Source organism: Hyperoodon ampullatus, assembly GCF_949752795.1.
Source record: "Hyperoodon ampullatus genome assembly, chromosome: 12".
Taxonomy (NCBI): domain Eukaryota; kingdom Metazoa; phylum Chordata; class Mammalia; order Artiodactyla; family Ziphiidae; genus Hyperoodon; species Hyperoodon ampullatus.
In genome coordinates this window covers 16,129,807-16,201,895 of record NC_136925.1, presented here as the reverse complement: position 1 = coordinate 16,201,895, position 72,089 = coordinate 16,129,807, and positions in this window count along the sequence as shown.

Sequence of the window (72,089 nt, the reverse complement as noted above, 5' to 3'; positions counted from 1 at the left end):
AAATGCAATTCACCTTTGTTGGTTTAAAACCTCGGGAGTTCCCCAAGTCAAATTCGAAACTGACCCCATATATATAGAGAAAGAATAAACCAAAGAAAGAGGCAGACCACCCCAGATCAGTAGATGGCAAGTTTAATAAGTAAGGGAACTTAAATCAGAGGCTTGTCTTGGGCGGTCACAAGATGAGTAGATCTCTGAACCTGCCCACCAGAATCTTAAGAGTTTATATAGACACCTTAAGGAGGATCAGTCGTGTACCATCCAGATGGTCTCAATAACACATTATCATCTCAAGGTTGTATCCTTGATGTGGCTCCTAGTATGGGAACAGTGGGAGGATGCACATATCAAGAATGAGGATGGAGCTAGGAGCCTCCCATTGCCCTGGTCCAGCTCATGAGTCAACCGAAGGTCAAGTCCACTTGATGACCTCCTCCAACAATCTTCTAGATATTTTTCTCCTTAAAAGTTCTTTATGTGGGAGTGTTTTTTAAAATGAATGTATTTGGGTAAAAGATTACTGGAATTTCATAGATACTATTCAGCTTAATTCTGTACCTGTATTTGTTTTGTTATAGTATAAATATCACCTTTAACTATATTGTATGTTGAAAATTGAAAATTATTCTCTCCATGGATTGAATAACATTTTTTTCCTGATACTGAAGTCCTTCTGATTATTTTTTTAAATCCTTTTAACAAAAACAATTTCATTAGTGATTAATTATAGTAGCAGATGTTGCAGAAATTGAATGTTATTCAATTATTAGATGTCAGGTTGAAAGTGTCATGAACTTAATGGGCAAAGGGACTCTCAAAAGCCTTGTCATTGAGAATGACTTCCAGAAACTTCATCTGAACCCCCCTTTCAATGTCCAGCTGTCCCCTCTTTATCTTATGCATCAGCCTCTGATGACTCTGAGTTGCTGAGTTCAGATTTGTCCTCAACTCTTATTTGGAAGTGTTTCTTTTTTCTTATGTGCACGTCTTTCTATTGATTCAGATCCTGTCTCAATTGACTCTTGACTTCTTTCCTCTGTAGTCTAAGCTGTGGCATCTACAAATATAAGTACATGTGGCAAGATCACTTTGAATTTATTCTCAGTCTCTTCTTGGATATTGTGCCCACAAAATTTATGTTTAAACATCTAGTCAGTCTGTATCTGTTTGCCAGAAGGGAGAAGACCAATCCTCCTTAGATGAATTGTGACTAGTTTTAGTTATGTGTTGGTGGAATAGCATCAGTAAAAGCAACAACCAAATAATTGATGATAAAACCAATAAATAATGTTAAGAGGAAGAAACAAGATAATTTAGTCTTTCCTAATTTAACTTCTATATTAATAAAAATATTAATGAAATCATAGAATGAATTTCTATAGATAAAATTATATTGAGAGAAAAGTGCACTTAACAAAACAAGCTCTATATAGTTGCAATTCTCCCCCCTCTTCTAGAAGTCTAGAAAAAAGCTTTATCAAATATAATTTCAATGTTTTTTTCTTTCTTTTGGCTGCACCATGACATGCAGGATCTTAGTTCCCTGACCATGGATCGAACCCATGCCCCCTGCAGTGGAAGCACACAGCCTTAACCATTGGACTACCAGGGAAGTCCCTCAGTGCTTTTGAGACAGATTTTTATTCTGATTTTCTGAGGGAACCTCTTCCTAATTGTTTCAACATAATCATAACTTCAACAAAAATCATAACCACCAGAAATCTAACATATCCAAGCTCCCCATTCACTACACATTAATTTACTGAATGCCAAACATTAGTCATATACCCAGACTCAAGTGTAAATAAGCTTAGCTTTGCTTTTGAAAGTCTCATAGACAATTTAGGGACATGGACATGTAAACCAGGACAGTAAAGATATGCCAATAGAGACAAGTGTACAATCCTATAAAAACAGAGCTGACTTCTAAAGAAAGTGACAGAAAGGTTTTACCATTTAATCATAAAGAAAGAGTGGAATATTTGGATCTGTTGGACAGAAGGCATTGAAATTGCATGTATAATATCATGCTGGTATAAAAGAGTACTGTGCTTCTCAAGAGCTCTCAACATGGTAGGGAAATGACTGTAACCACTTTTTTAGGGTAAGTTTAATCCAGTTACTATGACTCCATGAAGTTATGTTCAAATGGGGAAAATTTTCTCCATCTCCACTATCTCACTAATATCTTCCTCTCCATAAAGAATCTTGTAAATGCTTGCTAAAATCAAGATATAGTTGCTAATGATATTGTCCTTGATTGCTGTTGTGTATTCTCAGTGAAGCCATGATGATTCCAAGGGATCATAGAGTAGGCTGGAGCTGGACACAGTATTCTCAGATGTGGCAGTAAAAGGTATGTCCAGGACATAATTTTTTTCATACTGATAAACTTGAAAATGTTGTATTACTACAAAATACATAACATAATGACTTTAATTTCAATTTATACATTTGTTGCATGTACTTAGGACAGTTCTATCATATTTCCAAAAGTTGCAAAATCTACTTGGTAGTCTGAAATGTTGAATATTAGAAGTTATTTTAGGACATCTTTCTTCTCAATGATAGATTTATAATAAAGACCACTGACTTTCTCAATCTAATCTGAATAGCAATTTATTCATTAAATTTATAGAGCTTCCTCTCTTTCTGTCTCTCCTTTATTTCTCTCTCTTTGAAAATGAAGAAATATCCATATCCCTTTTCTTTGTCACCCAAATTTCATTTTCTGTGATTATAGAAAGGCTCCTGAGTGGTTTCATGATCAAATCTGTACCCTAGGATCTGGAGATTTCAACCAACTTAAAATAGGAGATGTTCTCCATTGATGGTCCTAACTGGATCATCTCTATATAATTTTCCAAATGGTACTTTTCTAACTCATCATTTTTTCTACATTTACCAGTTGACTTTTGACTGTTAGGAGGAGCTTTTCATTTTCTTTCATTCATTTATTCAGTTATTGATTTGTAGCTATATGAATTCATGATTTTTATTTTATTCACTGTGTCAAATATATAACTATTATATTGATTTTGATACTCAGTTTATGTGAGATTTGGATAGTGGGAACCTCTTCAAACTGTCTCTTGAATCCTTTTGACCCATCTCCGTCATTCTTTGAGCACTTGCTTACTTTCTAGCAAGATGTTCCAGGTTTATCTTACATTTTTCCAGTCCTAGATGTGAAATCAGCCATTTCTCCTAGGAGTCCTGGCTCCTTTAAGTGAAGAGTGGTATTTAGAAGCCAAGATAACTTGTATGTGTATGTGTATGTGTGTGTGTGTGTGTGTGTATACACATATATGTGTGTCTGTATATGCATACATATATGTCCATTTCTATATCTTTGTGTATGTGTGTATATATGTATATTATAAACATACATATTAATGCATATAGGCATACTAACACCCCATTTCTAATTTGACATAATAGCATTCATTTTAGTTTAACCAATTTCTATGTCTAAAATTATTTTTTCTAACAATGAGAAATGTTTTCATTATTTTAAATATACTATTTTTTACTTCCTCCATCAGTTAATGTGAAAATTTTCATGTTCTTTGTCTTCCTATGGTGAAGATGTGGGATTTTTTTAATTTTAATTGAAGTCTAATTGACTTACAATTGTATATTAGTTTCAGGGATACAAAATAGTGATTCAATATTTAATATATAATAAAATAATCACCATGATGTCTAATTACCAACACCATACAAAGTTATTGTAATATTATTGGTTATATTCCCTGTGCTGTACGTTACATCCCTGTGACTTATTTATTTTACAATGGGAAGTTTGTACCTCTTAAACCCCTTTATCTGTTTTACTCATCCTCCCACCTCCCAACCATCTGACAACCACCAATTTGTTCTTTCTGTCTGTGAAATATCACTTCACACCTTTCAGAATGGCTTTTAACAAAAAGACAAGAAATAACAAGTGTTGGCAAGGATGTGGAGAAAAGTGAACATTTGTGCACTGTTGGTAGGAAGATAAATTGTTGCAGTTGCTATGGAAAACAGTATGGAGGTTTCTCAAAAAGTAAAAAATAGAACTTCCATACGATCCAGCAATTCCCTTTCTAGGTGTTTGCCCAAAGAAAATGAAAACACTAATTTGAAAAGATACCTGCACGCTAGTGTTCAAAAGAGCATTATTTACAGTAACCAAGATATGGAAGCAACATAAATGTCCATCAACAGATTAATGGATAAAGATGATGTAGTATATACACACAGTGGAATATTATTAAGCCATAATATAATGAAATGTTACCATTTGCAAAAACAGGTAAGGACCTATAGGGTATTACACTAAGTAAAATAAGTCAGACAGAGAAAGACAAATTTCATATGATTTTACTTATATGTGGAGTCTAAAAAACAAAACAAATGAACATACACAACAAAACCCATAATAGTTTTTGTTTGTTTGCTTGTTTGTTTGTCTGTGTGGTAGTTTTGAGAATGTATGGCAAGATTAGATTTTCTTACCTACCCAGAATTATCCTTTGCTCATTTTTCAATTATAATTACCATCTAAAGTTTAGCTTTGTGGATCCTTCTATAGTTTTTACTAAAACTTATATTCATTTATCGCATCGTATTAGGGCAAATTTCCATGAAGATAAAATCTTTATTCCAGAATAGAGCTTCTACCTTGAATCTCTGTGTATAGTCTTTCCCAGGAAAATTAATGTATATATATATATATATATATATATATATATATACTCTCTTTCCCTCCTTCCCACTCTTTTCCCCACCTCCCTCTCTCTTTCTCTTCTCTCCTCACTCACCCCTACACCTCTCACTAGGAGAGGCAAGCACAGTGTGGCACACTCCCAATTTGTTCTCTCTGCACCTAACCTGGCCCTTCAGACACTTAGAAAATGAAAGTGCATGGTTGTGTCAAAGGATCCTCGTCAGACATTTCCTCCTACTGTCTTCTGGCTAAGGACCCTATCCCTTCAGCACTTCCTTCTATTATTACCTGCAGAGGTTCCCATCCCTTCTTTATTCAGAACACATCTATCTAGGCTGAGGGGAAAAAAATAAAATTGAACCTTTTTATTAACATCTTAAGTGATCCATTTAATTTTATAATAGTTATTGTACTATATACTAAAAGTCTCTAAAACATTTCTTCCTTTTGATGAAACTTTAACCACTTTTAAAAGAATGCATATAGTAAACATATCCTATTTCAAAGAAACATTTAAGACCATAAAATATGTACTATATTATTTTTTCACATTTTTTTTGGAATTTTTGAATTTTATTTTACTTTTTTATACAGCCGGCTCTTATTAATTATCCATTTTAATCATATGTCAATCCCAATCTCCCAATTCCTCACACCACCACACCCCACTGCTACTTTCTCCCCTTGGGGTCCATACGTTTGTTCTCTAAATCTGTGTCTCTGTTTCTGCCCTGCAAACTGGTTCATCTGTATCATTTTTCTAGGTTCCACATATATGCATTAATATACGATATTTGTTTTTCTCTTTCTGACTTACTTCACTCTGTATGACAGTTTCTAGATTCATCCACGTCTCTACAAATGACCCTAGATGTTCCAATTAAAAGATAAGACTTTTATTTCAAAAGTTTCAGTGGAATTAAATAGGTTGTCAAGGTTTTGAACACTTTGTTTAAATTTCTTTTAATTTGATAGTGATATAAAATTTTTACTTATATTTTCAACATACTTTTCCAATCACCAAAATGCATTTTAACAGGTGACTTCTGATAAAACTTCAGAACATTAAAATAAAGTTGAGATTAAGAAGAGTAATTGTAATTTACATGAGGTGATTTTTCCATGATGAAAACAGATGGAAAGATGCAAGATAATCACAGGGGCATACAGCCCTAAGATGAACCTCTGCTTTACATTATTCTTTTATCTTGTTTTTTTTATCTTACTTCAGATGAGTAAAGAATTAATAAGTAGAGAAATTGTTTTTATGCTTCTAGAAAGCTGACTTATTTTAAAATATAGTGACTGTATTGATTCAATCATATTAAAAGATCCAAGACAAATTATAGAGGATTCTTTTTTTAACATCTTTATTGTAGTATAATTGCTTTACAATGGTGTGTTAGTTTCTGCTCTATAACAAAGTGAATCAGCTATGCTTATACATATATCCCCATATCTCCTCCCTCTTGCAACTCCCTCCCACCATCCCTATCCCACCCCTCCAGGTGTTCACAAAGCACCAAGCTGCTCTCCCAGTGCTATGCACCTGCTTCCCACTATCTATTTCAAATTTGGCAGTGTATGTATGTCCAAGCCATGCTCTCACTTGGTCCCACCTTACCCTTCCCATTCCCCGTGTCTTCAAGTCCATTCTCCATGTCTGTGTCTTTATTCCTGTCCTGCCCCTAGGTTCTTCAGAAACATTTTTTTTTTGATTCCATATATATGTGTTAGCATATAGTATTTCTTTTTCCCTTTCAGACTTACTTCACTCTGTAAAACAGACCCTAGGTCCATCCTCCTCACAACAAATAACTCAGTTTCGTTTCTCTTTATGGCTGAGTAATATTTCATTGTATATATGTGCCACATCTTCTTTATCCATTCCTCTGTTGATAGACATTTAGGTTGATTCCATGTCCTGGCTATTGTAAATAGAGCTGCAATGAACACTGCAGTACATGACTCCTTTTGGATTATGGTGTTCTCAGAGTATATTCCCAGTAGTGGGATTGCTGGGTCATATGGTAGTTCTATTTTTAGCTTTTTAAGGAATCTCTGTACTGTTCTCCATAGTGGCTGTATCAATTTACATTCCCACCAACAGTGCAACAGAGTTCCCTTTTCTCCACACCCTCTTCAGTATTTATTGTTTGTAGATATTTTGATGATGGCCATACTGATTGGTGTGAGGTGATACCACATTGTAGTTTTGATTTGCATTTCTTTAATGATTAGTGACGTTGAACATTCTTTCATGTGTTTGTTGGCAATCTGTATATCTTCTTTGGAGAAATGTCGATTTAGGTCTTCTGCTCATTTTTGGATTGGAATTTTTGTTTTTTTCGATATTAAACTGCATGAATCGCTTGTGTGTTTTGGAGATTAATCCTTTGTCAGTTGCTTCATTTGCAAATATTTTCTCCAATTCTGAGGGTTGTCTTTTTGTCTTGTTTATGGTTTCCTTTGCTGTGCAAAAGCTTTGAAGTTTCATTAGGTCCCATTTGTTTATCTTTGTTTTTATTCCCATTTCTCTAGGAGGTGGGTCAAAAAGGATCTTGCTGTGATTTATATCATAGAGTGTTCTGCCTATGTTTTCCTCTAAGAGTTTGGTGGTGTCTGGCCTTACATTTAGGTCTTTAATCCATTTTGAGTTTATTTTTGTTTATGGTGTTAGGGAGTGTTCTATTTTCATTCTTTTACATGTAACTGTCCAGTTTTCCCAGCACCATTTACTGAAGAGGCTGTCTTTTCTCCACTGTATATTCTTGCCTTCTTTATCAAAGATAAGTTAACCACATGTGTGTGGGTTTATCTCTGGGCTTTCTATCCTCTTCTATTTATCTATATTTTTGTTTTTGTGTCAGTACCATACTGTCTTGATTACTCTAGCTTTCTAGTATAGTCTGAAGCCAGGGAGCCTGATTCCTCCAGCTCCATTTTTCTTTCTCAAGAGGTATTTGGGGTCTTTTGTGTTTCCATACAAATTGTGAATTTTTTAATTTTACTTCTGTGAAAAATGCCAGTGGTAGTTTGATAGGGATTGCATTGAATCTGTTGATTGCTTTGGGTAGTAGAGTCTTTTTCACAGTGTTGATTCTTCCAATCTAAGAACATGGTATATCTCTCCATCTGTTTGTATCATCTTTAATTACTTTCATCAGTGTCTTATAATTTTCTGCATGAAGGTCTTTTGTCTCCTTAGGTAGGTTTATTCCTATATATTTTATTCTTTTTGTTGCAATGATAATTAGGAGTGTTTTCTTAATTTCACTTTCAGATTTTTCAACATTAGTGTATAGGAATGCAAGAGATTTCTGTGCATTAATTTTGTATCCTGTTACTTTACCAAATAAATTGTCACTTCTAGCCAAATTTATCTCTGGTTTTAATGAAATCCCAATCAAAATCCCAGCAAGTTATTTTTTGGATTTTGACAAGCTGGACCCAAAATTTGTATGGAAATGCAAAAGACCCAGAATAGCCCACACAATTTTGTAGGAAAAAAAAAAGTAGGAGGACTGACACTATCCAACTTGAAGACTTGCTATAAAGCTGTGGTAATCAAGACAGCATGGTATTATTAAATAATAGATAAATAGCCCAACAGAACAGATTAGAGACCTTAGAAGTAGAGCCCAATAGATACTGTCAACTGATTTTGACAAAGGGGAGAAAGGCAGTACAATGGAGAAAAGATGGTCTCTTCAATAAATGGTGCTGGAAAAACTGGACGTCCACATACAAAAAACCAAACAATCAAACAAACAAAAACCAATCTAGACAGAGACCTTATACTCTTCATAAAAAATAACTCAAAATGGATCACATACTTATTGCAAAATGAAAAATTATAAAACACCTCAAGGTAATGGAAGAGAAAACCTAGATGATCTTGGGTAATGAAAGAAAAAATCTAGATGACCTTGGGTTTGGTTATTTTATAGATATAACACCAAAGACATGATCTATGAGGGAAAGAACTGATAAGCTGGTCTTCATTAAAGTTTTATAAAATCTGCTCTGTGAAAGACAATGTTAAGAGCATGACCTGACAAGCCACAAACTGGAAGAGAGTATTTGCGAAAAACTTGTCTAGTAAAGGACTGCCATACAAAATATACAAAGAATTCTTAAAACTCAACAATAAGAAGACAAATAACCCAATTTAAAAATAGGCCAATGACCTTAACCAACCTCAACAAAGAAGACATACTGATGTCAAATAAGCAATGAAAATATTCTCCATATATGTCATCAGGGAAATGCAAATCAAAACAACAGTAAGATGCCACTACAAACCTATTAGCATGGCCAAAATTCAGAGCACTGACAACACCAAATTCTTGTGAGAATGTGAAGAAACAGAACGTCTCATTCACTGTTGGTAGAAATGAAAACTGGAATAGCCACTTTAGAAGACAGCTTGGCAGCTTCTTACAATTTTCTTTACTAAACAATATGTTGCATGTATTATTCTGATATTTTTTTCTTCCATTCAGTCATATTTCAATAAATATTTAAGTAATATATATTCTTAGGTAGTTAATTCATACTAAATAATTAGTTATCTTTTATTGTTATATTACATTTTTGTTTACTTAGAGTGTCTCTAAATTTTGATCACTGTAAACATATCACAAATGTGTAAATGTATCACAAATGTGTAACCTTGTACATATCTCTTTGTACCTGTATTTAAGATTTCTCTAAGGCATATACTTATACATGAACTTTGTGATAGTTTTCCCAACATAGCTCTTTATCCTCCCATGAGCAGTGGATTAGATTCACCTTGGAAAGACAAAACATCTCATTATATTTCAGTTTTCCTAATTATTTGTTGACTACTTTTTTTACTTCTTTACACTTTGAATTGCTTGTGTGTGCTCTTTGCCCATGTTTTCTCATATCCTCTCACAGATTTCAGCCAATGCTTAGTGCTCAGTTTTCTATGGCTCCTACACAGGTATTACAGAAAGCTTGTTGCCTCAAACTCAGGCCAAAACAAGCTTGTTAGGCCCTTCCCAATTACACACTGAAAAAATAAAAGGGTGCTGAGTTGATGGAATTTTTTAAAATAGAATTTATTTTGTAGATTAGTTTAAAGTTCACAGCAAAATTAAGCAGAAAGTAGAGTTCCCACATAGCCCCAAACTACATACATGCAAAATTTCACCCACTGTCAATACTGCCCCCCCCAGCAGAGTGGGACATTTATTATAAATGATGAACCCAATATTATCACTCAAGTCCATAGCTCACATTAAGGTTCACTCTTGGTACTGTATATTCTATGGATTTTGACAAAACTATAGTGCCTTGTGCACCACCGTAGTGTACAGAAGAATTTCACTCACCTAAATATCTTCTGAAATTCATCTACTCATCCCTCCATCTCCTCTAAAATCTGACAACCACTATATTTTTATGGTCTGCATAGTTTTGCCTTTTCCAGAATGTTATGTAGTTGGAATAATAATAAATGTAAACTATTTTAGATTGGCTTCTCTTATTTAGTAATACACATTTAAGATTCCTCTGTGAGTTTTCATAGCTTGACAGCTCCTTTCTTTTTACTACTAATACTCCATTTTCTGGATGTACAACCGTTTATTTATACATTCATTTACTGATGGACATTTTGGCTGCTTCCAAGTTTTGACAATTATGAATAAAACCACTATATAAATATCTGTTAGTTGTTTTTTGAGTGGAATATAAGTTTCAACAAATACCAAATAGTGTGATTGTTGGATCATACTGTAGATTTTGCAAGAAACTGCTAAACTGTCTTCCAAAGTGGTTGCCATTTCATTTTAAAGCAGAGGAAAATTGTCTTGGGGTTTCAAATATCTCCTATTTTTCCACTATCATCCTCAAATGATGTCTCTGAATAGAGCCAGGCCTTAGGCTGGGGCACCTTTATTTCCTTCCCTAACTTTCTGATCTCTGGGGGGGATCTCTGGAAAAAGATGCTGGCACTGGGTGGTGCACCACTAACCTGGTGATCAAAAGCTATATTCACAAAGCTCCAACATCTGTTTCATGTCTGAAGGGGCTGTATTTCAAACACAGCTCAGTCAGAATATTGTATTGGCAGCAGTTTTTCCTAACGACGAGTTGAGCTTGAGGATTAATATGCACAAAAGAGACGGAGGAAGATGGCGGAAGAGTAAGACGCGGAGATCACCTTCCTCCCCACAGATACATCAGAAATTCATCTACACGTGAAACAACTCCTACAGAACACCTACTGAACGCTGACAGAAGACCACAGACCCCCCCCAAAAGGCAAGAAACTCCCCACACACCTGGGTAGGGCAAAAGAAAAAAGAATAAACAGAGACAATAGGATATGGACGGGACCTGCACCAGTGGGAGGGAGCCGTGAAGGAGGAAAGGTTTCTACACACTACAAGCCCCTTCGCGGGCGGAGACTGCAGGTGGCGGAGGGGGAAAGCTTCGGAGTAGCGGAGGAGAGCACAGCAACAGGGGTGTGGAGGGCAAAGCGGAGAGATTCCGTACAGAGTATCAGTGCCCTCAGGCACACAACAGCCCGAGAGGCTTGTCTGCTAGGCCGCCGGGGTGGGCGGGGCTGGGAGCTGAGGCTCGGGTATCGGCTTTCAGTCAGAGCACAGGGAGAGGACTGGGGCTGGCGGCAGGGAGAGAGCCTGAAGGTGTTAGTGCACCACGGCTAGCCCAGAGGGAGTCCGGGGAAAAAGTCTGGAGCTGCCGAAGAGGGAAGAGACATTTTCTTCCCTTTCGTTTCCTGGTGCGCGAGGACAGGGCATTAAGAGCGCTGCTTAAAGAAGCTCCAGAGACGGGCGTGAGCCACGGCTAAAGGCGTGGACCATGGAGACGGGTGTGGGATGCTGGGGCTGCTGCTGCCGCCGCCACAAGGCCTGTGTGCAAGCGCAGGTCACTGTCCACCCCCACTTCCGGGGAGCCTGTGCAGCCCGCCACTGCCGGGGTCCCGGGACCCAGGGACAGCTTCCCAGGGAAAGCGCACTGAGCACCTCGGGCTGGTGCAACGTCACACCGGCCTCTGCCGCCGCAGGCCCGCCCCGCATTGCGTGCCCCTCCCTCCCCTCGGCCTGAGTGAGCCAGAGCCCCCGAATCAGCGGCCCCTTTAAACCCATCCTATCTGAGCGAAGAACGGACGCCCTCCGGTGACCTACGCACAGAGGAGGGGCCAGGTCCAAGGCTGAGACCTGGGAGCTGTGAAAGCAGAGAAGAGACAGGGAAATCTCTCTGTGCAGCCTCGGAGGCAGCAGATTAAAGCTCCACGCTCTGCTTGATGTGCCCTGCGTCTGTGGAGTGCATGAAGGGACAGCGAATCACCCCAAATTGAGAAGGTGGACTTTGAGCACAAGATTTAAGACTTTTTCCCCTTTTCCTCTTTTTATAAAGAATTATCCCAAATTAAGGAGGTGGACTTTGAGAGCAACATTTCAGACTTTTTCCCCTTTTCCTCTTTTTACAACGAATTGTCCCAAATGGAGGAGGTGGACTTTGAGAGCAAGATTTTCAATTTTTTCCCCCTGTTCTCTTATTGGGAACGTGTATGTGTATGCTTCTGTGTGAGATTTTCTCTGTATAGCTTTGCTTCCACCATAAGTCCCAGGGTGCTATCTGTCCGGCTTTTTTTTTTTCAATAATTACATTTTATTTTAATAACGCTACTATATTTTATGTTTATTCTAATTTACTTTATCTTCTCTCTTTCTTTTTTTCCTACCTTCCCTTCCTCCCTCCCTCCCTCCACCTCTCCTTTCTTTCTTTCTCTCTTTCTTTCCTTCCTCCCTCACTCCCTTCTTCCTTTAACTCTTTCTTTTTATTTCCTTCCTTCCTCCCTCCCTCCTTTCTTTCTTTCTTTCCATCCTTCCTCCCTCCCTCCCTCCTTTCTTTCTTTCTTCCTTCCTTCCTTCCTTCCTTCCTTCCTTCCTTCCTTTCTTTCCTTCTTCCTTTCTTTCTCTCTCTCTTTCTTTCTTCTACTAATTCTTTCTTTCTACTTTTTCTCCCTTTTATTCTGAGCTGGGTAGATGAAAGGCTCTTGGTGTTGCAGCCAGGAGTCAGTGCTGTGTCTCTGAAGTGGGACAGCCAACTTCAGGACACAGGTCCACAAGAGACCTCCCAGCTCCACATAATATCAAGCAGCGAAAGTCTCCCAGAGATCTCCATCTCAACACCAGCACCCAACTTCAGTCAATGAGCAGCAAGCTAGCATGCTGGTCACCCTATGCCAAGCAACTATCAAGACAGGAACACAACACCACCCATTAGCAGAGAGGATGCCTAAAAATATAATAAGGCCACAGACACCCCAAAACACACCACCAGACGTGGACCTGTCCACCATAAAGACAAGATCGAGACTCAACCACCAGATCACAGGCACTAGTCCCCCACACCAGGAAGCCTAAACAACATACTGAAGCAACCTTAGTAACTGGGGACAGACACCAAAAACAGCGGGAACTACGAATCTGCAGCCTGCAAAAAAGGAGACCACAAACACAGCAAGATAAGCAAAATGAGAAGACAGAAAAACACACAGCAGGTGAAGGAGCAAGATAAAAACCTACCAGACCTAACCAATGAAGAGGTAATAAGCAGTCTACCTGAAAAATAATTCAGAATAATGATAGTAAAGATGATCCAAGAGTCTATTTCCAAGATCCAAAATCTTGGAAATAGAATAGAGAAAATGCAAGAAACAGTTAACAAGGACCTAGAAGAACTAAAGATGAATCAAGCATTGATGAAAAACACAATAAATGAAATGAAAAATACTCTAGATGGGATCAATAGCAGAATAACTGAGGCAGAAGAACGGATAAGTGACGTGGAAGATAAAATAGAGTAAATAACTGATGCAGAGCAAAATAAAGAAAAAAGGATGAAAAGAACAGAGGACAGTCACAGAGACCTCTGGGACAACATTAAACACACCAACATTCGAATTATAGGGGTTCCAGAAGAACAAGAGAAAAAGAAAGGGACTGAGAAAATATTTGAAGATATTATAGTTGAAAACTTCCCTAGTATGGGAAAGGAAATAGTTAATGAAGTCCAGGAGGCACAGAGAGTCCCATACAGAATAAATCCAAGGAGAAATACGCCAAGACACATATTAATCAAACTGTCAAAAATTAAACACAAAGAAATCATATTAAAAGCAGCAAGGGAAAAACAACAAATAACACACAAGGGAATCCCCATCAGGTTAACAGCTGATCTCTCAGCAGAAACTCTACAAGCCAGAAGGGAGTGGCAGGACATAATTAAAGTGATGAAGGACAAAAACCTGCAACCAAGATTACTCAACCCAGCAAGGATCTCATTCAAATTTGATGGAGAAATTAAAACGTTTACAGACAAGCAAAAGCTGAGAGAGTTCAGCACCACCAAACCAGCTTTACAACAAATGCGAAAGGAACTTCTCTAGCCAAGAAACACAACAGAAGGAAAATAGCTACAATAACGAACCCAAAACAATTAAGGAAATGGGAATAGAACATGCATATTAATAATTACCTTAAAATGTAAATGGACTAAATCCTCCCACCAAAAGACACAGAGTGGCTGAATGGATACAAAAATAAGACCCATATATATGCTGTCTACAAGAGACCCACTTCAGACCTAGAGACACATACAGATTGAAAGAAAAGGGATGGAAAAAGATATTCCATGCAAATGGAAATCAAAAGAAAGCTGGAGAAACAATTCCTATATCAGACAAAATAGACTTTAAAATAAAGACTATTAGAAGAGACAAAGAAGGACACTACATAATGATAAAGGGATCAATCCAAGAAGATATAACAATTGTAAATATTTATGCACCCAACATAGGAGCACCTCAATACATAAGGCAAATACTAAGAGCCATAAAAGGGGAAATCGACAGTAACACACTCATAGTACGGGACTTTAACACCCCAATTTCACAAATGGACAAATCATCCAAAATGAACATAAGTAAGGAAACACAAGCTTTAAATGATACATTAAACAAGATGGACTTAACTGATATTTATAGGACATTCCATCCAAAAACAACAGAATACACATTTTTCTCAAGTGCTCATGGAACATTCTCCAGGATAGAGCATATCTTGGGTCACAAATCAAGCCTTGGTAAATTTAAGAAAATTGAAATTGTATCGAGTATCTTTTCCGACCACAATGCTACGAGACTACACATCAATTACAGGAAAAGATCTGTAAAAAATACAAACACATGGAGGCTAAACAATACACTACTCAATAACGAAGTGATCACTGAAGAAATCAAAGAGGAAATAAAACAATACCCAGTAACAAATGAAAATGTAGCAACAATGACCCAAAACCTATGGGACGCAGCAAAAGCAGTTCTAAGGGGGAAGTTTAGAGCAATACAATCCCACCTTAAGAAACAGCAAAAATCTCGAGTAAACAACCTGACCCTGCACCTAAAGCAATTAGAGAAAGAAGAACAAAAAACCCCCAAAGTTAGCAGAAGGAACGAAATCATAAAGATCAGATCAGAAATAGATGATAAAGAAATGAAGGAAACAATAGCAAAGATCAATAAAACTAAAAGCTGCTTCTTTGAGAAGATAAAAAAAAATTGATAAATCATTAGCCAGACTCATCAAGAAAAAAAAGGAGAAGACTCAAATCAATAGAATTAGAAATGAAAAAGGAGAAGTAACAACTGACCCTGCAGGAATACAAAAGATCATGAGAGATTACTACAAGCAACTCTATGCCAATAAAATGGACAACCTGGAAGAAATGGACAAATTCTTAGAAATGCACAACCTGCCAAGACTGAATCAGGAAGAAATAGAAAATATGAATAGACCAAACACAAGCACTGAAATTGAAACTGTGATTAAAAATCTTCCAACAAACAAAAGCCCAGGACCAGATGGCTTCACAGGCGAGTTCTACCAAACATTAAGAGAAGAGCTAACACCTATCCTTCTCAAACTCTTCCAAAATATAGCAGAGGGAGGAGCACTCCCAAACTCATTCTACGAGGCCACCATCACCTTGATACCAAAACCAGACAAGGATGTCACAAAGAAAGAAAACTATAGGCCAATATCACTGATGAACATAGATGCAAAAATCCTCAACGAAATACTAGCAAACAGAATCCAAAGGCACATTAAAAGGATCATACACCATGATCAAGTGGGGTTTATTCCAGGAATGCAAGGATTCTTCAATATATTCAAATCAATCAATGTGATACACCATATTAACAAATTGAAGAAGAAAAACCTTATGATCATCTCAATAGATGCAGAGAAAGCTTTCGACAAAATTCAACACCCATTTATGATAAAAACCCTGCAGAAAGTAGGCATAGAGGGAACTTTCCTCAACATAATAAAGGCCATATATGACAAACCAACAGCCAACATCATCCTCAATGGTGAAAAACTGAAACCATTTCCACTAAGATCAGGAACAAGACAAGTCTGCCGACTCTCACTACTCTTATTCAACTTAGTTTTGGAAGTTTTAGCCACAGCAATCAGAGAAGAAAAGTAAATAAAAGGAATCCAAATTGGCAAAGAAGATGTAAAGCTGTCACTGCTTGCAGATGACATGATACTATACATAGAAAATCCTAAAGATGCTACCGGAAAACTACTAGAGCTAATCAATGAATGTGGTAAAGTAGCAGGATACAAAATTAACGAACAGAAATCTCTGGCATTCCTGTACACTAATGATGAAAAATCTGAAATTGAAATCAAGAAAACACTCCCATTTACCATTGCAACAAAAAGAATAAAATATCTAGGAATAAACCTACCTAAGGAGACAAAAGACCTGTATGCAGAAAATTATAAGACACTGATGAAAGAAATTAAAGATGATACAAACAGATAGAGAGATATACCATGTTCCTGGATTGGAAGAATCAATATTGTGAAAATGACTCTACTACCCAAAGCAATCTACAGATTCAATGCAATCCCTATCAAACTACCACTGGCATTTTTCACAGAAGTAGAACAAAAAATTTCAAAATTTGTTTGGAAAAACAAATGACCCCAAATAGCCTAAGCAACCTTGAGAACGAAAAACGGAGCTGGAGGAATCAGGCTGCCTGACTTCAGACTATACTACAAAGCTACAGTATTCAAGACAGTGTGGTACTGGCACAAAAACAGAAAGATAGATCAATGGAACAGGATAGAAAGCCCAGAGGTAAACCCATGCACATATGGTCAACTTATCTTTGATAAAGGAGGCAGGAATGTACAGTGGAGAAAGGACAGCCTCTTCAATAAGTGGTGCTGGGAAAACTGGACAGGGACATGTAAAAGTATGAGATTAGATCTTTCCCTAACACCATACACAAAAATAAGCTCAAAATGGATTAAAGACCTAAATGTAAGGCCAGAAACTATCAAACTCTTAGAGGAAAACATAGGCAGAATACTCTATGACATAAATCACAACAAGATCCTTTTGGACCCACCTCCTAGAGAAATGGGAATAAAAACAAAGATAATCAAATGTGACCTAATGAAACTTCAAAGCTTTTGCACAGCAAAGGAAACCATAAACAAGACCAAAAGACAACCCTCAGAATTGGAGAAAATATTTGCAAATGAAGCAACTGACAAAGGATTAATCTCCAAAATTTATAAACAGCTCATGCAGCTCAATAGCAAAAAAACAAACAACCCAATCCAAAAATGGGCAGAAGACTTAAATAGGCATTTCTCCAAAGAAGATATACAGACTGCCAACAAACACATGAAAGAATGCTCAACATCATTAATCATTAGAGAAATGCAAATCAAAACTACAATGAGATATCATCTCACACCAGTCAGAATGGCCATCATCAAGAAATCTAGAAACAATAAATGCTGGAGAGGGTGTGGAGAAAAGGGAACACTCTTGCACTGCTGTTGGGAATGTGAATTGGTACAGCCACTATGGAGAACAGTATGGAGGTTCCTTAAAAACTAAAAATAGAACTACCATATGACCTAGCAATCCCACTACTAGGCATATACCCTGAGAAAACCATAATTCAAAAAGAGACATGTACCCAGATGTTCATTGCAGCTCTATTCACAATAGCCCAGAGATGGAAACAACCTAAGTGTCCATCATCGGATGAATGGATAAAGAAGATGTGGCACATATATACAATGGATTATTACTCAGCCATAAAAAGAAATGAAACTGAGCTATTTGTAATGAGGTGGATAGACCTAGAGTCTGTCACACAGAGTGAAGTAAGTCAGAAAGAGAAAGACAAATAACGTATGTTAACACATATATATGGAATTTAAGAAAAAAAAAATGTCATGAAGAACCTAGGGGTAAAACAGGAATAAAGACACAGACCTACTTGAGAATGGACTTGAGGATATGGAGAGGGGGAATGGTAAGCTGTGACAAAGCAAAAGAGAGGCATGGACATATATACAGTACCAAACGTAAGGTAGATAGATAGTGGGAAGCAGCCATATAACACAGGGAGATCAGCTCGGTGCTTTGTGACCACCTAGAGGTGTGGGATAGGGAGGGTGGGAGGGAGGGAGATGCAAGAGGGAAGGGATGTGGGAACAGATGTATATGTATGACTGATTCACTTTGTTATAAAGCAGAACCTAATAATAAAAAAATAATAAATAATAAAAAAAAATAAAAACACACACACACAAAAAGACAGGAATAAAGATGCAGACCTAGTTGAGAATGGATTTGAGGATACGGGGTGAGGGAAGGGTAAGCTGGGACAAAGTGACAGAGTGGCATGGACACATATACACTACCAAACGTAAAATAGATAGCTAGCGGGAAGCAGCTGCATAGCACAGGGAGATCAGCTCGGTGCTTTGTGACCACCTAGAGGGGTGGGAGAGGGAGGGAGATGCAAGAGGGAAGAGATATGGGGACATATTATATGTTAAACTGATTCACTTTGTTATAAAGCAGAAACTGACACACCATTGTAAAGCAATTATACTCTAATAAAGATGTTAAAAAAATATGCACAAAAGCTCTTTAGTGATCTGTATGTTGGACTGTTAGCTTGCTCACCAGTAATAGTTGGTTATTTTCTATCAATATTTTTAGGATTTTCTTGGTTTTGGAAACACTTTGCTGTCATCAGATAGATTGAAGGGTCAATATCAACCCTGTAAATAAACTCATCATTCTTGTGTTCATTAACTCATCACGTGGTTCTCTTTCAAGAAGAGGACATTTTGAGTGGCTTCCTTCTGTTTCTGTTTGAGATCTTATTCTGGAATTGGGAAAGTGGTCTTCCAGAGCCATGTAATGAATTCATATGGAAAACCTTCATTTAGACTTGTAAGGTCATTTTGGTTCTACTATATGTTTTATCCCAGTCTGTGCCTCAGACCTATCTCTCAGGCTTCATGCAGGGCAAATTGGAAATGCCAGGCAGCTGATACCTCATGCTTCAGTCTGCAAATAGTAGACATACTTTCCAAGTACTAATCCTTGTTTCTGTTTAGTTGATAGCATTTTTTATCTTAGTTATTTACCACTCTTCCTGGTCAGAGTTTTACCATAGGAAGAGCGTTTATTTGCCCCACACATTCAGGCGTGGCCCTGAATCTTTCTTTGGACAGTGATCTATAGATAAAGAAGAAGGGTGCTATTTCTGAGCCCAGGGCTTAAGAGGCTTTGCATGTTTCTGCTCGTTCTCTTGAATCTCTGCCACTCCATGGGAAGAACATGCTGGTCCAAAGAGGATGAGAGACATTTGGAGTGGAGCATTTCAACTGATATAACAGACTTGCAAATACACCTCCCCCATCAGCTGTGTTACACAGAAACCTGGGTGAACCCATTGTATATTAGCCCAAATTTAGAAGACCACAGATATGAAAATAATAAATTATTGTTATTTTTAACCACTGAGTTTTCTGATTTTTTTGCTAAACAACAGCAGCAAACAGCCTGTATAGTAATTTTGAAGGAGTTTATACCTCTGTAGAGAGAGGATAGACATGGCTCAGAACTATAAATCTCTGAATTCACTTTAACCTCCCTACTGGGAGAGGCAACAGGAAGAGGCTCCCCTGTGACTTAGGGAATCTGCACTTCTCAGCATACAAGCCTTCCATTTAATACCTCTGAAAGTGTTGACTTATAAACTGTTGCCAGTTTTCCCCTGCCTCTTACAAGCATTTCTCATTGGTTTCAGATCATAAAAAGGGTTAGATTCCACCTTTGCTGATGAGAGATGGAAACATTTAACTGGAAACAGGTAGCCTATGCCTTGAAAGAATTGCATAGACCCCCAGAAATCTGTATTGTCACAAAGTTGGGGAGAATGTGTGGGATTGGATCTAAGGTGATCAGACAGAGGGAGAATAAATATGACTTAAATGAGCTGAATTTATTGATATGGATGGAGATAAAATATTTAAGATGTTAATATTGAGTGTGGTGTCAGATAGGCTGTCTGATCAAAAACAGAGCTTAATTCCAGTTTAGGTTAGTGAGGTAGAAGTGCCAGAGTTTATAGGCTCATTGATAATGGAAATGTCTGAATGGATCAGTTACCTCTTACTTTCTATCCCCACAGGATATAGAAGGGCATTTCAATCTCCTCGAAAGACACTCCATCACCCAGGAGGGCACTCCACTCACAAGACTGAAATAGAGTGGGTAAGGGTCACTACTGTTTCAATGAGCTTTGTGATGATAGTCCTTTAAAGACTGGAGGTGACAATGTGGCTTGTTGCATGGAAGCTAGGTTCCCTGATATGAATGAGAATAATGGGACCCAAGAATAATAAGATAAAGCCTGTTAGATATGCTTGACTACCAGATGCAACAATGAGCAAATAACCACATAAATTAGAGAAACAGAATGATGATCAACTGATAGATTCACAGATACTGTTGGCAATGGCTAGTTGGTGATGACTTTCTAGAAATGAAACATGAGGACAGAATGCTATGATGCTACTTTATATATAGAGAATTAAATATATGGATCTGCAGGGCAGAAATGTAATTCCAGTTGTCTTTGTTGGGATTCCTAGGTGCTTACATAATTTCGAACCTAAGCTATGTAACAGATTCAGTCCCTCAACGGAAGGATGCCCCTTTGCATTAGGATCTTGTGATATAGTCACAGATGTTTCTTATATCATCCTAAAGCCTTCTTCAGAGGGAGCTGAGACCTTTTATTCGTATGACTATTCACTGATGGAATTGAAATAATCAGACGGGCTTCCCTGGTGGCGCAGTGGTTGAGAGTCCGCCTGCCGATGCAGGGGATGCGGGTTCGTGCCCCAGTCCGGGAGGATCTCAAATGCCGCAGAGCGGCTGGGCCCATGAGCCATGGCCACTGAGCCTGCATATACGGAGCCTTGCTCTGCAACGGGAGAGGCCACAACAGTGAGAGGCTCACGTACTGAAAAAAAAAAAAAAGTTCAGACTTTTAGGAGTCATTGATTTCAACTCCCTCTGAACTTATGCTTATTTTTGAAATACAACTTCTTCACCAATAGGAGTAAAAGATTATTCAGGTCTGCTAGATGGATAATAAATCCATCTTGTTTTATTTTGTTCTACTTTTCCACACAGTCCCAGAATTTATAGTGTAGTTAATATATTTAATAATAGAATTTTCATATTGGAATAGAGCTATTATGGAGGAAAGCCCAATTGGAAGAACTTGTAATGCTCCTTCAGATTTATCAAGATTTTAAACTGAAAGTAATTTTGTATCCCTATGGACCTTGTAGTAATTAGTGTGCCCTTGAAAGTCTTGAGAGTTACAGGGGTGGATTCAAACATAGCCCCATCTACTTTACCAGATTGGACAGTGCAAAGCCAGAGAGCCATAGAAATAATAGAATATTATCAGAAACTTTAGCAGATTGTGTTACAAATTTTACAGCAATTCTAGATGTTGGACCTCTATTAAAACACAGAGACATAGCCCTTGGTACCTGGAGGGCAACTGTGACCTGGCAAATTAGTCCTTTTTTTATCTTAATGAATGAATGTCTAGTTGAATGTGCTCATTTTATTTTTTGGAAAGGTATTTTAAAAGGCCCAAATAAATAAATAAATATCGATTCTTCTCAAATTAACTTACAAATTTAATTAAATTCCAATTAAACTTCTACCTGGTCTTTGTTTGCTTGTTGGAATGCAAGGATTTATGCAGAACACAAGAAACTGTCAAAAGTAACTAAATCTTCTTGAAGCAGATTAAAAATATGAGAGGCCTTGCACTATCAGTATTGAGGATTTAAAATGTAAGCAGTAAATATTTATAGTACTGACACGTGGACAACTAATTGAACTAAGGAAACAGAATAGAGACAGAGAAATACACATTGTCATGTATGGGAACGTGATCTGCAACAAGAAAGCATTGCCTATCAGGCAGATCAACATGTAAAAATGTACTCATTCAACACGAGTAGCAGGCACAACTGGTTAGTCACATGGAAAAACTGAACTTACGTGCTTACCTTACACCACACAGCTCACACACACACAATATTCAGATAGATGAAGATTTAAATATAAAGGGCAGATCTTTTGTCTCCTTAGGTAGGTTTATTCCTAGGTATTTCATCCTTTTTGTTACAATGGTAAATGGGAGTGTTTCCTTAATTTCACTTCCAGATTTTTCATCATTATATATAGGAATGCAGGAGACTTCAGAGCATTCATTTTGTATCCTGCCACTTTACCAAATTCATTGATTAGTTCTTGTAGTTTTCTGGTAGCATCTTTAGGATTCTCTATGTATAGTATCATATCATCTGCAAACAGTGACAGTTTTACTTCTTCTTTTCTGATTTGGATTGTTTTATTTCATTTTTTCTCTGATTGCTGTGGTTAAAACTTCCAAAACTATGTTGAATAATAGTGGTGAGTGTCGCAACACTGTCTTGTCCCTGATCTTAGTGGAAATGGTTTCAATATTTCGCCATTGAGAATGATGTTGGCTGTGGGTTTGTCATATATGGCCTTTATTATGTTGAGGTAATTTCCCTCTATGCCTACTTTCTGGAGGGTTTTTATCATAAATGGGTGTTGAATTTTGTCTCGGAGGCGGAGGAAGCAGGCTTCCTGACTTAAAAATCTTCTACAAAATTACAGTAATCAAGACAGTATGGTACTGGCACAAAAACAGAAATATAGATCAGTGGAACAGGATAGAAAGACCAGAGATAAATCCACGCACATATAGTCACCTTATCTTTGATAAAGGAGGCAAGAATATACAATGGAGAAAAGACAGCCTCATCAGTAGTGGTGCTGGGAAGATTGAACAGCTACATGTAAAAAAATGAAATTAGAACACTCTCTAGCACCATACACAAAAATAAACTCCAAATGGATTAAAGGCATAAATGTAAAGACAGACACTGTAAAACTCTTAGAGGAAAACATGGGCAGAACAATCTATGATATAAATCACAGCAAGATCCTTTTTGACCCACCTCCTAGAGAAATGGAAATAAAAACAAAAATAATCAAATGGGACCTAATGAAATTTAAAAGCTTTTGCACAGCAAAGGAAACCATAAACAACATGAAAAGACAACCCGCAGAATGGGAGAAAATATTTGCAAATGAAGCAACTGACAAAGGATTAATCTCTAAAATTTACAAGCAGCTTATTCAGCTCAATATCAAAAAAAACCAAAAAACACAATCCAAAAATGAGCAGAAGACATAAATAGATGTTTCTCCAAAGAAGATATACAGATAGCCAACAAACACATGAACGAATGCTCAACATCACTAATCATTAGAGAAATGCAAATCAACAGTACAATGAGGTTTCACCTCACACCAGTCAAAATGGCCATCATCACAAAATCTACAAACAAAAAATGTTGGAGAGGGTGTGGAGGAAAGGGAACCCTCTTGCACTGTTGGTGGGAATGTAAATTGATACAACCACTATAGAGAACAGTATGGAGGTTCCTTAAAAAATGAAAAATAGAGCTACCGTACAACCCAGCAATCTCAGTACTGGGCATATACCCTGAGAAAACCATAATTCAAAAAGAGACATATACCACAATATTCATTGCAGCAATATTTACAATAGCCAGGACAAGTCATGGAATCAACCTAAGTGTCCATCAACAGATGAATGGATAAATAAGATGTGGCACATATATACAATGAAGCATTACTCAGCCATAAAAATAACCAAAATTCAGTTATTTGTAGTGAGTTGGATGGAATTAGAGAGTGTCATACAGAGTGAAGTAAGTCAGAAAGAGAAAAACAAATACCGTATGCTAACACACATAAATGGAAGAAAAAAATGGTTCTGAAGAACCTAGGGACAGGACAGGAATAAAGACACAGATGTAGAGAATGGACTTGAGGACACAGGGAAAGTTAAGTGTAAGCTGGGATGAAGTGAGAGAGTGACATGGACAAACATACACTACCAAATGTGAAATAGATAGTGGGAAGCAGCCGCATAACACAGAGAGATCAACTCAGTGTTTTGTGACCACATAGAGGGGTGGGATAGGGAGGGTGGGAGGGTGACGCAACAGGGAGGGGATATGGGGATATATAGATACGTATAGCTGATTCACTTTGTTATACAGCAGAAACTAACACACCATTGTAAAGCAATTATACTCCAATAAACATGTGAAAAATATATAAAGGGCAGAAGCTTAAATATTTTAAAAGGAAATATAAGAAACATCTTTTAATCCTAGGGTAAAACATTTTTAAACAAGATTTAACAAAGCAAGCCATACACAAATTGAATGAGTAATTAAGTTACATTAAAAATAAATTTTAGTACTCAATTTTCATAAAGGAGGTGAAATATCGAACCACAAACAGAATATATTTTCAGTAGTATCGGGTTGACCAAAGCTTTCGTTTGGGTTTTTCTGTAATATCTTATGGAAAAACCCAAACAGACTTTTTGGCCTACCCAATACATACAACTAACAGAAGTGTTAATTAGAATATATAAAGTTTCTTACAAATCAATAAGAAGGGTACATTAATGGGCAGATGCCATAAATAGGAATTTCTAGAAAGAAAATGAAATATCTTGAAATGTATATGTGTTCTCACATATGGGAACATGGAGGAAAACCAAAAGGAGGTGTAATTTACACACAGCAGATAAGCCCAAATGGAACATTCTGACACTGCAAATAGGAACATTTACTCACTCTCTTAACAGTGTGAATATTCAATTTTCAAAGTGCACTGGGAAAAAAAAACAATGATATAATAAATGTGAAAGTGGCTACCCAAAGGTCCAAGTATTCTCTGGGTATGAAACCTAGAGTGATATTTGTATTTGCATATTTGGAGAAATATTTGAAAATTTCTAGGGAAAAAAAGACAAATAACCCAAATATCTACAACCAGGAGAATGATAAATACCTTTGGCATATATTTAAATGGAATATTCTACAATAGTTAAAAATGAGCAACAGACATATGCACTAACAGATAATACAGAAATGTCATCTTCAACAAAATGGATTGTTTTGGAAGATGATACACAATATTATCTCAATTATATTAATATGCAAACTAAAGAGTATTTTGCTCAGGCATACATACAAATAGTTAATTTATGTATGCTAAAGGAAAGGACAATAAATATAAATTCAGGATATTCAATATAATTGGGTGGGAGAGTGAAGGAGTTCTTGAGGACAAACAGAAGAGTGTCAGCAAGGTTCAGCTTCTTGAGTTGAATAATGGGTACATGTGTGTTCACTTTATTATTTGTTATATTTTACATATAAAATAACTGATTCAGAAAAAAAATGTAGCCTCTAACCTGCTTGTCAGATCCACAGAGATTCCATTATTTTGGCAAGGTTTAGAGGAACACTCATTATTTTCACATAGAGGTACAGAAAACCCAGGTCTGCAAACACTCCTTTTAAACAAGAAATTTAATAAATCCATTGCAAAATTTTAAAGCTGAAAATTCAAATAACCATAGCACAGCAAATTGTTAATAAGCAGAAGTGTTGTTCAGTTTGTCCATTGACATTATAAATATGCATACATTTGGATACATCTAGATGCATGAACATGTATATAGATGTTTTTTGGTTTTCTCTACCTGAAATTGTTGACCCCAACTTTACAGTCACCACAATTCTGACAAGGAAGGGGGAAGCACTCATTCATGTTAATTTCACAGTGTTCACCTTTAAATCCTGCAAAGAGAGAGGAGATGAGCAATCCTCACTTTAGAGTGTGAAAATCGGAATAAGTAGTAAAGAGTCTGGAAAATATGTTCATAATGGAAGTTACGAAAAAAAATGGGAGGGAGAAAACACCTCATCTCTGAGTTCTCATACTACTCTATTTCAAGTAATGTCTGAATAAAATTATGCTAGTTTCTAAATAACGAGTTCAAATGAAAGAATCAAGGGAGGACTACTTTACTAAATCTCCTGTGGAAATAGAGTTAATGCTAACATTGTTGTTTTAAGGTCTTTAAGTGTTTGAACAAAAAGAACTGAAACTGTCTGGAAAGCAAATGAATTAATGTGATGGCCAATCTTAAAGTAAAATTGAGCTTCAATGATCAGATTTATTCAAAGCAGTTAGCAGATGAGGCAAATTTAACTGCGTTTGATTCATAGCTAAATAATCAGTCATCCATTTAAACCCATGACAGTTATGTTTTAAAAAAAGCAAAGAAAAAAAGGAAAGAAAATTATAGACTTATAAAAGAGTCAGTTGTAATTATTTCAACATATTTGTGTCAGAAAAAAATCAAATTTATATCACTATTTAAAATTCATTAAATATTTTAATATTTATAATGACCATTTAAACAATTATCTCCATGGTTATAGAATAACAAAGTATAACTATATATATATTGCTGCTAATATTATTTTTATATTTTTCTTGCTAATATTTTTGAGGATTTTCTTTTCTCTTACTTTTTCAGTGCTATAACTAAGCACCATATAATTGAAGTGACATTATAATGTCAATATCTACTCAGATTTTTTAGTTTGAGGAACAGAAGTTCACTCAAGTTACCCTAAGAAAACTTTATTAGTGGCATACACATAGACTGGGATTGGAATTGAGAAATATGGGAAAGAGAGGATGGTCTATCTACCCATGAATGACCATCTTTCTCCCATTGTACCTTCTCATAGAGTTTCTCTTCCTCATTCCGTCTGAAAATATCTCTTCATGTTGAAAATGTCAGATTATTTTAACATTGTCATTACAATATTGTAATATTGTCATGCAGATAATGTAGCACAGTTTCCCTTGTCTCTATATCATGACCTTTCAGCTTCAGCACTTACGGCTGAGTGGAAAATTCTCTTCACATTTCTTTACTCGGATTCCCATTAAATAACCTGGGACTTTAACCTGGCCAGCTTTATCTTTTCACATCACACCATGTCACAAGCCCCTGCTGTTCTCTGTGGCGTCTGCCATCAGGTCAAAGGCCAAACCAACTTCCAGTTAGAGTTTGGGAAGTTGATACTATGCCTTGTGAAATATGGCTGTCTCCTTAGCAGGAGATAATATGAAAATTTTAAATGACATAATGCAAAAGGAGACAAATATAAAGGAAAAAAGTATAGATATAGATATAGATATAGATAGAAAAAAGTATAGATGACAAGTAAAAAGCAAATAGCAAGACGATTTATTTAAAGCCATATATTGCAATAATTACATTAAATATGATTAAGAAAAACATTTCAGTTAAAAGGCAGAAAGAATCAGACTAAATAAAATAACAGGACTACACGATATCTAAAAGAAATTCCCTTTACATATAGAGACAACAATAGGTTAAAAGTAGAAAGATGGAACAGAGATGCCCCATGAAACACTAATAAGAAACCTAGTGCTTCCCTGGTGGTGCAGTGGTTGGGAGTCTGCCTGCTGATGCAAGGGACATGGGTTCGTGTCCCGGTCTGGGAAGATCCCATATGCCATGAAGCGGCTGGGCCCGTGAGCCATGGCCGCTTGGCCTGTGCATCCGGGGCCCGTGCTCCGCAATGGGAGAGGCCACAACAGGGAGAGGCCCATGTACCGCAAAAAAATAAAAGAAACCTAGAAAGTCTACATGACTAGAAGACCAGACAGTCTTCTGGAAAAGAATTGGTATTAATTTGTGTTACTTTTTCTTTCTCAATTATCAAATCTTTCAAGTTAAACTCTGAAGTTGCATGCTTGTAATTTTATTCATGCAGTAGATATTGTATCCTCAGCAACCAGAACAAAACTTTGTTATTATAAATTAGTTATTTCCAAGTTAATATGGATCTCCTCATTATAGGTGAACAAGTTATTATTGCAACACACTTCAACACAATTCGTCAATCACTATTACTCTTATATTAAACTGTAAATGTCATAGTACAGTTATAAATAAATAATAAGCTATTTCCTTAAATATTTTACTGTAGTTAATTTTTTTTCAAGTTAAAGATTTAGAAAGTTGGATGCATTCCACCATTTCTATTTTTAGCATAACTAGTGTTATTTGGGACACAGGGCATTTTGACCTTAAGTTGTTTTTTAGAAATGTCCTTTTGTGGCACTGGAACTCAGGGGCACTGACCAGCTAGAGGACTGCTGTGTGCCTCCCTGAGTTGAGCTGAGCTGATGGGTCAGAACATTCAGCACCTGGGAACTTGGACAGCTCACAGGATAACCTTGTTTTCTGTGATTTTGCCTCATTCATTTAGTTTGACATTTCTGAGATGGAGTTTTGTTACGACCTAGCAACATATGTCAATGGACTGAGGAAATGGGGTTGCTAAAATGCAATGGACATTGGGAGAAAAAATCAAGTAGATGTGGATCGCATTTAAAATAAGCCAAACCTTTGCAGGGAAAGTGTAAGTTTGGGGGATATAAAGGAGTGAGATGTATATATACTTTTTTCCAAACTAAATTTTCCATAGTCCTTGGTTTTAGAAATTAATACATATTCATGTGAAGGATATTTGTTTTGAATATATGCAGTGACAGCTAAAAGTCTGCCAAAACTCAAAGTACAATGAATTAATTCTATACTATTCCTCTCCTATTTATTCCTATCCAGATCTACTCAGCTAACTCTATTTTATTAACTTCAATAGAGTTCTTCACACACAAATAATGAGCAATTCTCAATCAAATGTTCTTCTGATCTTTTTCTTATACTGTCTTACCTGTGATTGTTGCAGCAAATGCATGTGACTGGTTAATAAATCCTATTTGTACATTTAAATTACTTACTAAAACTACTGCTCAAATCCAGAACTAAATCAATGTAGATTACAGATATAGTATTTTTAATCACTTAATATTTTCTCAGTTCTAACAAATGTAGCCTTTTTATACTTTATTCTCTGGAGGGGATGGCATAGAACAAAGTATACTAACAATAGTTAGGTTTTCATAAAACTTTTTTAGTAAGCATTTTATCATTCAGGGCTATATTTGACAACTCTCACATTAAAAGTAATACCAGCTGGAGTAATTAGAAATGAAGTAAAGAGTGTATTTTCCATGTATTCAAACAATGTAGTGTAAAAAAATACATTTTAAGACAAACAAACAAACAAAAGTATTAAAATGAATTATTTTCGGGACTTCCCTGGTGGTCCAGTGGTAAAAAAGTCTGCCTTCCAACGCAGGGGAATCTGGTTGGATCCCTGGTGAGGGAACTAAGATCTCACATGCTGCAGGGCAGCTAAGCCTGGGTGCCACAACTACTGAACTCTTGCACCTTGGCCAGAGAGCTCACATGCCACCAACTACACAGCCCACTTGCTCTGGAGCCTGCGTGCTGCAACTAGAGAAGAGAAAAACCGCATGCCACAACTAGAGAGAAGACAGTGTGCCACAACTAAAGATACCACATACGTCCCACGTGCTGCAACTAAGACCAAAGGCAGCCAAAAATAAATACATAAATAATAAATAAGTTAAAAAAATATTAAAATGAATTATGTGCAAAAGCATTAGAAATTTTTATTTCTCTTTAATTAAAATTTTAGGGCTTCCTTGGTGGCACAGTGGTTGAGAGTCCACCTGCTGATGCAGGGGACACGGGTTCGTGCCCCATTCCTGGAAGATCCCACATGCTGCGAAGCGGCTGGGCCCGTGGGCCGTGGCCACTGAGCCTGTGCGTTCGGAGCCTGTGCTCCACAGCGGGAGGGGTCACAACAGTGAGAGGCACGTGTACCAAAAAAATAATAATAATAATAATTTCCCTAGATTTTGAAACTTTATGGAAGGAAAGAGAGATCTTTTTTGGCAAGTCAGGAAAAAAAAGTATTGTTTTCTTTATTTTTTAAATGACACAATACAAATATTAATATTTTCTTTAAAAATTAGTCAATTTTACAAAATAGATGCAGACTTAATTTTAAAAACAATGATACATGAAAAGATAAAAGTAATATTTTCAATAGACCCTAAGATTTTTAACATGATTTTAAAGTAAACTTTTAGAAAATGACTATAAAAGCTAATATCTTTAAATGTAATAAAAATTTGACATATTTTAAAGTTAATTGGCAATAATATATATTTTCTTTGAAGAATTTTCCAGATATAAATTTCAACAGCTATTTAAACCTAATAGATATAAACTACTACATGAGCACATGTTTTTAATTGTCAAAAGGATTAATTTTTAATTTAGACAAACAATTCATCAAGTGACACATTTATTTGGTGCTCAGAATTATGCACCTCAGGTAATGTGACTTTATCATAAAGATAGTATATATATGGGATTAATAGACATGTTTAAATGCAACTGCTCACCTCCTCTTATAATAGAAATCCATAAAGCTTAGAATCACAGTTGCAAATCAATAACACACATAAATTATCCGACTCTTCCCTTCACTACAAGTGAATCCCTGTATTGTAAGGAAGGAGTCTTTTCCATATTTTAGACCTTCCTAAAGTTCATTTAAAGAAACTGTTGCTTCTTTCACCTTGGAGACCTATGGATGAAGTGGCTACATTTGGAAACTAAGCCCTTTAAATTAATTTAGAAATACTTTGGGGCATTGGGGGAGGGAGAGATTGGGAGCTTGATGTTACCAAATGCAAACTAATATATATATATAGAACAGATAAACAACAAGGTCCTCCTGTACAACATAGGAAATGATAGTCAATATCTTGCGATAAACCATAATGGAAAATAATATGAAAAAGAATATATATATATATATATATATATATATATATACACACACACACACACACACACACACACATAACTGAATCACTTTGCTGTACAGTAGAAATTAGCACATTGTAGATTAAGTATACTTCAATAAAATAAATTATAAAAAGAAATATTTGATAGGGTGATGTTCTTTCCTATAAACAGAAATAATTCAAAGTAAAAAGGGAAATAATCTTAGAGAATATTAGACAAGAATATTAAGAATGCAATATTTTATGTCCCTCACTGTATACACACACATATGCTAACACAGAGACTCTACTGTGTGCTATACACGTGGACTTTCACATGCAGTTCATCCAAAGTCACCTGTACCTCTGTAATCCTCATGTCATTTTTATACTCCATTTCTACCATCCTGAAGTTGAACTCAGTTTATTCAACCTCTCCTACTTAATTACCTCTTTCCTTTCACAGTTATGCATTAGACATTACTCTTGATCACAAACAGTATAAACAAAAATGCTAACTTTGATAAGAAATGGGATTTACAGGTAGCTTAACTAGTAAGGATACCAGGTAGTTTGCAGAATTAAAGCTAAAACGATAGGAACTGCCAGGACACGTTTTTTTGCACACACTCCTCTCCTCCAGCATATAGATCTCCATGTGAAGGGAACATGGTGTTGGCTGCACCAACTGAAACTTGGCAGAAAGAGAAAGCTGCTCTCAGCATCAGTTCCAGGGAAAGGCTCTGTCTGGGACTATTCCAGGTCCACACCCACCCCTGAATTAACCGTAATTGCCAAAGGAATGGGGTTTGCTCTGTGTCTTAGCTTGAGTTATTCTCTAATAAGAATTGAGATAAATGATTTGCATGCAAGTACCTTATTTGAGGTCCCAGGGATTATTGCAAGGGGGTGGGGAAATAAAAGAAGGAAGAGAGTGGTTTAATGAGAATGTTATTGCTGTGGACAACCAAGGACCCAGGCTGGTGGGGAGTCTCTTAGAAATCATTTGTCACATAACTCAGAGTTGTCACAGTCAGCGAGAAAGCTGGGGTGTACATCTACAAATCCTCTTTGCTCGTACATATCTCTGTTGTAAATGGGAAAGCTCTTACTACTTCGTACTCTAATGGTTAGTTAAATTATGTGTCTCTTCCTTCAACTTAAAATCCTTGAGGGAGTGTCATTGCCACTTTTAATTTCTCTGGGACATATCTCAAGACTTGACACATGGTAGGAAATCCATATATGTTTGTTGACGCAGTTAATAAGGAATACAATTTTTAGAGTTCTAAAACACTACCAACATGCAGTTGCAAGATTCACATGTGTTGTGTACAGAGCACAGTTTAGAGAAGCAAAAAACATATGTAGTATAAAATAAATTTTGAGCTGTGTAAATTTATTGCACACTAAATCACCAAAGCTAACACTATAGGGAGACGGAGAATAAACCACATTTGTTTCTAGGAATCTTATAAAATTATATATGTCTTTCTGCTCACTATTTTTATATTTATTAAAGCACTGATTTTTTTTTTTTTTTTTTTTTTTTTTTTTGCGGTACACAGGCCTCTCACTGTTGTGGCCTCTCCCGTTGCGGAGCACAGGCTCCGGCCGTGCAGGCTCAGCGGCCATGGCTCACGGGCCCAGCCTCTCCGCAGCATGTGGGATCTTCCTGGACCAGGGCGTGAACCCGTGTCCCCTGCATCGGCAGGTGGACTCTCAACCACTGCACCACCAGGGAAGCCCAAAGCACTGCTTTTTAATCAGATAAATTGTTTAAACAAATAGGATTATTCTCTGCCTATTTTCCAATAGAAAATGTTCAGTGTTCATAGGGAACAAATTAACTCACCTCAGGTCTAATCAGAAGGCAGAAGGATTTCCCTTTCTGTTGCAAAACATGATCACAGTAATTCTGGTGTTTTACTACAGTGTCACATGAACCAATATACTTTACTGGCTGAGCAATCCATTTGGCATAAATCAAAGTATTAACTTTTTTTTTTTTTTTTTTTTTTTTTTGCCATGCGACTTAGTTCCCTGAACAGGGATAGAACCTGGGCCCTCAAGCACTGAAAGCGCAGAGTCCTAACCACTGAACCGCCAGGGAATTACCAACTTCAAGGTAAATTTTAACACCATTTATAATTCAGTTGTCTAGTATGTAGTTAAATTATCACCATAACTCTGGGATTTTATTTATACTTATATTTAAATTGTAATAACATTTATAAACTGATTAAAAGTTGTGAACAAAATTTCAGAAATGTGGATGCTCAACTCTCAGATGTTAAGCCTTAATACTCTTTTCTCATGAACCTGCCATATTCTAGTCACTTGACAAACACCAACCAATTAAAAAGAGTTCTAGTGTACCTTCCAAATCCTGTCTATCTAAGATGTTAAGTCTTGGGATTCTTTGTGGTTTACAATTTCAGTAATTTTAAAAATGGAATTTGATCAGAATATTTTCTTTAAGAAATGATATGATGGCACTGAAATAGAACTTACTTTAAATAACTGCTATAAAATTAAATCACAGCATAGTGCTTATGGTATCCCATAGTCGACCTCTTTTTAATATTCTAAGGTAGTTTTTTAATGTTGCAGACTTTAGATTTGATCTGCTACAGAGGTTGATGAATACAAGTAAAGGTAATAGTAAGTAAACATTTTTACAATAATTATGTTATAAATATGTTTATATAAAAAACATATAAAAATATGCTTATATATAAAACATTGACATGAATACTTATATATGTATATATAAATAATATATTAAACATATATAAAATATTACATATTATATAACATATAATATATATTAATATAACATTATATAATATATAATATATATAACATAATAATACTATGTATATAATATAATAAATTGTATTGAAATAATATACATCATATTATTATATATTATAATAATATATTACAATATATAATAATATAATATAATATACAATTTAATAATTATAATGGATTATATACTATATATTATATAGTATAATACATATTATATATAACATATTATATTACACCATATAATATTGTGTTGGTCAAAAAGTTCATTCTGTTTTTTCTGTAACATTTTCTATATTATATAATAATTAGTAATATGTTATATAAAATATATTATATAAAATATATATCATATGCATTATATTGATAACATATTTAGTATATTAAATATATTATTTTATTACTATATAATACATAATTTATAACATTATTATAAATAATATAATATAAGTTATAATGATATTTTATATTTTTAGTATATTATATACTTATAATATATATTTTATTATTATATATAATATATTAACTATTTTATTATAACATATATCATTATATAATATATGCTGTATAATATAATATATATTGTTTTTAATATCATTATATATTATTTTATATAATATGACAAATGTATATAATATATTATATTATTATAGTACAATTATATTTATAATTATATAAATATATGTTAATTATAATATATTATTATAAATATAAAATATAAAGTATAATATATTACATTATATGACATCTATTATATATTATATAATATATTACATATTATATAATCTAACATAGATTATATATTATATAAATATATATTATATGTATTTTATAATATATATAATATAATATAATATATTGTATTATAATATATATTAACATATATAATATTGTATTATTTTATTATATGTTATATACAATATATATTAAATATTAATATATTCTATATATAAGATGATATGTTATACCAAATGATATATAAATTATAATTAATAATATATGTAAAATTATTATAATTCTATTATTATATTATATACTATTATATATTATGTATAATAATATGATATATTTATATATTTATAATATATAAATATATATGTATATATAAATATACATATATATGTTTATATATAAAACTTTTTTACAGTAGTTATGTTATAAATATGTTTATATATAAACATACATATATGTTTATATATAAAACTTACGTTTATATATAAATACATTTATATATATATAAAACAAAATATTTTAGAAATGATGTGCACTCCATCAATACTTTGTGCTGAATATTAATTAAAGATGAATAAACACAAGATTCACTGTGCCCACCTGCCACTCTACCCAAAGCACTGCTTTGAAGAGTCATAATCTCTGAAGCCTTTTGTAGAGTGATGACATTCCAAGAAAAAAAATGATTTTGCTCACATACTATGCCACAGTGTAAATTGTCCCCAAGCTATTTTTGTGAGTGCTCTGGAGCTCAGCAATCTTATTACTAGTTTGCTAGGAGACAAGAAGCTTTTATGATATCTCCAAACTTACTCTCCCCTAATCCTGCAGCAGGAAATTAATCTTACAAGATTATATACATTTATTAAATGCATTTATGAATTGAAAATGAATTCTTAAAATATTATTTGAAAAAACACGCCTATCTTGTAGAAAACTTTCTCTGGTGAAAATGGAGGAGGCTTCATTCAAAGTGAGGGAATATACTGCTGCTTCTCAAGAAACATTTATCTATTACTTATATTCTTAGAATATATTAGTAGCATAGGTAAAGGACCATGGAATAATTCTGTGGAGTAAATTAGCTCTTCCCCTGCTATTGACTATTTTTTTCAAAAATTTCACTTTCAATCTTTGTTAAAAAGAAAAGTGTTCTATTATCTACTTCATAATTACTGTGGCTTTCATGACGTCGGCGCTCCTCTCATGTTTTGTTTTAGCTCTATGTTCCTGCCTCATTCGTGGAAACATTTACTCATATGCTTTATACAACTGTGTTATATGCTCTATAGAGTCCACGTCAATTTTACAAAAATAATTACTAATGGATTTCGAGATTCTAGTTCTAATCCCTCAGAAGGCCCAGAAGTTTCTGCCATTTACACAGGTTCACGGACTTGCCTCTACATATCATTATAGGAGATTACCTTATATCCTCAGGAAATCTTCGAGGATTTGTAAAAACAAAGGGGACATTACTTTGACTAAGACAACGAATGAATGAATACAGTCTAAATTGGCCTTTTTTGGACAGAAGAGTAAATGAGCATTGTCCTTATCTTTAAAGGACTCCTATTCTAGTAAAGCCAGTAACAAGGAAAGAGATATGAACACATAAGTAATTATTAGAAAACAAATAGCTGTTTTTTTTAATATTATGTATATGACACATTCCAGTTATTCCAAAAATCTACAATGGGCTAATTTTATGGCAGAAATATTCCCGCTGAAGATGGTAATAGCTTTCACATAGCCCGCAATACAGGAGCAGCAAACATTTACTCAGAGCTCCTGCAACTTAACCAGACCTCTTTCAGTTACAACTGAAGAGATCCCAATCAAGCATCTTTAATGATAATAAATTAAGTTATTGTCTGATATGACCCAGGAAGCCAGAAATAGCCTGGTTTCATGTGTGACTGGGTTCAGGGGCTCCAATGATGTCCTTTGATCTGCCCATTCTCTGTCTCTTACATGGGCTCTCTCTTATTGTACAAAGTAGCCACCAGAGTCACATGATGCTAGTTTAGCAATCTAAGCAGAAAGAAGTGATGCTCCATGGGAAAAGATATAGTGAAGCATTTGATTACTGTAGATTGAACCTATGCCCATTTCTAACTACTGCTCTTGTTAGGAACACTACATGGAGAAAATTATTCAGGAAGGAAAGACTGTTAACAAAGAATAAGAGAGGACTTCTGAAAGAACTTAGTTTTAAAAAGAACCAAAGCTACAAAGTCTCTCCTTTCCCCCCATGCTATTCAGGTTAATTTTTTAGATTATTTCCCCAGTATGCTTATATATCTGAGTTTGGAGTCAGATATTCCCCCATATATATTTCTTTCTCTCACCCAATCCTAAGAAGATACCAGCCTATACGGACAAAACAAAGCAATGAGATCAAACATTAAAACAAATATAAGCCCTTACCTTCTCTGCAAACGCAATGACGATTTCCATCTACCAAAGTCAAGCATGTCAAATTGTTTTGGCAAGGATCACTGAGTGGATCACAGGGGTTATAGTGTTGATGGCAAAATTTTCCAGTATAAAAGGGTGGGCACAGACACACAAATTGCCCAGGGATGGAAGATTCATGACAAAGACCTCCATTCATGCATGGGTCAGAGTCACATTCATTTATTTCTTCACTACAGTTCTGTCCGGTCCATCCAGATGTACATTCACAGCTGAAATGAATATTTAAAAAATATGAACAATACTATTTCAAATTTGTTCTTCACATTTTCAATGTAATGACTACATTGAGCAAATGTGTGGCATTTTCTCATTTATAACAAGATTAATAAATTACACATATTTTAAAATATTGTTTGCCTAATTTCCTGAGACAACTTAATGTATGTTACTGCCAAACTGACCTTATTGGCTGATAGAGATTTAAGAAGCATTTGGTAAATTTGTAACATAGGCCTCTGAGACGTATCTGAGAACAACAGGACTGTCAATTGCAATTTTAGCAACTGTTGAGCTGAAATAACAATTGAGAACATTTCCTCAAGTATTTCTTTTATGTAAAATAATTTTCACAGATGGGATCACTGTTTATATGCCTAAGATGATATTTAATTCAATGTCTTTAACAACGTGTGATTCTTCAAATCACCAGAGTATTTATCACAATGTGATACTTTATGTTAAGCAGCTGTTTTTGTTTCAGTTTTTGTAAGCTTAAAAAAAACATCTTTTCTATTAATATTTGAATAATGTAGGAAAATTGAAGAGAAAGCAAACAAAAAAGTAAAGCATTTGGATGTTTGTCTGTATATCACAGACTGTAGCTCAGTCTCTCTCAAATTTCTCTTGGAAATTTTGATTTCAATGAGCACTTTAGCCAAACATTTTCCCTCAAGCTAGGCTAGTTCTGCTCCTAAGAGCAGGAGGTTTCTAACAGTGTAGGAAAAAGGGTTTTCCACATGCAGTATTATTCAAATAAGGTAAATGAACAGATAATAATGAAACCTGCAGACACAGAGTCAATGTGAGTATTGTCGATCTACTGACTGAATGGACATCGATTTTACACTGAGGACAGGTTCAGCGAGACAGCAGGTGTCAGTCTGTGGGCAGGTAGAGCCCCAAATTGAGAGTAAGTGTACCATCGGAAAGTAGCACATCATGGGACAAGGCACAGGAGGTACTGGAAGAACTGTTTTTAGAGAAAACATTTCCGTTGCTGATCGTTTAGATAGTTAAGATAACTTTAAAAAAGTATTACATTGCTGAAAGATCCAATTTGTTCATGATAAGCAATATCTTGCTTAAAAGAAAGAGGAGAGGAGGGGAGAGAAAGGGAGAGGAAGGAAGGAAGGAAGGAAGCAAGGTAGGAAAGAAAGGAAGGAGGGAGGAAAGAAAGAAAGAAAGAAAGGAAGGAAGAGAGAAAAAGTAAGGGAAAGAAAGAACCTCATGTTTAGACCATTCCTTATTAATAAATACAGAAGATACCAGTATAGTGAGAGGAGAGAGCTGAAAGACTGGCTTGCACCTGTTCATGAAGTTGAATTCTAGATAGATATAGTTGCCATTAAAATGAATACTAAAATTAATAGGGGGTAAGATGACTGGAGTCATAATTGATTAATAATATGTCTACTAGTTCAATAAGATTAAATCCAGTCAAAAAGAAAAAACAGTGGATTCTACAGGTTTTTTTTTTTTTAATTTGGTAATGTGCAGAAAGAGCTTGCTACCATGCAAATTCAATATTTCTTGGTAAGGTATGCTTGCATAAGTCAAACTTTATAACTGAAACAATTCATACCTTTGAAATATAAATATATATTTTGAATATGTTATTTCCCTTAAGAATGAGTAAAAATAATTGATACGTTCATTTTTCTTTCTAAAAAAATAATGACATTATTTTGGTGCCTATCCGTCCTCGTTCCTCTTATACTATGCACCACTAAAAAGGAAGTATGACCCTTGGTAGGCCTCTGGATTTAATGGCAAAAATACTGCTCTTACCCATTCACCTAGGGAAATAGACACTAGAGGCTTTGAATGAGTCTCAGAGTAGAAGACTTGGCAACATGTTAAGGCTGAAGTGCAAGTAGACTTTCCTGTTGCACCATGAGATTCAGCAGGCTCTCTAGTATGAGAGGTGTTACTGGTACTAGTGATGACAAAATATATCTTACAAAGTTTATGGAAAGCTCTGGTAGGTGAATTATAACATAGACTCTAGGTTTAGAGCAAGACCAGAGAGATTCCAGTTGATGGTAAAGAAAATACAAAGTGTATGGGGGAAGGGGGATGAATTATATTAATTATGTCCTGTGGACCAGATTCAAGAGTAGGTGTTATAATTCATCCTACTAATCTCTCTCTAATTTATCCCAGGAATAAAAGCTAACCAGATTCCTGAAGTAGTGTCATATAGAACTTATAAGAAATAAATAAATATAAATATATATACTCTGAATATATATATATATATATATATTATATATATATATATATATATATATATATATATGAAGGTGTAAGATATGGTTTCCATTTATCTATCTATCTATCTATCTATCTATCTTTATAAGGAGGTATGATTGATACACACAAAATTTTGCACATCTTTAATGATGAGTTTTTACATATGCATACACCTGTGATACCATCACCATTATCAAGGTATTAAACATACCCATCTTCCCCACAAATTTCCTGTGTTCTTTTGAGTGTGTGTGTGTTTTGTGGTAAGAATACTTAAAATAAGATTCATCCTCATGACACATTTAAAAGTGCATCATAACTATATCATTAACTACATGTTCTAGAGGATGCTGTCCAACCTGGGACTGCAGCTCTCATTTCCCTGGCTCCTGGGAGTGTGGGTGGCTGACAGCTATGAGAATTTCCCTCAGTTGGAAAGAGCCATTTCACTCAGAGTCATTCCCCTTTGCTTGGGACAGCTCATACCCAATGATTGCTCAATGCAGTGACATAAATGCCAAGCCCCTGTTCCTCAAAGTGAGACAACTGTACAGGACCATCACTGCTCTAGAGTGTCCAGTGAGATTGGGAGCCTCTGGGTCTTTCCATGGCAGTTCATCCTCTTGCTTCTATCCAATTCTTCATCTTTTACTCTCCCTCAGCTATTTTATTTTTCAAAAACCTTATTGTGATATAAATGATGTACAAGAACACTGCACATATATCAAGAGCACTCCACAATAAACCTCCAGCATGGCAATTTCCATCTCAGAGTTTGATCCTAGGGAATTTAAACATGTGATACATTCACTGGGAGTGAATGCCAAATGCTTTCATTTTACTTGTAAAAATACATGCATGTGAGACCACTAATATATGTGTTCAAAGTTCTTCTCTGTTTCATTTTTTACAATGGCAAAGAAATCTAAAGAACTTAAATAACATAAGAAGGCACTGGTTATAGTATCTTAAATAAGCAATTTAAATGATATATTTTTTTATGTAATAGGGTAGAGACATTTTAAATAGTACCATATAACATATCAACTATATAATACATAAATTTGATTCCAATAGTGTCATAATGTTTGTATATATGTATTTCTGTATATTCAGAAAAATTTAGAAGCTTACAAAGGAGGTAAGGAATGTGGAATGAAACATACTCAGAGGATCAGATGTTCTGGATTCACGTTCCTTATTATAGTAGCTTTGTAAACTGGAACAGGTTATTTCTCAGTCTCAGTCCCTAAAAAATGAGACAATAAAATATCTTTCTTAGGTAGAGACTAATTTAGCTACTACCTGTAAATTATTTAGAAAAGTACCTGGATTATAGTTGGTACTTTGATTAAGACCGTTATTATTAAATATGGATATATTGAGTATTGGGTTGGGTAGGAGATTAAAAATTTAATTTTTTTCTTAATATAATTCTGTACCAACAACTTTTTCACTTAGCACATGCAATACTCTTAAAATTAAACAACTTTTTATCAGTGGTTTGCTTTGCCTCCTAATTTCAAGTCCTCCTTTTATTCTGTAGCATGGGTTATCAGCCCATGATTCTTGTTTATTCTTTTATTTGTTCTGTTTCAACTTTTACATATAGATATCCATCTATGCATGGTATTTCTCCATAAAAAAGGTGACTGAATTCTCTTTGGACCCCCTCAATGCCCACGTGATATGATGGCGATTCAATCCTTTTAACATCATTCATTGAAATCTGATTGATATAGATCTCATTTTTCCTTGGCAGGACATCTCTGGGATTGAGTGACAGCCAAGTTCTCATCCATCAGTTGACTTTCTGCTTAGCTTGGCATCATCACCCTAGTGATAATGTGGATGTGCTCATCTTTTTTTCTGGTGCTTCTGTTCTCTGTGGCGAGAAGAGAGCTGCTGCACAAGAGAGAAACCTCTTTTCCCTCCAGGTTTCTGCTGCAATAAACTTTACACAAATCCTAAGCTTCCCAGAATAGCAACTTCTGAATGCAGAAGAACCTACTATAGTGAAAGAGATTCTGGTCTCTAGTCTTCAAACATCTAAAATAGAAGATAAGATAAGATGCTTCTCCAGGATCACCACTATTTTTTTTTTATAAAGAAAATGTATTACTTTATTGTCAGCATTCCTCAGAGTAAAGTATAACATAAGTATATGACATAAGATTTTTCTAATACAAAATGATAATAAAAATTGCAACAACTACTTTCTACTACTCCAAAATGTAGAAGATTAACAAAATAACAACAACAACAACAATTCAGTTAAATTCAAAATAAACATATTGAGGTCTTACTTAGTGGAAAACACAATATGGTATCTTTTGAAGGGTGTCAGAAAAACTAAAATCAGTGTTCTAATACAAAAGAGTTAATGATTTTATCATAGCAAGTAAATATAATAGCTATTGTTATAAGTAGAGGCAATAAGAGACCCAAGAATTTCTTATGAAAAAGACAAAACTAGTGGGAGGTAAAAGATTTTGAGACAATTCCATAGAGGAGATGGTGAGAAAAACTGATCTGGAATGAAAGATACAGTTTGGACATATGAAGGAATGAAAACAGAGAGGCTTTGGGGAAAACTATACACAAAGCAAGAGGGTTGGAATAAGCAAGTTAAGACCATAACGATGTCTATAGTATCAGCCATCAAAACTTTGCAAGTTTGGACTTAGCAGTATTGGATTAATAAGGAGTTCCATAAAGCACAATGTTTGTACTTTCAATTTACAAAGAAAATCTGAATATTAGGTTTATACTCCTCCTATATTTAGACTCTCTTGTCTCTCCTTTTCAATGTACTTTCACCCTAAATATTTGAATGCCCAATGATAACTCTTGGATTTAAGTGAGCCAAATCTTGAAGGGCATTTGAAGGAATTTAAATATTTATCTTTGATGTTGACTTCCTAAGATTTCTTGAAATATTACAAACATGAGGAATATTGGAAGAAACTCAATGAGAGTGCTTATTGAATGTCCTTTCCCCCAATCCTTTTCAGGTGACTTTCAGGTGATTTAGGCTTTCCCTCTGGATTCCCCAACACAACTGTTGTCAGTGTCTCTGCACTGATCTGTCTTCATGTGCATGTCATGTTTGTGATGGTGAACCACAAGGTATTGATTAATTCCCAAATTTTCACAAGTAAAATATATTATATCGCTACTGGTGAGTCATTTCCAGAGCAGTATTAACTGGGATTTGAGATCAGGGTCTGGAAGCACATGATTGTATAAAGGGGTGCGTTAGGTAAATGGCTTCTTTCTTTTGCTGTTTCTTCAAATCTAAAGACTCCAATAAGATGTGATGGATGAAAGTATAAAGTATATTGTTCTAGAATTCATTAAGCTGGGACGGATGGGGTTGAGAGAGGAGGAAAGAAGGAAATAAATCAAACTATTGGTTTTATATGGTATATTGAACCATGGACAACACTCCCAAGTCTTTCCTGTGGTTGCAAATTTCCAGTTTTGGGTTTATCCTGTATGGGATTCTCTGTGCTTCCTGGGCTTGTGTGGCTATTTCCTTTTTCATGTTAGGGAAATTTTCAACTATAATCTCATCAAATATTTTCTCAGACCCTTTCTCTTTCCCTTCTTCTGGGACCCCTATAATTTGAATGCTACTATGTTTAATGTTGTCCCAGAGGTCTCTGAGATTGTACTCATTTCTTTTAATTACCTCTTCTTTACTCTACTCTGTGACTGTTGTTTCCACCATTCTATCTTCCAGCTCACATATCCATTCTTCTGCCTCAGTTATTCTGCTATTGATTCCTTCTAGTGTATTTTTCATTTCAGTTATTGTGTTGTTCATCAGTGTTTGTTTGTTCTTCAGTTCTTCTAGGTCCTTGTTAAACATTTCTTGTATTTTTTCGATCTGTGCCTCCATTCTATTTCTGAGATGTTGGATCATCTTTACTATCATTACTCTGAATTCTTTTTCAGGTAGATTACCTATTTCCTCTTCATTTATTTGTTCTTGTGGGTTTTTACCTTGCTCTTTCATCTGCAACTTATATTTCTGTCTTCACATTTTGTCTATCTTACTGTGTTTGAGGTCTCCTTTTTGCAGGCTGCAGGGTCGTAGTTCCTCTTGCTTTTTGTGTCTGCTCCCGGTGGGCAAGATTGGTCCAGTGGCTTGTGTAGTCTTCCTGGTAGGAGGGACTGGTGCCAGCATTCTGATGGGTGGAGCTGGATCTTGTCCTCTAATGGGCAGGGCTGTGTCAGGTGGTGTGTTCTGGGGTGTCTGTGAGCTTAGTACAACTTCAGGCAGCCTGTTTCCTAATGGGTGTGTTTGTGTTCCTGTCTTGCTTGTTGTTTGGCATGAGCCTTCCAGCAGTGAAGCCTGCAGGAAGTTGCATGAGGCTGGGTCGTGCAGTCAAGATGGATACTTCTGGGAGACTTCTCCCCAGTTAATATTACCTGGGGCTGGTAATTCTCTGGTGATCGAGCATCCTGGACTTGGTGGTCCCACTCCAGAGGCTCAGGCCTGATCCCCGGCTGGGAACCAAGACCCGACAAGTTGCACGGTGTGGGAAAAAAAAGGAGGGGGAGAAAACAAACAGACTAACAAAATCCAAGACAAACGGTAAAAGCAAAAGCAAACTGAAAAAAACAAAAGAAACACACACATACAGAAACAAAGAAATCAAAAAACAAGAGAACAACTAGACAAATAAAAGAATCCAAAAGCAAAATCAAACAATTAAAAACTAATCAAAATTTAAAAAAAGAAGAAAAGCAAACATGTAATACAAACTAAAACAAAACAAAACACAACATACACAAAAACAATAAAAAAAAGATTAAAAACAAAACATAAAAAAAAGGAAAGAGCTGGGGGAAGATGGCGGAAGAGTAAGACGCAGAGATCAACTTCCTACCCACAGATACATCAGAAATTCATCTACACGTGGATCAACTCCTACAGAACACCTACTGAATGCTGACAGAAGACCTCAGACCCCCCAAAAGGCAAGAAACTCCCCACGTACCTGGGTAGGGCAAAAGAAACAAGAATAAACTGAGACAAAAGGATAGGGACGGGACCTGCACCAGTGGGAGGGAGCCGTGAAGGAGGAAAGGTTTCCACACACTAGGAGCCCCATAGCAGGCAGAGACTGCAGGTGGTGGAGGGGGAAACTTTGGAGTAGCAGAGGAGAGCACAGCCACAGGGGTGCGGAGGGCAAAGCGGAGAGATTCCCACACAGAGGATTAGTGCCGACCTGCACTCACCAGCCCGAGAGGCTTGTCTGCTCACCCGCCGGTGTGGGCGGGACTGGGAGCTGAGCCTCGGGTTTTGGGTTTCAGTCAGAGCGCGGAGCACGGGGAGAGGACTGGGGTTTGCCATGGGAAGAGAGCCTGAAGGGGTTAGTGTGGCACGGCTGGCCGGGAGGGAGTCCGGGAAAAAGTCTGGAGCTGCTGAAGAGGCAAGAGACTTTTTGTTCCCTCTTTGTTTCCTGGTGCGTGAGGAGAGGGGATTAAGAGCGCTGCTTAAAGGAGCTCCAGAGACGGGCGTGAGCCGTGGCTGAAAGCGCGGAACCCAGAGACGGGAGTGGGACCCTGGGGCTGCTGCTGCCACCGCCAAGAGGCCTGTATGTGAGCGCAGGTCACTGTCCATGCCCCCTTTCCGGGGAGGCTGTGCAGCCCGCTACTGCCGGGGTCCCAGGGTCCAGGGACAGCTTTCCCGGGAGATTTCATGGAACGCCTCAGGCTGGTGCAAAGTCATGCTGGCTTCTGCCGCTGCAGGCTCGCCCCGCATCGATGCCCCTCCCTCCCCCCGGCTTGAGTGAGCCAGAGCCCCCGAAGCAGCTGTTACTGTAACCCTGTCCTGTATGAGTGAAAAGTAGACGCCCTCCAGCATCCTACATGCAGAGGTGGGGCCAAATCCAAAGCTGAGACCCAGGAGCTGTGAGAATAAAGAAGAGAAAGGGAAATCTCTCCCAGCAGCCTCAGAAGCAGTGGATTAAAGCTTCACAATCAACTTGATGTACCCTGTATCTGTGGAATACATGAATAGACAACGAATCATCCCAAATTGAGGAGGTGGACTTTGAGGACAAGTTCTATGATTTTTTCCCCTTTTCGTCTTTTTACAACGAATTATCCCAAATCGAGGAGTTGGAATTTGAGAGCAAGATTTACGATTTTTTTCTCCTTGTTCTCTTTTTGTGAAAGTGTACGTGTATGCTTCTGTGTGAGATTTTGTCTATATAGCTTTCATTCCACCATTTGTCGCAGGGTTCTATCCGTCCGATTTTTTTTTCTCTGTTTGTTTGTTTTGTTTTTAATTTTTAATTTTTTTAATAATTACTTTTTATTTTAATAATGCTATCATATTATAGCAAATAATATTCTATTTTACTTTATCTTTTCTCTATCTCTTTTTCCTACTTTCTCTCCTTCCTCCCTCCCCCCTTTCTTTCTTTCTTTCATTCTTTTTCTTTTTCCTTTCTTTCTTTCTTTCTTTCTTTCTTTCCTCCCTCTTTTCATCCATCCCTCCCTCCTTTCTTTCTTTCTTTCTTCTACTAATTCTTTCTTTCTACTTTTTCTCCCCTTTATTCAGCACCGGGTCGATGAAAGGCTCTTGGTGCGGCAGCCAGGAGTTAGTGCTGTGCCTCTGAAGTGGGAGAGCCAACTGCAGGACACTGGTCAACAAGAGACCTCCCATATCCACATAATATCAAATGGCGAAAATATCCCAGATATCTCCATCTCAACACCAGCACCCAGCTTCAGTCAACGACCAGCAAGCTACAGTGCTGGCCACTGTATGCCAAGCAACTAACAAGACAGGAACACAACCTCACCCATTAGCAGAGAGGTTGCCTAAAAACATAATAAGGCCACAGATGCCCCAAAACACACCACCAGACATAGACCTGTCCACCAGAGAGACAAGATCAAACCTCATCCACCAGAACACAGGCACTAGTCCCCTCCACCAGGAAGCCAACACAACCCACTGAAAGAACCTTAGCCACTGGGGACAGACACCAAAAACAATGGGAAAAACGAACCTGCAGCCTGCAAAAAAGAGACCCCAAACACAGTAAGATAAGCAAAATGAGAAGACAGAAAAACACACAGTAGGCGAAGGAGCAAGATAAAAACCCACCAGACCTAACAAATGAAGAGGAAAGAGACAGTCTACCTGAAAAAGAATTCAAAATAATGATAGTAAAGATGATCCAAAATCTTGAAAATACAATACACTAAATGCAGGAAACAGTTAACAAGGACCTAAAAGAAATAAAAATGAATCAAGCAATGATTAAAAACACAAGAAATGAAATGAAAACTACTAGATGGGATCAATAGCAGAATAACTGAGGCAGAAGAACGGATAAGTGAGGTGGAAGATAAAATAGTGGAAATAACTGCTGCAGAGCAGAATAACGAAAAAGAATGAAAAAAACTGAGGACAGTCTCAGAGACATCTGGGACAACATTAAACACACCAACATTCGAATTATAGGGGTTCCAGAAGAAGAAGATAAAAAGAAAGGGACTGAGAAAACATTTGAAGAGATTATAGTTGAAAACTTCCCTAATATGGGAAAGGAAATAGTTAATGAAGTCCAGGAGGCACAGAGAGTCCCATACAGAATAAATCCAAGCAGAAATATGCCAAGAGACATATTAATCAAATTATCTAAAAATTAGACACCAAGAAAATATATTAAAAGCAGCAAGGGAAAAACAACAAATAACACACAAGGGAATCCCCATCAGGTTAACCACTGATCTCTCAGCAGAAACACTACAAGCCACAAGGGAGTGGCAGGACATATTTAAAGACATGGAGAACAAAAACCAGCAACCAAGATTACTCTACCCAGCAAGGATCTCATTCAGATTTGATGGAGAAATTAAAACGTTTACAGACAAGCAAAAGCTGAGAGAGTTCAGCATCACCAAACCAGCTTTCCAACAAATACTAAAGGAGCTTCTCTAGGCAAGAAACACAACAGAAGGAAAATACCTACAATAACGAACCCAAAACAATTATGAAATGGGAATAGGAACAGACATATCGATAATTACCTTAAATGTAAATGGACAAAATGCTCCCACCAAAAGACACAGATTGGCTGAATGGATACAAAAACAAGACCCATATATATGCTGTCTACAAGAGACCCACTTCAGACCTAGAGACACATACAGACTGATAGTAAGGGGATGGAAAAAGACATTCCATGCAAATGGAAAGCAAAGGAAAACTGGAGTAGCAATTCTTATAGCAGACACAATAGACTTTAAAATAAAGACTATTAGAAGAGAAAAAGAAGGACACTACATAATGATAAAGGGATCGATCCAAGAAGAAGATATAACAATTGTAAATATTTATATACCCAACATAGGAGCACCTCAATACATAAGGCAAATACTAACAGCCATAAAAGGGGAAATCGACAGTAACACAATCATAGTAGGGGACTTCAACACCCCACTTTCACCAATGGACAGATCATCCAAAATGAAAATAAATAAGGAAACACAAGCTTTAAATGATACATTAAACAAGATGGACTAAATTGATATTTAGAGGACATTCCATCCAAAAACAACAGAATACACATTTTTCTCAAGTGCTCATGGAACATTCTCCAGGATAGATCATATCTTGGGTCACAAATCAAGCCTTGGTAAATTTAAGAAAATTGAAATTGTAACAAGTATCATTTCTGACCACAGTGCTATGAGACTAGACATCAATTACAGGAAAAGATCTTTAAAAAATAGAAACACATGGAGGCTAAACAATACACTACTTAATAACTAAGTGATCACTGAAGAAATCAAAGAGGAAATAAAAAAATGCCTAGAAACATATGACAATGGAGAAACGATGAACAAAACCCTATTGGATGCAGCAAAAGCAGTTCTAAGGGGGAAGATTATAGCAATACAATCACACCTTAAGAAACAGCAAAAATCTCGAGTAAACAACCTGACCCTGCACCTAAAGCAATTAGAGAAAGAAGAACAAAAATCCCCCAAAGTTAGCAGAAGGAAAGAAATCATAAAGATCAGATCAGAAATAAATGAAAAAGAAATGAAGGAAATGATAGCAAAGATCCATAAAACTAAAAGCTGCTTCTTTGGGAAGATAAACAAAATTGATAAACCATTAGCCAGACTCATCAAGAAAAAAAGGGAGAAGACTCAAATCAATAGAATTAGAAATGAAAAAGGAGAAGTAACAACTGACACTGCAGAAATACAAAAGATCATGAGAGATTACTACAAGCAACTCTATGCCAATAAAATGGACAACCTGGAAGAAATGGACAAATTCTTAGAAATGCACAACATGCCAAGACTGAATCAGGAAGAAATACAAAATATGAATAGAACAATCACAAGCACTGAAAATGAAACTGTGATTAAAAATCTTCCAACAAACAAAAGCCCAGGACCAGACGGCTTCACAGGCGAATTCTATCAAACATTTAGAGAAGAGCTAAAACCTATCCTTCTCAAACTCTTCCAAAATATAGCAGAGGGAGGAGCACTCCCAAACTCATTCTACGAGGCCACCATCACCTTGACACCAAAACAAGACAACGATGTCACAAAGAAAGAAAACTACAGGCCAATATCACTGATGAACATAGATGCAAAAATCCTCAACAAAATACTAGCAAACAGAATCCAACAGCACATTAAAAGGATCATACACCATGATCCAGTGGGGTTTATTCCAGGAATGCAAGGATTCTTCAATATACACAAATCAATCAATGTGATACACCATATTAACAAATTGAAGGAGAAAAACCATATAATCATCTCAATAGATGCAGAGAAATCTTTTGAAAAATTCAACACCCATTTATGATAAAAACCCTGCATAAAGTAGGCATAGAGGGAACTTTCCTCAACATAATAAAGGCCATATATGAAAAACCCACAGCCAACATCATCCTCAATAGTGAAAAACTGAAACCATTTCCACTAAGATCAGGAACAAGACAAGGGTGCCCACTCTCACCACTCTTATTCAACTTAGTTTTGGAAGTTTTAGCCACAGCTACCAGAGAAGAAAAGCAAATAAAAGGAATCCAAATTGGAAAAGAAGAAGTAAAGCTGTCACTGTTGCAGATGACATGATACTATACATAGAGAATCCTAAAGATGCTACCAGAAAACTACAAGAGCTAATCAATGAATGTGGTAATGTAGCAGGATACAAAATTAATGCACAGAAATCTCTGACATTCCTGTACACTAATGATGAAAAATCTGAAAGTGAATTTAAGAAAACACTCCCATTTACCATTGCAACAAAAAGAATAAAATATCTAGGAATAAACCTACCGAAGGAGACAAAAGACCTGTATGCAGAAAATTATAAGACACTGATATAAGAAATTACAGATGATACAAATAGATGGAGAGATATACCATGCTCCTGGATTGGAAGAATCAGTATTGTGAAAATGACTCTACTACCCAAAGCAATCTACAGATTCAATGCAATCCCTATCTAACTACCAGTGGCATTTTTCACAGAAATAGAGCAAAAATTTCAAAATTTTTTGGAAACACAAAAGACCCTGAAGAGCCAAAGCAATCTTGAGAACTAAAAACGGAGCTGGAGTTATCAGGCTCCCTGACTTCAGACTATACTACAAAGCTACAGTAATCAAGATAGTGTGGTACAGGCAAAAAAACAGAAAGATAGATCAATGGAACAGAATAGAAAGCCCAGAGATAAACCCACACTCATATGGTCAACTTATCTTTGATAAAGGAGGCAGGAATGTACAGTGGAGAAAGGACAGCCTCTTCAATAAGTGGTGCTGGGAAAACTGGACAGGGACATGTAAAAGTATGAGATTAGATCACTCCCTAACGCCATACACAAAAATAAGCTCAAAATGGATTAAAGACCTAAATGTAAGGCCAGACACTATCAAACTCTTAGAGGAAAACATAGGCAGAACACTCTATGACATAAATCACAGGAAGATCCTTTTGGACCCACCTCCTCGGGAAATGGAAATAAAAACAAAAATAAACAAATGGGACCTAATGAAACTGCAAAGCTTTTGCACAACAAAGGAAACCATAAACAAGACCAAAAGACAACCCTCAGAATGAGAGAAAATATTTGCAAATGAAGCAACTGACAAATGATTAATCTCCAAAATTTATAAGCAGCTCATGCAGCTCAATAGCAGAAAGACAAACAACCCAATCCAAAAATGGGCAGAAGATCTAAATAGACATTTCTCCACAGAAGATATACAGACTGCCAACAAACACATGAAAGAGTGCTCAACATCATTAATCATTAGAGAAATGCAAATCAAATCTACAATGAGATATCATCTCATACCAGTCAGAATGGCCGTCATCAAAAAATCTACAAACAATAAATGTTGGAGAGTGTGTGGAGAAAAGGGAACACTCTTGCACTGCTGGTGGGATTGTGAATTGGTACAGGCTCTATGGAGAACAGTATGGAGGTTCCTTAAAATCTACAAATAGAACTACTATATTACTCAGCAATCCCACTACTAGGCATATACCCTGAGAAAACCGTAATTCAAAAAGTGACATGTACCAAAATATTCATTGCACCTCTATTCACAATAGCCCAGAGCTGGAAACAACCTAAGTGTCCATCATCGGATGAATGGATAAAGAAGATGTGGTACATATATACAATGGAATATTACTCAGCCATAAAAAGAAACGAAAGTGAGCTATTTGTAATGAGGTGGATAGACCTAGAGTCTGTCATACAGAGTGAAGTAAGTCAGAAAGAGAAAGACAAATACTGTAGGCTAACACATATATATGGAATTTAAGAAAAAAAAATTGTCATGAAGAACCTAGGGGTAAAACAGGAATAAAGACACAGACTTACTTGAGAATGGACTTGAGGATATGGGGAGGGGGAAGGGTAAGCTGTGACAAAGCGATAGAGAGGCATGGACATAAATACATTACCAACCATAAGGTAAATAGATAGTGGGAAGCAACCGCATAGCACAGGGAGATCAGCTCGGTGCTTTGTGACCGCCTGGAGGGGTGGGAGGGAGGGAGGTGCAAGAGGGAAGGGATATGGGAACAGATGTATATGTATGACTGATTCACTTTGTTATAAAGCAGAAACTAATAAAGTAAAAAAGGAAGAAACACAACACTGAAAGGGTAAAGTAAAAATAGAAAAATAAAAAATACATTAAAACTGAAAAAATTAAAAAAAAAATGGACTTGAGGACACAGGGAGGGGGAAGGGTAAGCTAGGACAAAGTGAGAGAGTGTCATGGACATATATACACTACCAAATGTAAAATAGATAGCTAGTGGGAAGCAGCCGCATAGCACAGGGAGATCAGCTCGGTGCTTGTGACCACCTAGAGGGGTGGGATAGGGAGGGTGAGAGGAAAGGAGATGCAAGAGGGAAGAGATATGGGGATATATGTATATGTATAACTGATTCATTTTGTTATAAAGCAGAAACTAACACACCATTGTAAAGCAATTATACTACAATAAAGATGTTTTAAAAATAAATAAGTATATAATATAAAATAAAAAACAACAACAGAACAAAGCAAAACTAATTATAGTACTAATATTTTTCTGGGGCCTCAGGTGTCATTGTCCTTGCCCCCACTTTGAGTCACAGACAAACTCTTCCTCCCTATGATACACTACAATACCTCTAGGTAGGTCTCTGGACCCACTGTGGGAACTGAGGGGGCAGCTCAGATTCTGACCTGGCCCATTTCTCATGTGTACTTGTCCCCATAGACCAGTTTCAGTTTGGGGAACACTTGTTGTCCATTCAGGTATTCCATGTACACTGGGTTTATGAAACTGATTACAGGTATTTAATCTGCAGTGCCCTGAAATATTTTCATTCCTCTTCCTTAATCACCCTGGCACTGGGGCACGGCTGTGGTTTTAGCACCACCTCTGCATGTGGGCCACCCACAGGGGTCTTCTCCCAATGCTGCCCCTGAGCACTCGGGTCTGCCCCAGTGAGGACAGGGTGCAGAGGGGCACAGCTGTCTGGGTCATGGGAGTCTGACTGCAGCAGGTTCATGGGGGAGGAGTTGGCGACCATGAGAGATCTTGTCCCTCCAGCGAGTAGATGAGGATCACTACTCTTATGCTGAACAGATTTTTAGAAGGCAGCCCTGTAGTTTGGTTTACTGTTTGTTTTTCAGCCTGATCTTTTCACACTATCTCTTGTTTATGTTCCCAATATTTCAGGCAGGAAGATGATGTTACTCCCTGTTCCCAGGACTTATGAAGTCTTCCTTTTCTCTTTTAGTTTGTTGTTCAATTAAAAGGGACATAGGAAGAGTAATTTAGATAATCATGACGAATTTGACATCTTAGTCAGAATTTTCAGTCTACTATGTTATTAGTGATTTCATAGAGATGATTGGTTTTATTTATGAAAAATTTCAGGTATTTATTAAAGGAAAGTTTATTATTTCTTCATATATGCTTAACAGTAAGGTATTTGACTTCCTATAAAGTGACTCACAGGTTCTCTTCTGTAAAGATTTTGTAGAATGGTACCAATGATTTGATTTCCTTTGGGGATGCCTTCACCAGTGAGTAAAAGTCAAGTCAATCTGACTAATCACAGGAGAATAGTTGTACAGTAGATGCAGTAGAGAAAATTTTGTCAAATGTGGTATTGAAGTCTGAAAACCTGACCATATCACTCTGCTGAGAGAGCACTTCGCCTTTCAGAACTTTCTTGTGAGTAAATAATAATGTGTGTGTTCTGTTTTGAATGCCAGACATGCATACGATGTCAATCAATATTTACTTATTCATTTTCCTACAAATATAAAAGCATACTCTAATTTTGAGTAGTATATTGTTGGGTTTAATTTCTTTCTTCCATATTTTCTAAAGGAAATGTTTAAAATTTCATAATGCTGACTGTATAAACACTATTTATAGCTATGTCACATCAAGGGTTAAACTTCAGAATACCTAGTAATTTATCAATCCCAGTACAACGAGAAGGTGAAATTGTGAGGTTAGTGTAATTGTGTGGTAGATGCCCCACGAGCTGACTCTCTCTGGAACCCATTCTTCGGTCATTGCAGGTGTTTATGCTGTTGTCCAACTCATCAGGCTGGTTAAGATCTCGTCCTTTGGAGTTTTCTTGTCGTTCTCTCCCCTCAGATCTCATGTATCTATCCCATTTCCCTAGTAATTTATTCAGTGCCTGACTAATTAATGTGGTATTCTTAAACATGACTAAAATAAAACATTTATCCCTTTCTGACACATTTTCACTTTAATAAAATCCTCCAATGTCTCCACTGAAATGTGGTTGCCGCATTTGCATTAAAGCCAGTCAATATGTTAATGTTTTTAAGGATAATGGCTATCTCTATACCAGGTATTATATCCATTTTAATTGAAATAAACAGATCCTCTAATATTTATGACAATCTCAGTTTACTGTGCTTTTTTCTTTATATCTATAAAGTTGTTATTGCTAGAGAACACAAATTTATTGGAACTTTTGAATGCTTGCTTGCTTTTTCTTTTTTTATACATAAATCTATACAACATTTTGAGCCTAATTTAATGCCTTTCATTTTATTCATCTGTATCCTCCTAAACTTTAAATATACAACCTGATTTCCCCATGCCAGTCTTTTAATTTATGTGTTTGTTTGTTTGTTTGTTTGTTTGGGGCTGCATTGTGTCACCATTGCTGCACGCAGGCTTTCTTTAGTTGTGGTGAGTGGGAGCTACTCTTCGTTGTGGTGCTTCGGCTCCTCATTGCAGTGGCTTCTCTTGTTGTGGAACACAGACTCTAGGCAAGTGGGCTTCAGTAGTTGTGGCAGGAGGGCTCAATAGTTGTGGTGCATGGGCTTCGTTACTCCTCAGCATGTGGGATCTTCCCAGACCAGGGCTTGAACCCATGTCCCCTGCATTGGCAGGTGGCTTCTTAACCACTGTGCCACCAGGGAAGTCACAAAGTATTTCTATTTTTTATTTCAGATTGTAGATACTGCCATCTACAACTGTGAAAACCTGCAGATGTCATCAGTTAACTACATAGCACCCATTCTCCCTTGCCTATTTCTTTATATAACTGACTTTACTCAGGAATCTACCCCCTCTTCTGTACTTCATGTGCTAAATGGGAAATTGATGCTGTGCTGTTCCCCATGCCAAGGGTGTGTCTGATTGCTCCAAGACAGTGAATTTCAACTTTGGCTATACTTTAGAATCACCCACTAACTTCTGAAAATTCTGAAGCCCAGACTGCACCCCAGGCCTATTAAATCTGAATCTCTCAGCATGGGATGCAGGTTTTAGTTCCAGAGTACAGCCTTGTTTACTCACCTCCTAAAGTATCTTGTTTAGGAACCCAAGACTAACCTAATTAGCATTGACATTTGGCGTGGACCTTTGACACATGCAAGTCAATGTGTTGTGACATTTGCTGAGGTCTTGTAAGAAATATGCTTTCTCACTCTAATAAAGCAACCAGAAATGATGCTGTCTCTCTTTCAATGATGCCCTGGGATATACATGTGGAGCCAGGATGTTTAACATCACTTTTCCACCATGTACCCAGACCATGGCACAGCCAAGCAGATCTCAGAGAAATGAGCTCATTTCCTACTGACATGGCTCTCCTTATCTCTGGACTTCTAGTTAAATGAGTTGGTGAGTTGGTTATCAGTTAAATCAGTTTGAACCATACTTTCATATACTTACAGTTGAATCTATGGCTTTATTTATCTATATCTATATCTATAAAATTATATAATTCTGGAAAATAAAAAATAATATTTAAAAACACCTTGAACTTTTATTGTGAAATTTTAATTCATAGTAACATGTTTCATTTGTGTGTGTGTGTGTTTGATCACTAGATCGGAGACTCATTAAAACTATTTTAATAGTTCAATGAATATAGCAAACATTTTCAGCAACTAGTTCAAATTCTTCAGTTCTTTAAAGGTCACTGATGAAAATATGAGAAGAGGTTGTTTTGCCTGAGGGAATGAAGGTAGGGCTTTAGGACTGAAATCAACACAATCTGTAGACATAAAAAAAATCCATAGATCCACAATTGAGTAAATTTACATCTGGTCCCTTCTATTGACATTGCAATGTCTGAAATATGGGCACAAGTCTACAATTCTAAATTTTATTTAGTTTTCTGTCCTATATTTCAGATGCTACAAAGTAAAATATTGATTAAATACATCTGTTTTTTTGACTATTAATCATTTTATTACCCACCATTATTAAGAAAGAGGATGGGGCTTTGCTGGTGGTGCAGTGGTTGAGAGTCCACCTGCCGATGCAGGGGACACGGGTTCGTGCCCCAGTCCAGGAAGATCCCACATGCCGTGGAGCGGCTGGGCCCGTGAGCCATGGCCGCTGAATCTGCACATCTGGAGCCTGTGCTCCACAACAGTGAGAGGCCCGCGTACCACAAAAAAAAAAAAAAAAAAAAAAAAAAAAACAAAGAAAGTGGATATTCCCAAGTTATTTGAAGATCTTTATGAATCCCTGCCCAATCATATTTTTCCATTATTTCTTCAGACAGAATCATTGTCTTGAAATTTGGTTTATCATTCCCAAATATTTCTTCACAATTTAATCTATGTATGTATATTTAAATAATAAATGGTTTTGTTTGGTGTCAGTTTTTAAAAATTTATTAAAAAAAAAACATGAAACCAAACAGACGTGTTCTTTATTAACTTAAATTCTTGTTCATATTTCCTTGCATTCTTTTGCATTTTCTTTTTGGTAAATGTCTCAAGATACATAAAAACATTGACATTTTGTGTCTTAAAAAAACAAAACAAAACAAAACAAAAATACTACTGTTTTACAATGTCTGCCACAATGAATCGTGATGAATTTTGACATTATGATGTGTTAACATACTAGCATCAGCAAGTGAGACAGCACTTTGATTCCAGCATGTGACAATAATCTAGCGAAAGAATGTCTAAAGATAAACTATGGTCTGCTGACAAAGGATAGTATAAATTCCATTATTATATCTCCCTAAAGTTGGATGAAAAGTTCTAAAGGAAAAGAAGGGTTTTTGACCATGCTGGGTAATAAAATTAGGGCTAGAAATGTGGAGTAGAGAAAATTAAAATTTGTGAATTTTCCCATGTGCTAAACACTATATTTGGGACCATATGCACATTATTTCAACAAGACTGAAAAATAAGCACCACTCTTCTTAAATTAAGGATGATGAAACTGATCATCAATGATGACCCCAAGTTGCTCAAGAACACATGGCCAAAAAAAGACAGGCTCCAAAATGGAACATAAACTTACATGTAAAATGCAAATCTATACAACATCTAGGAGATAACACAGGAAAAAACCAAGGCAATCTTGGGTTTGGTGATGACATTTTAGATACAATACCAGAAGCATGATTTATAAAAATAAATAAAGTTGGACTTCATTAAAACTAAAAACTTCTGCTCTGAAAAAGAATCCATCAGGAGTATGAAAAGACAAAGCACTGATTGAGAGACATTGCAAAATATATATGATAAAGGACTTGTTTCCAAAATAAACAAAGAACTCTTAAAACTCAATGAACAACTCAATTTAAAAATGGGATTTTTGATACTTCATCAAAATATTGAGCAGATAATTAATCAAAGAAGATATACAAATGATAGATACACATACAAAAAGATGCTCAGCACACTGTGTCATTGGAATTCCAAATAAAATGACAATGAAATATCCCTACACACCTACTAGAATGACAACTTAAAAACATTGATTTCACCTAATGTTGACAGGGACTGGAGGCAATAGGAACCCTCATTCATTGCTGATGGGAATGCAAAATCTTACACTTGCTTTGATATATAATCTGGCAGGTTTTAGAAAGCTAAACATACATAAGCTTATCACAAGATACAGCAAACTCATTCCTAGGTATTTATTCAAATAAGTTGAAAATCTATGTACACACACACACACACACACACACACACACACACACAAACCTGCACATAGATCTTTACATTAGCCTATTCATAATTGCCAAAAATTGGAATCAACTAAGTTGTCCTTCAATAAGTTGATGGTTGAAAAAAAAAAGTGTTATTCAGCAATAAAAATAAATGAGTATCAAGCTATAAAGACATAGAGGAAACTTAAATGCATATTACTAAGTGAAAGAAGCCAGTCTGAAAAATAATACATAATATATGATACCATTTATATGATATCCTGGAAAAGGCAAAACTAAAAAGACAGTAACAAGGTCAGTTTTGCCAGGGGTGTAAGGGAGGAGAAGATGAATAGGTGGAGCATAGAGCACTTTTTAGGGCTTATATGGGAACTCTATTTTTTACAAATTTTTTTTCTGTAATCCTACAACTGCTTTTTATATAACGTCTATATTAAAATGTATTCAGAAAAAATGTCAGGGCTAGAATTGAACCCAGATCAACACATGTTCATTGAGAATACAAAAGCCCAAGCTGTATGTTAACAGAGAAGAAACAATAAATCCAGTAAGGATACATTAAAACAAGAAAGAGTGAAGCCAAGTAGAGATAGATAAAAATTAACAGAAAGAATGTGAAATTCTCAGAACAAGTGAGCAGAAATATAAGTATGGAGGAAAGCAATTTCAACTTCATTAAGTTAAGAAGGGCTCAACAAGGAAAAAATTCTCTTTTTCAAAAGAGTTGTTTCTCTAAAAGAAAATAACTGGGAACAAGCTCATACTTTAAATGAAATGAATAACAATAAGTGTCTGTGACTAAAAGTTGGTGCTAGAGGATCCACTTATTGAAAACCATAAACCAAATGTCTGATAGAGTTTTCAAATATAAGCAAGTGTGTAGAAATCAGGGGAACAATATTTAGTAGTTATCCAAAATATACATATTTCAAACCTGAATTTCTTTTAAAGGCTAGGTATATGTGCATTTCTTCATTATAACAAGTAATCAAATAATAAAGTCACTAGTTTATTTATTCACAAGGCTTCATTGGTTGTTTGTCTTCACATGCACCACCAAATATGAGACAAGAGATGGCTGAAGGTTTTCTAATGAACGATTGCTGAATGCATCTAAATTGTTTTGTTTCTATTTTGCATTTTTCTCAAATTTTATAATTTCCAGGGCTTCGTATGAAACAAGTCACCATTTCAAAAACAAATCTTAAAGTACAAGCAAACAAATAAAACCCATTCTAAGACAATAACACTTTTTATCTAGACTTTTATTAGAGTCCCATATGAAATGAGGTGATCTAACACTCAAAGATTTTTCCTACTTTTTTAAATAATAGAAATAATATTTAAATATATTCTGACACAGCTCTGTAATAAAATTCAAGAGATTGTACACGTGAGTATGTTAAATTATAAAATTCTGGGCTGCTATGGTTATGAGAAATGTTTTAATACACGGAAGGTGTTATTAATTTGAATTACATCTCCCTAAAAGACCTTGAAATTCTAACCCTCAGAACTTCAAAACGTGGTCTCCTTTGGAAATGGGGTCTCTACAGAAGTCATCAGGTTAACGTAAGCTAATTAGTGGATTAGCCTCAATCCAATGTCACTGATGTCCTTATAAGAAGGGGGACTTTGGAGAGAGAGCTGGACAAGTACACAGGAAGAGTGCCAGGAGGACATGAAGCCAGAGACTGGGGTGGTACAGCAGAAGCTAGGGAACACAAATCATCACCTAGGAAACTAATACAGAGTGTACACGGGGAGTTTTTCAGGTGGGAAAAAACAGGAAATTGATTCATTCTCAAAAACATATCATGGAGCCAGATAAAACTCGCTTTCTTCCCTCTTTTCAACCCAGCTTCAGTGACGTAAGAGAGTTCATTTATTCATTCAGTAGTGGTTCTCGAATATCTTATTAGTTTATCATTATCTTCAAATACGATGTAACATGAAATGTAACAGCCTTACAACAAGAAACAATGATTTTTCCCTTCCCTTCCTTTGCACTATTGCTGCCAAAAAGTAATTTTACTTAGTAAATTCTAAAGCCTATGTGTAATGTTATAATTGGTCAGAGGATGTATTCGTCTTTCCAGACTGTATGCTTATTCCTTGAATTATTCTTTTTTGATGGAATTGGAATTATGTGAGGTTCCAGCTCTTCCACTGAGAGAGGGATAACTATTTAATCTCGCCCAAATTTGTTAGAACTACAGTGGTGGCTGTCCTCATTGGTAGCTGTGGGATAGGCAGTGGCAATATATGTAGTATTGTATATTCAAAGCAAGACTAGTTGACAGTGATCTAAAATCATGAATTTGGAGTCACACAGATATTGGTTTGATATTTAGATTCACTACTTTCTAACACTGTGATTTTGCTTAAATTACTGAAAATTTCTAAGTCATTGCTCTCATATATAAAATGGGCATAGGGCTTCCCTGGTGGCGCTGTGGTTGAGAGTCCGCCTGCAGATGCAGGGGACACGGGTTCGTGCCCCCGTCCGGGAGGATCCCACGTGCCACGGAGCGGCTGGGCCCGTGAGCCATGGCCGCTGAGCCTGTGCGTCCGGAGCCTGCGCTCTGCAGGGGGGGAGGCCACAACAGTGAGAGGCCCGCGTAACGCAAAAAAAAAAAAAAAAAAAAAAATGGGCATATCTAAGCGTCACTAAAAGATCTTTTTTCTAGCACAAAATAATATAAACTAGAAGTGCCTGATGCATATAGTCCAATTAATTGCTTGTGTGAATGTAATATTAAATCTGTCCAAAAGATAATTTGATAAAATCTGTCCAAATCTTGAATGTTGAAACAATTTGATTCCTCAATTTCACTTCTAGTAAGTTATTGTACAAATCTACAGATATATGCCTGTAATGAGGCACATATAAATGATTCCTCCAAATAATAGTTTATAACTGCAAAACATTTACATTCTCTAAGTGGTCATTATGTTATACCCATAAAATAAAATATGGTGTAGCTATCCAAAAAAGAGGTGAAGGATTCACATACTAACATATATATTTTTCAAAATTCTGTGTTTTGTAAAGGAAAAATCTTTCATCTCCTAATTGTGAATACCATAGTTTAGTGTTGCTTGGATTAAAATTCTGTTATTGTTTTATATTTATATTGGCACTTATTTTACTTGTATTTTAACATTTTGTGCTCCTATGCATAAGCTAAGCAAAGAAAAAAAAACACAAAACTCTCTAGTAATACACCATAATTTTGTAGTTTCCATTCAATATGTTAAATACATGTAGATCACATAATTTTTTAAAAATTATACTCATTAAGTTTCAAACTTTTTGTCAGTTATTTCCATTAAAAAATTTAAAACATGTCCTTAAAGAAACACAAAATGTCCCAATGCATAGCACTTCAAAATTTAAGACATCTAGGACAAATTTTCATAAATTATAAGCTGAGAAAAAATTCTTATGGTCACCTGGGGGCAAACCGTGTTTTCTGCAAGCCCACACTGTAGTGTCCATAAGAAAAGCAGGCCCAGGAATCAACACAAATGCCAATTACATAGGCAGCAAAGGAGCCAGATGCTGTTGGCAAAATGTGCTCCAGACTGTGGCATCTGTGTCCAATAATTGCCATACTGAGCCCCATCTGTAGCTAAAGCTGTTGACGGCTTGGGGTGAAGAAAAATCAGAAATAAAGAAGGTAGTTAAATTCTAAACCATGCCAGGAATAGCAGAAGGTATGTTGCAGTCAGCATTCAAATTACATCCCTATCCCAATTTGCTTTTTAATATCTTGAAACTATGTAAACACTAAACTATGTTAACTCCAGTTGTTTAGAGATGAGCATATAGGTAGTTCAGTAATTTAGGACACACAGATTACTTAAGAGATTTGATGTTCCAGCAAATATTTTATGTCTTAATATTTTCTTCTCAAGGAATATAAGTATATAGTCAATGAAATGCAATTCTTTTTGATCTATTAAAATATATGCTATTTTAAACATTTATCATGATGTATAATATGAATTCCTTTGAATAGTGTGAAAGTTAAGAATCTTCACAATTTTTGATGTTTTTTAGACTGACTCTTCACTAAATATAATAAGATAGTCATTGTATAATTTACTGAGGCTCCTGAAATTTTTGCTCAGTGGAAATTTGTAGGAAAGCTTCAGAGGGCCCTAAACTTAGCTAATAAATTCTTCCTTAATTACAAAATAATAAAGTAATCTCTTTTTAAGTGTTCTTTATTTGCTGTATACATATGTGTGTGTGTGTGTGTGTGTGTGTGTGTGTGTATATATATATATATATATGAGGATGAGTTGATATCTATATGATTCTAAGGATTCATCATTTATAAGATGCTACTCTATTCTTATTCATACATATATTCTGAAAGCAAGACAGATGTTGGCAATAATAAGAAAGTGTGATTTAGACTTTACTATATATCAAGAAATGAACTAAGTACTTCATGTACAGATTTTATTTAATTATCATCATAAGCCTATGTGACATAACTATTATTATTTCCACTTTCTGGATAAGGAAATTAGAAGCCTAGTAAACTTTCTTAACCCAATTCATACTCATCGTTAGCAATAGAACCAAACTTTGTATCCTATATGCAGACACTCTGACTCTAGAACTTTCTCTCTCTCTCCCTCTCTCTCTCATTCTCTCTGTAATATAAAATATAATTTGGTAGAATCAGTTCAGTATGGTGGAGAAGGACTTCTGAAAATCTAATCTTACACAAAAGGAAAAAGAACCCTGAAAAAACATAGTAGAGGACAACTTTTTCAGAATTCTGGAAATAAACTGAAGGCTTGCAACAATCTGAAGAGTATTTATTGAAGAAAAATGGCTAAATCTCACAAGCACAGTCAGCTTTGTGGTGGTGTAACTCGCACTAGTCCCATTTCTCTCTCCCAGCTCTAGAAAATATTCAAAAACAAACAACATTGCACTTATGGTATCTGTGAAACAAGCTACATAATAGCCATTAGTGGGGCAGGAGTAGTGGAGTTTTGAAGCTCACTTAAAAGGTTCACCCCAGGTAATGTCACCATTTCATTGATCTGACAACTCTCTGAATGTGTCATTCTCGGGAATAGACTTTATTTGACATGAATCAAAGCTCATTCTGTTTAAAAAAAAATTCCTACATAATGGACATTTGTTAAAAACAATCAGTGGTGACTGATTAACATTGCAGCTGCTAGAGGTGATGATTCCAGTTGAGGCTAACGAGAAAATGAACAATATATTTAAAGGTAAAAGCGGGTAATGAGATTTCACAGAGGTCCTTGAAAAGCCAGATATATTCCTGGGAAACAAAACACAATACAACATGAAAGTTTGTGCACTTGCCTAAGAAAGACATTAAAAGACCTTAATCTCCTATCTCCGACTAACCTGGAGGTTCAGTGCAAGCAAGAAGTGAGGAATATGACAGAGCTGTAAACTGTCTGCTTGAATGTTGAACACATGCCTCACCAGACATACAGAGTCTCTCAGTAAAGCCTGGGGACTTACTAGTTCAAGGAAATTTTTAAAATTCGTTAAATCATTAGCTAACCACTAGGTTAGCTGAGCAGAGACTTCAATAGTTACATATGACCAAAAAAAATAATTTATACAACTATTCCAGGAAAATCACTAAATAAACAATAGCAAGAAACAACTACAAAAAAAAATGAAACAGAAAACCAGTAACAACTGGGAAGAAGCAGGATCTGATTTCCAGATTTGCCACATTATATTATTTAAAAGGCTAAGTGTTCATTTTAAAAATTATGAGCTGTACAAACAGAGAAAATTATGTTCCAAACACAGGAATTAGAACAATCAATAGAAATTATCCTGGAGGAAGCTTGGATATTGGACTTGAAAAATATATTAAATCAGCTATAATAAATTTGTTCAAAGAAAAAATAGAAACCATACATAAACCATTACTAAAACTATGCGACTGATGTATTGCCAAATTAAGAATGTCAATAAAGAGATATGAATTACAAAAAAGAAATGAATAGAAATTCTGGAATTGAAAAGTACAAAACACGAAATTAAAAAATCACTAGAGAGGCATAACATCAGATTTAAGGTAGCAGAAGAAGGAAGCAGTGAATTTGAAAATTAATCAATTAACATTATTGATCCTAAAGATATGGAAAAAAAAAAAGAAAAATGAACATAGTCAGATACATGTAGGATACCATCAAGTACATTAACATATACATGTGAGAGTTCCAGAATCAGATAAAAGACAGAAAAAGGTAAAATATTTGAAGAAATAAATGTCAAACTTTCCAAACTTGATGAAAAATATTAATCTGCATGTCTGTGAAACTCAACAATCTCCAAGTAGAATAGACTTAAAGAGATAAAAGTCTAAACATATTATAGTCAACATGTGAAAAGACAAAGAGAGAATTCTGGTAGCATCAAGAGAAAAGTGATTCATGTACAGGGGATCCTCAGTCAGATTAACAACCAATTTATCAAAAACCATGTGGCTCAGGCATATTTCAAGTGCTGAAAGAAAAAAAACAGTCAACCAAGAATTCTACATCCCTGAAAGCTATCATTTAAATTAAAAGAGAAATTAAGATATTCCCAGATTTAAAAATAACTGAGGGCTTCCCTGGTGGGGCAGTGGATGAGAGTCCGCCTGCCGATACAGGGGACACGGGTTCACGCCCCGGTCTGGGAGGATCCCACATGCCGTGGAGTGGCTGGGCCTGTGAGCCATGGCCGCTGAGCCTGCACGTCCGGAGCCTGTGCTCCACAACAGGAGAGGCCACAACAGTGAGAGGCCCACGAACAGCAAAAAAAAAAAAAAAAAAAAAAAAAAAACTGTGAGAGGGACTTCCCTGGTGGCCCAGTGAGTGAGACTCTACACTCAGAATGCAGGGGGCCTGGGTTCCATCCCTGGTCGGGGAACTAGATACTGCCTGCATGCCACAACTAAGAGTTCGCATGCCACAACTAAGAAGTGTGCATACCACAAATAAAGATCCTGCACGCTGCAACTAAGAACTGGGCCAGCCAAAATAAATAAATAATAAATAAATAAATATTAAAAAATAAAAATAAAGGCTGTGCCATCCTGTGGAGCCACTGGTGTCACAGTCCCTCACAGCATCGGAGGGATCCAAGGGGCTACTGCTGCTCTTTCCAGGACTACATAGTCTATTTAAAAAAACAAAACTAAACTGAGAGAATTCATCACTAACATATTGCCCTATATGAAATAGTAAAGGGAGTTCTTTAAGCTAAAAGGAAAAGACACTAAACAGTAACTTGAATCCACACACACAAAGAGCACCAGTTATAGTGAATATATAGGTAAATATAAAAGACAGCATAAATGTATTTTTTGCTTATTACTCTTGTCTTCTATCTCATTTAAAAGACAGTGAATAAAGAAATAATTACAAAATTACATTGATGGATTTATAATTTATAACAGCCTAAGGTAGGTGGGAGGAAATGGAGCAACAGTGGAGCCAAGTTTTTGTATACTATTGAGATTAAGTTGGTGTCAATATTATGTTGACTGTTTTAAGTTAAGAAGTTAACTGTAATTGATAAGATAACCACTAAGAAAATAAGTAAAAAATACATACTAAAAGTAAAAATGAAATTAAAGTGTAACACCAGAAAATATCTAGCACAAAAGAAGGCAATGGTGCAGAAGCAGAGGAACAAAAAGCCCCCCAAAATAGGAAAATAGCATATTTTTACCCTATTTTATCAATATTCACATTAAATGAAAATTGAGTTTATAATGCTACTATAAGGTAGAGATTGGCAGAGTGAATTTTAGAAAGTAGTCTAATTGTATGCTAACTACAAGAGAAAAGCTTTATATTCAAAGTCACGAATAGATTAAGGATAGGAAAATGAACACTATGCAATCTATAATAAAAAGACAGCTGAGTCAACTATAATAATATCAGGAAAAATAGACTTTAAGATAAAAACATGTTATTCGAGACAAGAACATTTTATAATTAAAAATATTTATATCTATCAGGAAGATCTAACAATTACTATCGTGTACACAACTGAAAGCATAGTCCCAGTGAAATGAAGCAAAGAGTAACAGATTGAAAGGATAAATAAACAATTCAATAATAGTAATTGTAAACTTCAATATCCGATTTCTCTAATGAATAGAACAAATTGGCAGGAGACGACAAGGAAATAGAGGACTTGATCAACATTATAAACCAACCAGGACTAAAAGACAGACTATGTAACATCTACCCAACCACAGCAGAATACATGTTCTTCACAAGTAGGTATAGAACATTCTCCATTATAGACCATGTGTGTTAGGTCATAAAACAAGCTTCAGGAAAACTCTTATAAAGTATGTTTTCTGACCACAATAAAATAAAAGTAGAAGTTAAAATCAGAAGGAAATCTGAGGAATTCACAAACATGTGGAAATTAAATGTCATACTCCTACATAACCAGTGAGCTGAAGATGAAATCACATGGGAAATTAGAAAATATTCTGAGATGAATAAAAATAAACACAAAAAACACCAAAAACTTATAAGGTGCAGCTAAAGCAGTGCTTAGAGCAAAATTTGTATTTGTAAATACTGGTATTTGAAAAGTACAGAGTTTTAAATCAATAATGAAACCATCTACCTGGAAAAAATAAAACTAACCCAAGAGCCAGAAGAAGGAAATGATGAGATTAATTAAATAGAAAATAAAAAGAAATATGTAAAATCAATGAAATTCAAAGTTTGTTCTGTCAAAAGGCATTGAACTAGATTGACCAGGAGAAAAATAGAGAAGATTCAAATGACTAGAATCAGAAATTAAAAGACATTAACAAGTACTGACAAGGATGTGGAGAAATTTACACCATCACACATTGCTGGTGGGATTGTAAAATAGTGCATTCACTTAGACAAGTGTTTGGAATTTTCCTCTAAAAGTTGAACATAAAGTTATCACATAATCCAACAATTCCAATGTTAGTTATACACTCAAAGAATTGGAAATATATGTGCATACACATACTTGGGCATAGTAGTCAAAAAGTAGACAACCTAAATGTCTATCAAATGAAGAATAGATAAACAAATGTATTATAACCTTATGATGTAATATTATTGACTACAAAAAGGAAAGAAGTACTGTGACGTAAACCTTGAAAACATTATGCTAAGTGTGATGAATCAGTCACAAAAGACCACATACTGCATGATTCCATTTGTATGAAATGTTCAGAACAGTCAAATCCATAGAGACAGAAAGCAGATTAGTCATTTTCAGGGCCTAGGGGGGAGAGGGAAAATGGGGAGGGACTGCTAATAGGTATGGGTTTCTTTTGGGGTGATGAAAATATTCTAAAATAAGATTGTGGTAATGCTTTTACTTTCCTGTGAATATACTAAAAACCCCTGAATTGTACACATTAAAAGGGTGAATTGCATACCTCAATAAATTATACAAAAGATAACCTGGTAATTCCTAAATTGTGAGTCATCATATTTATATATAACACATATACTAATTATGGTCACCTCATTGATAGTGTATTTATTGAATGTTTTCTTCCCCTTACAAGCTAGTAAAGCCAATGTTAATATAACATGAACATTTGTATTAATACATTTTCATGTTTAATATCACAAAGAAGAAGCACAGTCAGAAAGCTTATTGCAGCTGGACTTCTATTTTTATACCAAGAAAAAAATGCAACGCTACATCTTGGAAATATAATCAGTAATCTTTGAAAAATCTGAAGCATGATAAAGTGACTAAGAGTGCTTGTGTTAATTTAAGAGGCAAACTCTTCTGACACGTTTATAAATTTAAGTCATTAAGAGTTCACAACTAGTGGTGTCAGAGTTTCTAGAAAGACTGATTATGTCTCATGAATATTAAAATAAAGTGTATTTTAATTAAGCCTTCTAGACTTTATTGCTTGTTTCGTTTTAGATCTTTAAGGCCTCAATCAAATGGCTGTGTTTTAATCTCAATAACAGTACCATCATGCTGGATAATAAATTAATACTTTTGTCTTCTCATTCTGTTTGATTGACGTTATGAGAATAACATATTTTATACAATTAAGTGATATATTTCACATGCACACAGACACATTTCCAGCCTCTCCTCCACATATCAGTAAGAGTATATTTCGGGAAAGAGAAAGCAACTAAATCCAGAATTCCCAGGACCTGGCCAGGAACTAGAAGCTAGGTTAACAGCTACATGTTGCTGTTATCGTGTTGAACATTTCAATAGACAATTTCAAAGAACATCAAAATAAAAGAAGCCTACTCGGTGACCCTGATGAATCATAACAAAATCATAACAAAAATAACAAAACTAAGCCTAGGGCTTCCCTGGTGGCACAGTGGTTGAGAGTCCACCTGCCAATGCAGGGGACGCGGGTTCGTGCCCCGGTCTGGGAAGATCACACATGCCGCAGAGGGGCCATGGCTGCTGAGTCTACGCGCCCGGAGCCTGTGCTGCTCAACGGGAGAGGTCACAACAGTGAGAGGCCCGTGTACCACAAAATAAATAAATAAATAAATAAATAAATAAATAAATAAATAAGCCTACCCCACAAACATATCTGAATACAAACAAAACATGAACATTATCTAAACCACAAGAATGGCAAACCTTCCCCTAAAATGGCTATTATGAAGGATTGCTGCCTCTGTAAACATGTTGGTTTTCCCCTCTGTCTAGTTTTCTATCCTTCTACATGAGATTCATTATAAACCCAATCACAGAATGCTTCACACCTCCTGACAATATCCCATCCAGGCCAAAACCCCTCTTTCTTAAGCCATCCCAAAATTACGTGTCACACACACATACACAAATGCATAAACTAATTATCTTCAGGAACTTAAGAGAGAGCTGAATGTTTAAAAGGATATCTCAGAGTCTGAAAAATATCCTGGAAAATTCATATTATATATTGTAGGTTATAATTAATAGAGCTATTTAAGAAAAATAAAATAAATGGATAATCATGAAAAGTTTTTTTTTTTCCATAGCCTAACAAAAGTTGATTCTTTCTCCCACTACATAGATGGATAGGCAGTAAATATTAATTTGTGATAATATATCAGTTTTAATAATTTATAATATCACAAAAATAACTCTGGGTTTTTACATTTTTGTATATTTTAAACTAATGTCAACTATTGTCATTGGGAGTTTTCCTATATTACGGAAGTTATTCATTATTTTTCTTACGGCCATTGAAATGCCAGCTATTTCAGAATTCCCTTATAATGATATAAAGTGCCTACTGTTGATTAGTCTAAGTCTTACTTCCCATTTCAGTCACTAAACATGAAGAACATTTGTAAAAACTCTTACGTGCTTGAGATGATTCAGAATTCTCAATTTTAATCACGACAAAAGACAGTTTATGAGTTATTTTAGAGGACATCCTGAAACCACTTTGATTTATCCCTGGAAAAATAATTATATAACTATATTTGTATTCAATTATTCTGCTTGTTGATAAAATCTTTCTAGTTACAGTACGTCTGATTTTGCATCTACTTAAGGGACCTAGTGCACACACCAAAGAAGTCAAAAGCTAAAAACTATTTACAACTATATATTTGGTTATTAAAGTTTTGGAATAATTGCAGTGGCTACTCAGAATTTCTATTTAGTTTCTTCAAATTTCTTATCTAAAAATCAATTAATAATACAATTGTAGTATGGAAAATGTGGGCAGTAAATGTTGTAAAATTTACCAATACTTTGACTAAAATAATCCAAACTCATGATTAATGTAAAGGAAATAAGTTGAATTTAATTTAATAGACCCACTAAGGACACATATTGTGGCACTGATTTTGCATGGAATGACCTGAAACAATGCTGAAATTGCAAAAGTGTGTTTTGAAGAAGTAAGGGCATTCGTAAGATGAGCCACATCTGGCCGTTGCATTTCCAAGTTATAATTCATTTTAAATGAACGTGACACTATCTTTTAAGGAAATGGCTCTTCATCTTAGTACCATTATTTTAATTAATTGATGTATAGTGAAAACAATGTCTGGATATATCCCAAAGACATCGTGAATTCCAAGTAATTTTGTAAAGAAACAATGAATATATTACTCACCGATAGCCATTGTCAAGGTCAGTACAGGTGGAATTGTTCTTACAGGGCTTCTTTTTGCAGTCATTGAATTCTTGTTCACAAAAATATCCTTCCCAACCAGAAAAGCACACACATTGGTAGTTCTAAGGGAATATGAAAATTATACAACCTTTTAGGTCATTTCTTATTATTCTTGGTTATTTTTATCTCTGTCAATTTATGATATTTTTTTCAATTTTTATAGAATGTCAATACTTGTCAAAAATTACTTTACCGCAGTTTAAAAACTATGTGAATTGTATTCTTTGGTATCTAATTCAATAAAAATTAATATTTATGTGTCAAGCTCACAATACAGAGCTATTGGTCTTGTTAAATGTTAATATAAAAGTAGTGTATTAGTAATATGAAGACTAGTGATTGTGTAAAACTAAATAACTAAGTGTGGTACTTGACAACTAGCTCATGAGTTAAAAAAAATAACTACAACAAAATAAACCTTCTGATAGCTTTGTGATATTATTTACAAATAATTAACTTATGTAAGTGTAGTATTGTTCATTTATTGAAATTGTAAAACTTTGCATATTATTTTTCTGAATAATAGAATTGGTTTATAACAATATTCAAAATACTGGAAGCAAAATTGCTTTTCCTGATTGGGCAAATAGAAAAACATCCCAAAAGACACCTCAAATTATGGTGAGACAGTAATTTATACATTAAAAACAATTTTGAAGACTAGAGCTCTATTCAAAAAGTTAGAATTTGGGCTCTAAGGTTTAGCAATTCTAGATTTAGAAATACGAAAATTTCTAACATCAATGTTAGGTGTTATCTTGATCTTCTCTGTTCAGTACCAGTAGCCACTGGCCACCTGTGGTTATAGAACATTGAAATGTGCCTGGTTCCAAATGAGGCTGTAAGTATAAAATACACACCGGATTTGGAAAATTTAATATTAAAAAAGAATATAAAGTATCTCAGTAATAATTTTATTACATGTTGTAATGGTAATAATTTGGATATAAAGAGTTAAACACATGATTGTATTATTAAAATTAATTTCATCTGTTTCTTTGAACTTTTTTTAATGTGGCTGCTAGAAAATTTACTGAACACACATAGATTTTGTTTCATTTCTATTGGACAGAGCTATGTCAGGTGATGCCAGCCCAACTTTTCACTTGGGAATGGAGTTGAGTCTACATAGTTCTGTGAACACACAAGAGCAGGAGCTCTCTGAGATGGGAAAACATGTTCTGGTGTAATACATTCCAGTACCTTGAGAAGGCCTGGCACCAGTGGACGCTTAATACCTGTTGAATGGACAATGGAAACAATGATAGGAAAAATAATGTAAAATATGAAGTTAGTACACAAAACAGACTTCACAAAGATTCTATACCTTTACTATAGGTAGAAAGAAAGTTCGTAAAGTTCAAACATTCCAGTCAAAAACTTTTTTCACCAGAGAAGCACATACATTCATGTTCGATGTAGATGCATTTAGGTTACAATAATCCAAATGTATGAGTAGCTCTACTGAGGTCCCAGATTTAGTTTTCAGCTGCTTGTGAAAAGCAGAGGGATGAGAGTGGCCATACCAAGACCAGATTTTACTCCTGAACATGTGTTCATTCTCCACTCAGAGTTCTCACTCTCAGTACTTATGGTCTGCTGGATTTCAGCAGCAATTTTTTCCTGTGTTCTGCCTCTATCATTGTTAACTTCCTCAATGAGTTTGGCAGTATTCAGAAAGTTTTCATTGATTGCATTTAGCTTATTTCTTTTTCCTTCTCTTTTGTGTAAGCATTACAAAGAGGACTTACATGAAAATTGAAGGTAGTGTTCATATTTTGTTTAATGCATATGCTATTTGAAATGGAAGCAGTGCTATAACTGGCAAGACTAAGCATCTGCTGTAGTGAATGGGGGACCATGACCCAACCTAGTGATAGGCAGGAGGGCCGATCAGGATGCATGATGGATGTCCATAACTCGTGGACTATGTGAGGTCCCCTTTAGTTATTTCTGATAATTCACCTTCAAAAGGGTGTCAATTGTTTCTGTTAAGACAAATGCATGAGTATACTATTGGTTTTTATTTTGACGTATCAGTAGTAATATGAAACAAATTCAGAGATGAGCCAAAAAGCCAAACAAATGTCTTTGCCATTAAAGCCATATATTTCTTATTGGTATTCTTGATGATTTAATAATGAGTAGAAAATTACCATGCATTTAATGAACTAATTATCACTAAAATGTCAGGTACCAAAATAGTGATCTCCAGATATGGTGGAATCTGTATGAAACAGAAACAAAGCGATCAAGTAAATAGACATTTTTCTAATATTAAACATGAAAAAATATAAATGTTGCAGAGAGCAGAATATTAAGTAGAATTAACCCAGAGTTCAAGTATTTCTATTCATCTGTTTCTTACTTGATTCAGAAGCATTATTCTGAACTTAGACATTCTTAGTGCAAAGCACTTTCCCAATCAACACTATAAAGTTAATTAATTCCAGTAACTTAAAATAATAAAGCT